This window comes from Eurosta solidaginis, chromosome 1, assembly GCF_040869045.1.
Source record: "Eurosta solidaginis isolate ZX-2024a chromosome 1, ASM4086904v1, whole genome shotgun sequence".
NCBI classification, from domain to species: Eukaryota; Metazoa; Arthropoda; class Insecta; order Diptera; family Tephritidae; genus Eurosta; species Eurosta solidaginis.
Genome location: NC_090319.1, coordinates 111572064 through 111644152, shown reverse-complemented (window position 1 = coordinate 111644152; position 72089 = coordinate 111572064). Strand labels below are relative to the sequence as shown.

General features: G+C 38.9%; 1 protein-coding gene and 2 pseudogenes across 1 annotated transcript; all 3 read right to left on the bottom strand.

Annotated features, from left to right (window-relative positions):
* Window positions 1–24581: 24581 nt before the first annotated feature.
* LOC137237617 (uncharacterized) lies at window positions 24582–27177 on the bottom strand (annotated as a pseudogene).
* A 47-nt stretch (window positions 27178–27224) lies between these two features.
* Window positions 27225–46680, bottom strand: LOC137237614 (protein hu-li tai shao-like). The gene is made up of 2 exons (XM_067761458.1): window positions 46659–46680; window positions 27225–28039 (listed from the first exon to the last, which is right to left on the bottom strand). The coding sequence occupies exons 1-2, from the start codon at window positions 46678–46680 to the stop codon at window positions 27225–27227; spliced, it is 837 nt and encodes a 278-aa protein (XP_067617559.1).
* A 308-nt stretch (window positions 46681–46988) lies between these two features.
* On the bottom strand, window positions 46989–55701 carry LOC137237610 (bleomycin hydrolase-like; annotated as a pseudogene).
* Between the last annotated feature and the right edge of the window lie 16388 nt (window positions 55702–72089).

The window sequence follows — 72089 nt, the reverse complement described above, 5'->3', positions numbered from 1 at the left end:
ATTCGTTAACCTCGTATCTACGAGTGACACATTTTCGGTAAAGCCATGGCGGAACCATACAAGGTGGCAGCATGGTGACATACCTACAAACATAAATAAAAATTGCATGTACTTTATTTTTGTAAATTCGATGGACGAATGTCAAGATCGTACTGCGCCGGAAGTTGATGTATCAATTCAATTAAAAAAGTGTATATTCAGCTGTCGCATGCTGCCACTTTGTATCGTTCCGCCATGGATAAAGCGAAGAAAACCAACTTTTAAATTTCACCGCAGACATTGGTGAGTTCTTCGGTGATGACAGCGTTTCCACTTTGGCCAGAATCGCGAATAAAAGAACTGGTAACGATTTTCGGTTACATAATGTTCTGGGTACTATTTTACCGGTAACGCTCAGAATCGGCCCGTTAGAGAGTCTTTGGTATAACCAACATAGCTGAATTTTTAAGGCTGTTTAACTCTGTAATCTTTTCTGTAATTTATTTTGCTTTTGGAAAAATTACCTATTTGAAAAAAGCTGGCTGAAAAATATTGGCATAACAGCTTGCTTAAGTTAAATCAAGAATGGAAAATCTTGGAAAATTTGAGCAGATGTGGCAATTTCGCGCGTCCGTTGAAAGAAATATTGACAATCTGCTGATCATCGCTAGGAAATTAGCGACATTCCATCAACTAAGCAGCACTTTAGCAATACTACTGTTATTATTTGGTCTCTCAAACACACACACATATTAATTGTGCATTAAATCTAAAATATACAAATACACCATAATAATTTACACGGCCAAAGCCATAATAATTTACCCTACTAAAAATAAAAAAATAAAATCATATTTAAATTAAATTTAAGAAAAAGGCTTTTCTAAGAACAAGCTTCTATTACTTGTTAATAAAACGAACTAAAAAGTAAAAAATAAAATTAAAGAAAAAAAAAACTTTTTTAAAAATAAGCTTTTATTATTTTGGTTAATAAAATTAACTAAAAACTAAACAATAAATTGACTCTTAAGAAATATAACACTTTATAAGTTCATTGTAAGCTTAAACGATAATTGGGCTTTTTCGTCTGCGACAAAAAAATTCTATATTGTACATAATTATATATTTTTAACATTAAAACTTTACACCTAAATTATTAAAGCTTACAGTTTATATCACAGTCCTAATTGTTCTAATAAAAGCGTGTTACATTGCGATAGCAAGAAAATGAGATCCTAAATGTTCTTAATTATACCATCAAAATTTAACACGTTTTTTATTAAAACAATTTGGACTGTGATATAAACTGTAAGATTTAATAATTTAGGTGTAAAGTTTTAATGTTAAAAATATATAATTATGTACAATATAGAATTTTTTTGTCTCAGACGAAAAAGCCCAATTATCGTTTAAGCTTACAATGAACTTATAAAGTGTTATATTTCTTTAGAGTCAATTTATTGTTTACTTTTTAGTTAATTTTATTAACCAAAAAGCTTATTTTTAAAAAAGTTTTTTTTCTTTAATTTTTTTATTAAATATATACATACATGTATATTTTGATAACGTAAACGGTGTTAAAATGCCTATATGCATTTATTAAACTCCGCATTTAAATTTTCCACAACGTTAATGAAGCCATTGCTATCAAAATGCAGAAGAGTGGCCGAAAATACTTTGGTCATGTAAAGCCTCGTTTTCGGCGAATAGGAAAGGGCGTAGATAATGAAATTGCGAGCGCCCCGAGCATTGTCCAGACGTGCTGTGTTTTGCACAGCTTCCTGAATGAAGAAAATGACGCCATTAACCAGATGAGGTTGGAATATTTGAGGGAGTATGACCGGAACCGGGAATATCCTACACATAGTGCTGCGATTGGCGATAACGGACCCTCCAACGAAAATATTAGCGAACAATTTTATTTAAATAAATAAATATGAGAAGACTAGCGTACCCGGAAGACTTTGCTGGTACGATTTTTTCGAAAAGGTTAATCTTGACAAAAAGCTCTAGATTTTTTAATTTACATCCCTGCCAACCATGACTACCCACTTTTAACCACTTTCCCCTGAAATTCGAACACCATTAAACATTTCGGTGTCAAAAAATTCAAGTTTCTGGGATATTTTTCAGGGGGCAAAAATATTTCCCATAAATAGAATGAGTGCGAATGAAACAACATTACAACATTTCCCAAAAAAGGGAAATAAAGAAAAATTTTACGCGCTCGTTTGCTAATTTTAAATTACAAACGTGAATTTAAAATTTTCGGAAAAACAAATGTTGCCAAAATAATGAAAACGGGCTGCCAAATAGTGTGAGTTGCGTTTGCAGTCAGGTTTGACAGCTCACTGTCAGACAAAATGGCATCCAAGTGAAAACGACCAAATTTCAGTTTGTCAGCGCTGTTGGAAACGTTTGACACACAAAAAAGATTTGCCAACATGCTGGCAAATCTCTCATTAAACGAGCAATTCTTGTTCTTTGTATAGCCGAACGATCTCGGGAACGGCTCAACCGATTTAAATGAAATTTGGTACAGAGATAATGTATCACCTTCTAAGACTTTCTACTTAGGAGCTGCCACTCAGAATGTCTCACAAGGTTGCCACCTAGTCGAAATTAAAAAAAAAAATTGCATGACATATACCGATATGGGTATCAAACGAAAGGTAGGTATTTCACTCCGCATTACAATAGGGACATTTTTGAGTAGGGTTGCCATTTGGGGTTGCCACCTATTCGAAATTTAAAAAAATTGCTTGAGATATGCCGATATGGGTATCAAACGAAAGGTATTTCACTCCGCATTACAATAGGGACATTTTTGAGTAGGGTTGCCATTTAGGGTTGCCACCTATTCAAAATTTTAAAAAATTGCATGAGATATGCCGATATGGGTATCAAACGAAAGGTATTTCACTCCGCATTACAGTGGGAACATTTTTGAGTAGGGTTGCCATTTAGGGTTATCACCTATTCGAAATTAAAAAAAAATTGCATGAGATATGCCGATATGGGTATCAAACGAAAGGTATTTCACTCCGCATTACAATAGGGACATTTTTGAGTAGGGTTGCCATTCAGGGTTGCCACCTATTCGAAATTTAAAAAAATTGCATGAGATATGCCGATATGGGTATCAAACGAAATGTATTTCACTCCGCATTACAATAGGAACATTTTTGAGTACGGTTGCCATTTAGGGTTGCCGCCTATTCGAAATTAAAAAAAATTGCATGAGATATGCCGATATGGGTATCAAACGAAAGGTAGGTATTTCACTCCGCATTACAATAGGGACATTTTTAATTAGGGTTGCCATTTAGGGTTGCCACCTATTCGAAATTGAAAAAAATTGCATGAGATATGCCGACATGGGTATCAAACGAAAGGTATTTCACTCCGCATTACAGTAGGGACATTTTTGAGTAGGGTTGCCGTTTGGGGTTGGAGTAGTTGGAGGACGTAATGGATAAGTCAGCTTCAAATTCTGCAATTTTCGTTCACCCAGTCGGAAGTACCCCTGAAAAAAGGAAGCGGGTGAGAAAACTGACTGAAAAATGGACAGCCGAGCAAACGGAGAGGCTATTGCAGGAAGTAGAGGTCAGGGAGGGGACCTTGAATTTTCTTTCGTTTCAATACAGGGACCGAAATTTGAGGGAGGCTCAATGGCAAGATGTGGCGGATATTTTAAAGATGTCGCGATTTGAGGTATCTGCCAAGTGGAACAGCCTGCGCTGCTCTTTCCGCGTGAGTTCCTTTTTATACCTTTCATGAAAATGAAATGGTATATTAATTTCGTCACGAAACCCAAAATTGTAAGTCCTTAAAGGAAAATAGATAGACCAACCATTAAGTATACCGAAATAATCAGGTTGAAGAGCTGAGTTGATTTAGCCATGTCCGTCTGTCTGTTTGTATGCAAATTAGTCCCTCCATTTTTGAGATATCTCGATAAAATTTGGTGAGCGGCTGTATTTGGGTGTCCGATTAGACATTTTTCGGAACCGGCCGGATCGGACCACTATAGCATATATCCTCCAGACAACCGATTTTTCAGAAAAACAGGCTTTTTGTAATATCTTACTCAATTTAACAGATTGAAGCTTCAAACTTCACCATATACTTTCGTATATTGCACATATTGTTGCCTGAAAAAATTGATGAGATCGGTCGTATATATAGTATATATCCCCCACAACCGATTATTCAGATAAGACACTTTTCGTAATTACTGCCCTATTTTAAGAGCTAGAGGCTTCAAATTTCAACGAATGCTTACGTATATAGCATACATTGTTGTCCGAAAAAATCATACAGATCGGTGGTATATATAGTATATATATGGTGGTATATATAGTATATATATATATATTTTCGCAATTTTAGCCCCATTTTAACAGCTAGAAGCTTCAAATTTCACCAAATGCTTACGTATGCATATATTGTTGTCTGAAAAAATCATAGAGATCGGTGGTATATATATTATATACTTCATATAAAATGTAATTTTTGCCCCTTTTTTACGGATAGAAGCTTCAAATTTCATCAAATAGTTACATTTACTTCATATATTTTTGAAATACGTGATTCGTAGTCATAGTTTTACATGCAGACCACAAAAAACATAAAGCTTTGCATCCTCACACAAAGTACCTACCTATTTTTTATTTTATATTTATCTTAAAAATCGTTAAGGTATGTAGATCTGTTCACTATATATTTCTTATCTTATACATCCGATTATTCGGAGATTACGAACGGGATAAGATTATTGCTCAGCCCCATTCATGAAAGGTATGAAATCTTCGGCATAGCCGAAGACAGTCCCGTCCTTACTTGTTTCTTTATAAATATACTAGCATTTACCCGCGGCCCGGTCCGCAAGGAGAAAATGAAATGTATGGGCTATTCACGTTAGCTTATCAAATTATCTGTTTAAACATTTTTTTCTGTCTAATGCACTTTATTTTTGTAATTGAGTAAAAAAATAGATCTATATGAGATGATAACCTGATAGGATCCAACAAATGATCCCGAATTTATCCAGAAAAAGCCACGAATTGATCCCGACGATATCGCGGACGGATCCCGAAAACCATCCAGAAATGCCCTGGAAGGGTCTCCAAAAGTTCCCGGAATAGTCCCAAAAAAACATAAAATGACAACGACACGATTCTAGACTTATCCAGAGAACCACCCAGAAATGATGCCGGAAGGGTCCCCAAACGATCCTGTACAGATCCCGAAAACCATCCATAAATGCCCCGGAAAGGTCTCCAAAAGTTCCCGGAATAGTCCCAAAAAAACCCGAAATGACAACGACACGATTCTAGACTTATCCAGAGAACCACACAGAAATAATGCCGGAAGGGTCCCCAAACGATACCGTACAGATCCCGAAAACCATCCGGAAATGCGATTCTAGACTTATACAGAGAACCACACAGAAATGATCCCTGAAGGGAACCAAAATGATCCCGGAAAAGTTCCGAAATGACCCTGACGGGCTCAGGGACGGATCTCAAAAACCATCCAGAAAATATCCCTAAAACCCTCCAGAAATGATGCCGAAAGGGTCCCCAAATGATCCCGTATTAGTCTCGAAAATGTCCCGTAATGACCCCGACGCACAGTATTTCGTTTAGAACAAGCTAACTGGACAAAATTATTTTATGAGATTTTCCGTTTCATATGCAGTCATTTATTACAACTACGTCATTTTATTCAGCCATATGTTCTTGTTTTATTTGTTTCCAAAATTTTACTGCATATGCATACATTTGCTTATTTCATATACAGTAACTCATGTGAATAAGTGGCATAGATCCAAAAAAATTTAAGGGACTTAAGAATATTACTTTATTGTACTTAATACTAGGTTCAAACACACACCAAATTGGCAATTTATACTATTTGGGCAATTTATTACGCAATTTATCATATAATAAATTGTAATAATAAATTGCCAATTTAAAACAAATTGCGTAATAAATTGTTTCAAGCTGCAAATACAACCTTGTAAAGTGTGTTTATTGAGTAGATTTCAACGTCAGTTGCGCATGGCTGAACTATATGGTTGGCTCATCTCATCAGCTGATTTTATGTCTTTCATTTCACTGGAGTAGGGATTGTCAAAAGAAGATGGCAAACTCAAAATGAAACGAAAACATTGAACACATTTTCTTACAACACACAAAAATTTCAAAGTTTTATGTTTTCATTCCATTTCATTCGCCTAATACCAACACGCACATTTTGACAGTCTGAACAAAGGTATGTTATTGCTGTAGAGATGCGCCAACCAGCTATCAAATTACTATTGTGTAAGCTAAATGGAGTTGTATGAACAGCACTCAATTCAAATCGAAATTTCCTCAATTTATTTTTCTGTTTGAACATAGTATAAATTGAATGGACTACAAATCTCAATACTCTAAAAAATTTTAAAAATTCGGAAAAAAAATTAAAACTTTTTATGAAAATTCGTCGAACTTTTCAAGCATTTTTTAAATATAATTTAGTTTTTGTTATAGATCGTGACAAATTTTCTTATGGGAATTAGTTAAAATAAATTTGCGAAAGCGAAAATTGTAAGAATTGTGCAAAAAGGGTGTCTACTTATTTATGTGAGTGACTGTACATATGTACATACATATTTTGTATTTATTTGAGTATTTATCCTGGCACTACAATTTTTACAAAATTATTTTATAGTACCAGTCAGGAATGTAAAAGTGAATTACAATAATAATAATAACAATGTAAATAATTAAATTAATCATGTGAAAATTACTTATTACAAAAACTTAAAAGTAAAATATCATACAAAGTACAAAAACAATAGATTTAAATTAAATAAAACCTGATCCAACAAAAAGTTATAGAGTAGGTTATCTTTTATAATTATGTTATTATTCGCTATCATCACTTTCATTCGTTGAGTCACTTGTGGAATAGTCATGAGCATCAGCAACACTACTGTGAAAGCTTGAAACAACTGGGGTATTTATTGACTCCTCAACATTATCGGGGGACAGTAAATTTAAGACTTCTGAAGTCAGACTTTTAAATTTTTTCTTAGGTATCTCCCTAAAACTGTTAACTAAAGGATCCGATGTTATAAGCAACATATTCATAAGATCTCCATTCGTGGCTTCACGCGTCTGCTTTTGTGTGTTATAATCCCTGAATCGTCTCAAATCTTTGTTACGGGCTTCCTGTGCTTCCTCGGATAGTTGACCTATAGGTAAAATTGCTGATTTTATAATATCAGTACTATGCACTAAGATTTTATGAACTGTAACAGGTATATTAAACCATGGATAGAGATCTATGTATAGTTTTTTAGTCTCGACCGCAAATTTTCCAAATCTTTGGATATTTATATTGTACCCAGATGCTAATTCGCGAAGGAGAGTGTCGAATCTTTTGATGAGCGTAACATCCAGTCCCGTAATCTCAGCACCAGCCTCAGAATTTTCCTAAAACCTACGAGCAGTGTTGCCGTCATTAGTATTGCCGAAACCTGGTTTTGGTTTATCTAATATCAATCCAAGTTTTGCAGTATTTATATTAAATTCAGGTATTGGCGTAGATGCTACAAATGGGGTTGTTTTGTGTAGCGTTCCTGTGTGGTTATACCTGCATTAGGATTGCTTTGTATGTACCTGTTTTTATGCCTTGGTGACTGGTGCGGTAGGTTGTGGCAGGTTGAAGTCAGTGATCTTCACCTTTTTGCTTTTGGTGTGCCCTTGTTGACCTTGCGCGTTTATTTTTGTGTGTTTTATGGCTACGGGTTTGTTCCCTGTACCTGGGAATTGGTTCAAATATCTCGTCGGAGCTGGTACGTACATACATGCTATTTTATATGTAGAGATAACTAAATCTACAAAAAAAAAATTAAAAATAGATGTGCAAAGAATTCGCAGTGGTTTTTTCTTTCGACTATTAGAGAATACTTGCAACTATAACATATGTAAAATTTAGCCCGGATGTCCTCGGATGTATGTAACTTTTTTGTCCCTAAAGTTAAAAATATAGAGAAAAAATACCTTTTCTTCTTAATAACGGAATGTTAAATATATTTAAAACACTCTAATTGCGAAAAAATTACTATTAAAAAAATTTACTTACCTTAGAGCTTAGAATCCATCAAAAAAATTATATAAAAGTGTTCACTTAAAAGAAATATGAAGCTTAATATTCAACAAGAATTTTGCAAATTAATCAATGCATTTTACGGCCACTCCTGCCTTCTTACTTCAGTTACTCAATATATATGAGCAAAAATATGAAAAAAAAGCAAAAATCCCGTTATTTTGTTTGTTTTCTTTCATTTCTCATTACACTTTTCTTGGAATAAGAACTTTGTTTTTGTCCAGCTAGCTTGTTCTACACGAAACACTGTGCGACGGGATCCCGGACGGATACCCAAAACCATCTAAAAATGATGCCGGAAGGTACCCCAAATGTAACCGAAAAAGTCCCGAAATGACCCTGATGGGATCCCGGACGGATCCCTAAAACCCTCCAGAAATGATGCTGAAAGGGTCCCCAAATGATCCCGTATTAGTCGCGAAAAAGTCGCGAAATGACCCCGACGGGATCCCGGACGGATACCCAAAACCATCTAGAAATGATGCCCGAAGGAACCCCAAATGATCCCGAAAAAGTCCTGAAATGACCCTGATAGGATCCCGGACGGATCCCTAAAACCCTCCAGAAATGATGCCGAAAGGGTCCCCAAATGATCCCGTATTAGTCGCGAAAAAGTCCCGAAATTACCCCAACGGGATCCCGGACGGATACCCAAAACCATCTAGATTCCGGAAGGTACCCCAAATGATCCCGTATTAGTCGAGAAAAAGTCCCAAAATGACCCCGTCGGGGTCCCGAACGGATACCCAAAACCATCTAGAAATGATGCCGCAAGGTACCCCAAATGATCCCGAAAAAGTCCCGAAATGACCCCGATGGGATCCCGGACGGGACCCGAAAAGCAACCAGAAATGATGCCGGTAGGTACCCCAAATGATCGCGAAATAGTCCCGAAATGACCACGTCGCTGTCAAAAATATTTACTTAACGTTTGACGTCAGTGGTGAAAACTGGATGTCAATCGACTGACACCACAATTTAATGACAGTCTTTGGCACACACTGCTATATCGATTCGTGCCAGTTTTTAATATGTAATGAAAACACATTTGATATTTGAATTGATCAAGTGTAAACATTTTATTTCGGATGAAATCGTCGCCCTCTTGCCAGAAGCATGAATGTGCCAAAATGAAAATGTTGGGAAATCGAGTTTCAAAGTTTAGTTTCTAGTGTAAAAATATATTATACTCACACTATGCTCTTTTAACTGAGATAATTGTTCTTCGAGATTTAGTATATTCATTTCTCTGGCACAACAAAAATTTGAAAAGCTGATATATTTTTTGTTAACACATCTATACAAAAAAATTAAAAGTAGTCGGATCAGGTTAATCTGCTCATGCGTTCTATGCATTTTGATGCGCTGAATCCGAATAAGCTATAAGAATTGGCCCAACTGGTCATAGTATGGGCTTAACCTCAAAAAACGTAAAAAAAAATTACTGCATATTGATTTTTAAACAACGTTAGGGCCAAGCAAAGACCTGCTAGGCCAATTCCGTTGGCGGATTGGGATTCTGAGTATCACAGTACTTTGGAAAACATCCGCGGCTTTGACTTATCGAAAGTATGTTATGTAAATGAAAAAAGTTACACATTCAATTCAATTTCATATACACTAAGGTGTTTTTATTTAAGATATTATTGGAAACATAGAACTACTTCTTATTCTCATCAGAATCTTCTGGAATGTTGGGTTCGGGAAAAGCGTTGCCCTCAAGATTTTTATAAAAAAATGATCTTATTTTGGTATAGCCAGTTTTTCACACAATTTTTCCAAGTATTTTAGTTTTGATTCGGGAAGAGGCAACGGCTTCGAATAAACCGGTTTGCCTTCATTTAAACAACTATTTTTTTTGGGATATTAAACTATTAAAAATTCTTCATCGGTGTAATTTTTTTTTGAAGAATACCAGGCATGTATACCCAAACGATGGATCATACGAATATGTGCTGTTCTTATTTTTTTTTTTCAAAAATTGTAAAAATTGTTTAGCCATATCAACGAATGTGTCATACAATATGCCACATTCATTTTTCTGGCTCAACTTTGTGTAATTGAATTGTACATTCGTGAAAATGGCATTCCAAATTATTGGGGTTTCCATGTACGTAGGAAGCTCTAGATTTAAGTAGAACCTAGAGAATCTAAAGGGTAATCCAAAGAGGCCTCTAACACAAAATCGGAAAAATTGCACATTCATGCTTGTGGCTACCGGGCGACGAAATAGTTAATTATACCAGGTAGATCGTAATGTGCAACTCCTTCAAATATATCATGCATTATGTCAACAGCATAATTTTCTGTAGCATGGAACGAAGGTATTCCATTAAGCAAAGAGTTTTTCATCACGGCGTTTGATTTGTTACTAACGTCTACATTATAATTTTCGGAATGTCTCAGTGACAATGAATTCTCTTTACACAAACTTAAAGTCGTTGTTTTTGAATCAATGCAAAATCTACAAAAGTTATTGGCAGTGAAAGATTTACTAGAATCAAGGATCTGATTTAGACCAAGATTGTCCTCTAATCCAAGTCCCAAAACGAAATTATTATGGCCGTCTATATTTAGATCGAAACCTTTAACTTCTAAAGAAGTAAGTATTTTGATCAAGGAACTCATTGTCAATGTTCGGCTTTAACGAGGACCGCTAGATATACATGCTTCAGTTTTGATAAAATTCCCAAAGTCGGAAATTATATGTATAAAGCAGTCACTGCTCGTGATCTAGTATGTGATCCAAGTGGATTATTAATTTCAAAATCATCAACATATAAGAAAAAGAGAATATAGACTTTATCTTTAAAATAAGCTATCTTACTGCGCCACAATTTTCCCTGAACACAATTTTTTAAGTAGTTTTGAGAATCAGCATTATATTGCTCCATTATGTTCAAGCATTTCTCTAGAACTAGTGGCTTCTCAAAAAAAATTTTTTATTTGAAACTCTCTTGGCAGTAATATTCCAGTATCAACCTGTTCTTCAAGAACATTTTGGCCACACTTTATCTTGTTAATAACTGATCGATTTATATCGAATTTAATTGGCTTCTCATACAAATTATTACAAATTATTACCTTTTAAAGAAGTTTACATTCAGAAGAGATATCACTGAAAGGAGTCACAAAATTGTCAAACATTTTTAAAATGTTTTCAGAATTTTCAACATATAAATCATGTATGGCCTTTTTCAAACAACTTAATAATGGTTGTATAACAAGTGCATTAATGTTATCTAACAAAAGGGGAACATTACATCTTGCAAAATTGTTTTTGTTGTGCAATGATAATGTGAATTCACAGACCTTTTTTTTAACTCTTCTTTCAGATCTTTTTCTGATACAAGGATTCTACCTTCATTATAATTGTTTGCATCACGTTCTTTACAATTTGCAGCAAATTCCATATTATCAATTTCTAAAGAAGTGTTATTCTCAATTACCGGGCTAGTTTCCGATTTTTTTAATTGCTTCATTTGCAGGGACATTTGTGTTGATTCTTAACAAATGATTACTTAAATGTCTTTTATAAGAGTAAATATTACCAAATAATTGCCTAGAAAAGCTATAAGGGCAGATGTATTGACTTTTATGAGTACAATGAATTATTTTAAGGTGAGTTATTAAACAGTTTACGGTTTCGAAATCTTTTTTACAAATAAAGCATAACATTTTAAAGTCTTCTAGATATTTATAACTTTTATTTCTATTACCCACGCTTAAGTTTGTATAATTACCCGTTTAGCCGCTTAGTGTTGAAATTTTTGGAACGCCAATTGATATGGACCGCAAGCAACAATTCAAACACTCCGATTAACCTTAAAAAAATTCGGGAGGCTGTATACATTGATTTTAAAGATGTTTGAATCATTTCTTTGCTTACCTGGGGCCCTATTCAGTAACTGTGTGTTTTAAAATGTACACTTTTTCTTCATATAATTTGTATGAAAGAAAAATGTACATTTCAAAACTCATAGTTACTGAATAGGGCCTTTGGTCTCTAGAATCGCTAAGAATTTTTATACTCAGTTGAGCAGAGCTCACAGAGTATATTAACTTTGATTGGATAACGGTTGGTTGTACAGGTATAAAGGAATCGAGATAGATATAGACTTCCATATATCAAAATCATCAGCATCGAAAAAAAATTTGATTGAGCCATGTCCGTCCGTCCGTCCGCTAACACGATAACTTGAGTAAATTTTGAGGTATCTTGATGAAATTTGGTATGTAGGTTCCTCGGTACTCATCTCAGATTGCTATTTAAAATGAACGATATCGGACTATAACCACGCCCACTTTTTCGATATCGAAAATTTCGAAAAACAGAAAAAGTGCGATAATTCATTACCAAAGACGGATAAATCGATGAAACTTGGTAGGTGAGTTGAACTTATAACGCAGAATAGAAAATTAGTAAAATTTTGGACAATAGGCATGGCACCGCCCACTTTTAAAAGAAGGTAATTTAAAAGTTTTGAAAGCTGTAATTTGGCAGTCGTTGAAGATATCATAATGAAATTTGGCAAGAACGTTACTCCTATTACTATATGTATGCTTAATAAAAATTAGCAAAATGGAACACGACCACGCCCACTTTAAAAAAAAATTTTTTTAAGTCAAATTTTAACAAAAAATTTAATATCTTTACAGTATATAAGTAAATTATGTCCAAATTCAAATCCAGTAATGATATGGTCCAACAAAATGCAAAAATAAAATAAAATTTCAGAATTGGCGTGGCTCCGCCCTTTTTCATTTAATTTGTCTAGGATACTTTTAATGCCATCAGTCGAACAAAAAATTACCAATCCTTGTGAAATTTTGTATGAGCATAGACTCTATGACGATAACTGTTTTCTGTGAAAATGGGCGAAATGGGTTGAAGCCACGCCCAGTTTTTATACACATTCCACCGTCTGTCCTTCCGCTCTGCCGTTAACACGATAACTTGATCAAAAATCGATATATCTTTACTAAACTCAGTTCACGTACTTATCTGAACCCACTTTGTATTGGTATTAAAAATGGCCGAAGTACGACCATGACCATGCCCACTTTTTCGATATCGAAAATTAAGAAAAAAGAAAAAAATGCCATAATTCTATACCAAATACGAAAAAAGGGATGAAACATGGTAATTGGAGTGGTTTATTGACGCAAAATATACCTTTAGAAAAAAACTTTGTAAAATGGGTGTGACACCTACCAAATTAAGTAGAAGAATATGAAAAAGTTCTGCAGGGCGAAATAAAAAACCCTTGAAATCTTGGCAGGAATACTGTTCGTGGTATTATATATATAAATAAATTAGCGGTATCCAACAGATGATGTTCTGGGTCACCCTGGTCCACATTTTGGTCGATATCTGGAAAACGCGTTCACATATACAACTACCACCACTCCCTTTTAAAAGCCTCATTAATACCTTTAATTTGATACCCATATCGTACAAACACCTTCTACAGTCACCCCTGGTCCACCTTTATGGCGATATCTCGAAAAGGCGTCCACCTATAACTCCCTTTTAAAATACTCATTAACCCCATTCATTTGATACCCATATCGTACAAACAAATTCTAGAGTCAGCCCTGGTCCACCTTTATGGCGATATCACTAAATGCCGTCCACCTATAGAACTATGGCCCACTCCCTATTAAAATACTCTTTAATACCTTCCATTTGATACACATGTCATACAAACACATTCCAGGGTTACCCTAGGTTCATTTTCCTACCTGATGATTTTCCCTTATTTTGTCTCTATAGCTCTCAGCTGAGTATGTAATGTTCGGTTACAACCGAACTTAGCCTTCCTTACTTGTTTATTTATAAGAAATACTACTAAGAATTTATAATTTTCTGCGTTGTGACTTTTGACTTTGATCTGGAAACGCAGAATGAACAAAAATTGCGTGATCTTCACCTAATTTGAAATTTTACTAATACTTTGTTAGATAAACAAGTTTTTTTAGGTGTTTGTACAAGTTACCTAAGCTAACATTGTAAACATTGCTCAGCTAACAAAGTGTTTGGGTGATGACACAACACACCCAAGTTATTACTGTTAAGATTCCTAAGCATTTTGTTGAATTGAAATTTAATCGGTGCTAGCACGTTTTACACAAAAAAACTTTGACAGAATAACTAATATTTGTTTCCCAAGAGACTTGTTGTTTTCCACCAAGTTTTTAAAGTTCATATAAAAAAACAATACCTAGGATTACTTAGTCAAATCAACCCCGATTTTTGTAAGCCAAAGGGCTTAGGTAAAAAATTAACAAAACTTTATTTTTCTTTGTAGAGTATAAATTGTCTAAGGACTTTGGTAGCATACACAAGTTTCTTGGGCTCCATACAAAAATCTTCAACCAAGAAAACTTTGTTATATTTACAATTTTTTTTCTCTGTGTGTAGATATTTTGTGCAAGGTTTCTCCTGTAGGGTCACCCCTCCTAACTTAGGCCTGATCCAATTTGGGATCTTGTACCCCTTTGTAAACAAAACCATATCCGTCTTCTCCGCGTCGACTTTCAACCCGATATTTGATGCCCAGTTGTGATATCGCGAAGCGCCCGATCCTTCAAAGAGCTAATCGTTGGAAGGCACTTTCCACTTATGACAATTGCAACGTCATCTACATAAGCCGTAAGTTTTACGGGTCCCTCATCGCAATGCCTGAGCAGTTGGTTGATGACCAGCGTCCACAGCAGAGGTGATAGCACCCCTCCCTGCGGCGTGCCCTGTCCACTGATTTCGTGGCCTCGTACAATCCCCATTGTGATGTAATCTTCCTGCAATTCAACATGCAGCCGATCCAACTCGCCAAGGCTGGATGTACTTCAATGTAATTAAGACCATCCATAATCACCCATTTAGAAACATTATTGAAAGCCCCGGCAATGTCTAAGAAGATTCCTAGAGCATATTCCTTATATTCCAGGGCTTTCTCTATGCTTATTACCACCCTATGCAATGCGGTGTCTACCGACTTGCCTTTGGTGTACGCATGTTGTGTTGTGGAGAGCAGCTTTTCATCCACGTTGGACTTTATGTACACATCTATCAGCCTCTCAAACGTTTTGAGCAGAAATGATGTTAAGCTAATGGGTCTATAGTCTTTGGGATACACGTGACCGATCTTCGCAGCCTTTGGTAGGAAAGCTACACGAGCAGTTCTCCAAGAGTGCGTTACATGATTCAGTCTTATGCACCCATCGAATAATATTTTAAGCCATTCCACCACCGTCCTACTTGAAACTTGTAGCATGGCCGGGAATATACCATCTGGGCCCGGCAATTTAAACTTAGAAAACGTCTTCACTGCCCATTCGATCTTGGTATCGGTCACCAAGCCCGGCACTACCCGCTCCGTGATCGAAGTGTGAGAGCTGTCTGTTGGCTCTTGTGAACCATCTTCCGATGGGAAATGTGTATCGAGAAGCACCTCAAGGTATTCCTCACTATTACGTGACCATTCCTCGTTCTCTTTCTTTATTAGTCCCTGGACTATGTTTCCCCTTTCTAGGACTTTTCTCAGCCGTGCTGTTTCGCTGGAGCACTCTATGTCCGTACAGACACTTTTCCATGCGGTTCTCTTCGCCCAGGAAATTTCACTCGTGTAGATCCTCAGTAGATCAGTAGATCTGTACTCGTCTCGACACGCTTCGCTTTCCGCGGTCTTTGCTAACTTAAACATTTCTTTTACCTGTCTTCTTAGAAGACTCAGCTCATTGCTCCAACATGGCGGCTTTGATTTTCCTCTGAATCTTCTTAGAGGGAAAGCTTTGTCATACGCAATAATAAGCGTCCTTGTTAGGAATTCATTAGACTCCTCCAGTTCCGCCACATTGGCAACCTCTTTGGGTTGTCCTAGTTTGGTTTCTACCTGTTTCTGGAATTTAGTCCAGTTCGTGACCTAGGGTTTCTAAAGGTTCCTCCCTTCTCTACCCTCTTTAGGGGGATGCTGAAGCTGATATACGCATGGTCGGAGAAGGATAGTCTATCAAGAACCATCCAATCATACCTTGATATATCACGTTCGGATCTCAATGTAATATCCAAAACATTGCTGGATGTTGGACCAATGTATCTAGGGACATTTCCCCTGTTGGCTATCTGCAAAATTGGTTTGCAGGGTGTAACAGAAAAGAAATTCGCCTCTATCGTTCGTATCTGCTCCTCCCCCCGCATTGTGGTGCGCATTTGCATCCGCGCGTATGACCAACCGCCCTTTGTGCCTGGAGTCGCATATAAATTTTGCCTGTACCAAAGGACATTTTTCCAAGCTGCGTGTACAATATATCTTCCACCTGCTTGTTTATTTGGAATATGTAGAGCTGACGTTCCTCCGTAGGCCTAGATACAGTAAGTACCTTCCAATCCTGTGTCGGTTTGTTCGGATTCTGATTCTGCGGAAGTTGCAGTGTATCCTCCGACTTCATCACGCATGGTATACATACCTTAACTTTTGGTACCGTGGGGATTTGCGCTTTATCCACCACCTAAATCCGCGCGTTCGTGCTTTGCCTTTGGAGGTTTGGAACCACTTACTCCAGCCACCGCAAGCTCGCGATGTTGTCGCACGCTATCATCTTCACATCATTATACCATCCCCCGAATCGAGGTTGGAAGGGGCTTACATGGTTGTTCCCTTATCATCTTAAACATTAAGCTAATAAGCTCCCTTCCTACTGGACTGGGTCCTTTCTGCCTCAGGCAGGCTTGTCGCCTTCCGCCGAATGTTGCCTCTTCATTCTGCCATATGACGCTTCTTCCTCCCCGTATTGGTTGCTGAATCGAGGGTTTCTCGCAGCAAACCTTTTGAACTGCGTTCGACGTATTTCTACCGGAGGGGAAGGAAAATAGCGCCAGCGGGTGTTATTTCCTTTTGGAAAAGGAAGTGAGGCCCGTTAAGAAAAGGGCGTTATTGCACTGCATTTTGCATATACCTTCTTAAAGAGTTTTACATTCATACGTACATATATATGTATGTATATACAATGTAGATGGTAAAAAAACCAGTTGGCGTGATTAGGGATATCCCTGCAAAAATCGCGAGTACTCTATGCATGCATGTATGGAGTACTCGCTATGGACCAAGCGAGTGCTCCAAAATTAACCACAATTCATACAAAAAAAAATATGGTCCAATTAACATTTCGATGTCCTAGGACTGGACATATACTCCAGCTCCACATTACATCAGAGTAACCCATGAAGTACCCAAAGTCCAATAAACATCGTGTAGTCATTGCAATCCCCTGCAAAAATCGTTGGATCATGTGGTCCACTGGAGTACTTACCATTATACTCCACTGTAATGCAGCAATGGACCAACTCCTGTTTCTACACGAACACATTGTAAGCCGATCATTGCTCGTTTTTAACGATTGTAATCACTACACGATGTTTATTCGACTGTGGGTACTCCATGGATTACTCTGATGTAATGCGAAGCTGGAGTATATGGTCCAGTCCTAGGACATCGCAATGTTAATTGGACCATATTTTTTGTATGAATTGTGGTTAATTTTGGAGTACTCGGTTGGTCCATAGCGAGTACTCCATACATGCATGCATGGAGTACTCGCGATTTTTGCAGGGTCGTTAAAAACGAGCAATGATCGGCTTACAATATGTTTGTGTAGAAACATGAGTTGGTCCATTGCTGCATTACAGTGGAATATAATGGACCACATGATCCAACGATTTTTGCAGGGGTATCGTAACATACGATCCTTGACCGAGTGGCATTTTTTTAATCACAATAGGTCCGAAATGTTGAACGGCTTAATGAAATATGTGAATTAGACTCACCGCATACTCTCTAGATCTATGATGTATGTATTATTATATTTTTAAATAGTTTGATGGCCTAATTTCTATTGCTTGAGTAAAAATATTTTTCGATCCGTGATCGTAAGTGACCCAAACCTTTAAATGTGTTTTTATTCACTAAACAGATATACTAATGAATATTTTTCTTTGAATTTGACTTTGACAAGAAAAAATCTTTGAAACTTACTTACTCACTTAAATAGAACTCGGTATTCTGTTCCAAACTGATTTTCGGTCACCTAACCATCTGTCTGATTTACACTAATTTAGTCCTGTTGGAAAAGTTAACTGGACTTGCTATTCAATATTTACAGTACCAATATCCAGCCCCCAGATTCCAACCTTCGCTAACGCCAAAATTCCATCGCCATAAGTATCTAAAATCCCCAGTTCCAATGAACAGTGATCCAGATACCGATAATAATTTAAAATGCAAATGCAACAACAAATTGATCACACTGTTGTTGCATTTAGATAATAGAGATCTGGATCACTTATCATTGGAACGCGAGGAGTACTTCTTACCATATGGTACTAGAATTTGTATACTTTTCTGCGTTCGTGATACTGTTTTAGATATTCTGGCGATGGAGTTTTAACTTTAGCGAAGGTGGGAATTTGGGGGCAGGACTTACGGAACCTATTTTCGTAGTAAAGTTGTTTTCAATTCGTCAACCCGTATATCATCGAACAGCTTCGCCATCTATCAACGGCAATGCATTTATAATCATCTAACCGAAAGTTTGTAACTTATCCATATAAATGTTAAGTGCATATGTACATACATATGTATGTATGTGTGTATATACACGTAAAAAAAGCATAGCAATTACCCTGCAAAAATCGTTGGATCATGTGGTCCACTGGAGTACTTACCATTGTACTCCACTGTAATGCAGCAATGGACCAACTCATGTTTCTACACGAACATATTGTAAGCCGATCATTGCTCGTTTTTAACGATTGTAATCACTACACGATGTTTATTGGACTGTGGGTACTCCATGGATTACTCTGATGTAATGCGGAGCTGGAGTATATGGTCCCGTCCTAGGACATCGCAATGTTAATTGGACCATATTTTTTGTATGAATTGTGGTTAATTTTGGAGCACTCGGTTGGTCCATAGCGAGTACTCCATACATGCATGCATGGAGTACTCGCGATTTTTGCAGGGTATTAGGGGAAAACAACACGAGATTAAATTTAATACCCATTGTGTATACATAAAAAAACAGTATCCTATTTGGAAGTTCGAGACTGCGTTGCTATAGTTTTATTCATATATCTGATGGAATTGGTATTTTGTTATTTATATCTATACTGTCACGGATATTACCATCACTAAGCTATACCATCACTAAGGCCATGCTAAGCAGTATTTACGTCAATAATCAAGTCAAGTATACACATATATAAGGCAGCCCAGAGAGATGTCACACACAGATGCATTTACTTATACGCCTATGTGTACTCGAGAGACTGTAAACTACAAACATTCACATCAATAATTCAATCATTATTTATCTACATAAACGAATAAATAATTGCGTCTACACATATGTACGTATACGAGCAGTGGAGCGGCAATGCACAAACACATGCATATATCTTATCTGAGTTGTCACAAGAGAGGGCAATAATTTGTGCACGTAGTTGTGGCTGGCGATTTTGTAGCCGAAACTAACTAGTAAGTTCTGGAATGGAAAAGCCTAGAAGTATGCAATTAGAAATCAAAAAGTATAAAAGGCACGACATTAAAGGCGAGGAGTTTGAGTTTGATTTGAGTTGTCAAGCAGTTACGACTAAGACGATATCTAGCGAGCAATAGCAGTATTATTTTGAATAGTGGAGTTTCATTTGAGCTATCAGTTTGGTTATTAAGCTATTCGTTGCACAGTTTGAGTGTTATTGTGAAGTATTTTAATAAAGGCCATTTTTCCATTGTTCAATATTGGAGTTATTTATTCAACAGTTTAGCGATACGAACCTAGCAAAAGGGCAAATAATAGGAATTTGCAGCAAATTCTTACAATTGGTGTCTGTTCGGCCTGAGTGCGTCGTAAACCGGCAGTGGGTAGGCGCACAAGGGTCGATCTTTGAGTGGATGGTTCGCTCAAAAGAAATAAAGGAAACAAACGCACAGAGGATTTCCTCGTTATAATAATGTTTTATTAAGAGTGTTAGGAAATATAGAGTGGATACAATATTACCTTGGTGTTGAACGTGACGGTGGCGATCTTGGGCGATGTGTGCTGGTTGGCGGTCAATCGAAAAAGAGGCCGGTTATCCCGTTGAGGACAACCGCTAAGCCGCGAAAAAGTCCTCTGGTATTAAGGAGGGGAAAAAAGCCACACACACAACAACCCCCACATATACGTGCATGGGTGCTGACAACCCGCACACACACGTGCATGCGTATGAAACGCATGCATGTGCATGCATGCACACAAATGCGGCGTGAGTGTGGGTGGCTGGAAATATTATTAAAACGTTAGGGAGGGGCGCCGTCAATCAGATAAAAGTTAGGCATTGGGCCTAAACATGCCGCCCCCCTTGCGGTACGCAACATCACAGTCCGCCAAGGATCACCGACCGTGAAGAAGAGAAAAAAAATAAAAAACTTATAATTAATTATATCTAACTTAACATAATGCCGGCCAGTCCGCCGGCTTGGCGGCACGCAAAATGGTTTGCGCAGTGTGGGAGCTTGGTTGCTGCTGCCTCGGTCATTCACCAATTTTCCCGTTATGGTGTAAGGCGTGAGCCAGGTTTGCCTAGAGCTAGGGATTGCGAAAAGAAGTAAGAAGATATACGTGTTCATATTTCTTGCCGTTTATTACAAATTCATTGGAAATTCTATGCTTGTGAATTTTGCATGAAGAAAATTCAATAAAAAATAACTTATTGTAATGATACAAGCTTTTAAAACGCACACCTCCATTGTGAATTCATGCAAGTGGCGAATTTTCGATAAAACGTTCACAATAGTGAACAGCGAGTGAGTATTAATATGTTTTCTGTATACAAATTTAAAGGAAAAATTCATGGCACTTCAATTTAATAACGGCGAACACAAGAACAAGAAACCTTTCTTCCATTCTCTGGCCCTTCGCGACAGCCGTTCTCCCTGTCAGCTATGATTTGACACGTAGGCATGGCAATGGAGGGATAGAAAGATTTTTCACTTGTACGAATACAATGCACACCTCTTGCGACTGTGTACAACAGAAATTCAATAAAATAAAAAGGATAAAAAGTGTAAAAATTCATGTATTTCGGTCGTTACCGAACATTTTGCTCTTAGGCCTTCGCTGTGCCCGAGAGTACCCAACCGAAGATGGTACTCTGAGCTAACAAAGGGCCAAACGTGGTGGGCAGAATCCCTGGGAGTATTATCTCGGCATATACATCTGTGCCTAGGACGAGGCGGATCGGGGCGGATGAGTAGAACTGCGGATCCGCCAGACGAAGATGTGCGTACGGGGCTGCGATGGCACTGTCGATGCTGGTTGTGGGTGTCGTGCGCCGAAAATTGGCTACGACCGCAGCATGGGTCGCAATCCTTCTGTTCTGTCCGTGTCTTCCTCGGATACGCAGCAGACATCCTGCTTGCCCGCCAATGTTGCTGGTAGGAAGTTGGAGCTCCTGGGCGAGCTCATCCGCAATCACTGTGGTGGGGGAGCATCCGTCGATTAAGGCACGAACGAGGTGTAGCCGCCCCCCTGCTTCTATTTTCACGACCGCGGTGGGGGTGATCGCTACCGTCGGTATCATGGTGGCGGTGGCAGCTGAATGCGGGGCTAGGAGCCCTGCCCGGAAGGCGGACACGGTAGTGAGCTGCAGCGAGTTGGATCCATGACTGCGATCTCGTGGTTGATGATGGGTGTGATATCTTTGTTGCAGGCGAAGAGGCCTTGTCTCCGCTCTGCGATCGCGCGGTGGTTGTCTTCGTTGAGCGTCCTTAGTTTGCCGGCGAAGAAACCGAGTCTCCGCTCGGCCGTCGCGAACATGGCGCTGGACTGTAGATGGGTTGTGCTGGAGCCGCTTCCTTTCGTGCTGCAAAAGCGGTCGATACGATTTGGCTGCTGGTGTTGTGTTCGGGCGAAGAGACCGAGTCTCCGCTCCGGTTCGGTGGATTCGAGCTGGACGAAGAGGCCCAGTCTCCGTTCCAGCATCTGACGCATATAACGAGATGGAGTCGTCAATTCGCTCACGGGGTGATTCCAGCTCCTCCTCAACTTGTACACTCCATGATTTGGAGCGGGCTTCGTGGAGTAGCTGTTCCTCTTCATCAATCGAGGAGATGTGAAGCATCGTGTGATGTTTTTCGCCGCATTTTTTACATCGGCCTTGGCTTGGGCACGCGTTCGAGCGGTGGTCTAGAGCCAAGCAATTTCCACAGCAGCTCCCCGCGGATCGCTAAGTAAAGACGCTCCTCGGGTTTTTTGGCCCGAAAGATGGGACACAGGCGTATGGGATGTTGCTTATAACAAGCGCGGCATTCCGACGTATAACGCATGACGTTCTTGGCAGCGCTTCGTTGCATAGCGGCTAAGCGACCCATTTTTCTGAAAGAAATGCAATATGTTTGACTGGGTCGAGTCATTCTCGAAAATGCGGGGGCGAGTGGTCCCTAGTTGTATTATTGGGGATTTGGGAAATTTTATTAGCGCGCGCATAAGGGGAAACATCTGTCGCTGCATAAACAAAAATATTCATATGTGGCGTGCATTATATGCATGGCCTCTTTCCCCGCACGTTATGTGCCTGGGTCTTTAGTGCCTTATTTTGTTTATTTTGTTTCACCCGGTAGCGTTTTAGTTAGCCACGGGCACACTAGTGCTGCAGAAAAATTTGCCTTTACGATTTTCGGTTCGCACATTCTGGTACCGAACCGGGTAGAAAGTGTATAGCGTGGGTTCTTTTGAGTCGCTGTTATTTGTGTTGTTGGTGCTAAAAACCAAAAAAAAAATAAAGGAAATGTTCGTTTTGGAAGAGGGGGGGGGGGGGGGGATTTATAAACTGTATAATTTTTTATTTGTTTGTATTGCCATTCACTTATTTCTTCAACTTTTCCCCAAGTACGCTTGTAGTCCTGTTTTATTGATGGCCTTTAGCAAACGCCACGGTTCCCGAAGGGTCTTTGGCTCCGGTACCGATTTTTTTCCGGAAACGGGTTTTTGGGTACCCGTTTGCATCTTTTTATGCATCCCTAATATAATGTGCATTTAAAACTCGGCATATATGTGTACATACGTTGGAGAAGTATATGGGCAGTCAGTGCACGGACTTTACCGCATTGGTAGTTTGACCAACCTTTTTGACCCATTTTTCATTTTCTACTACTTCTGCTACCATAACTTAGATTCTACCAATATTTCAGTATTTTCGCACTGAAAACGTATACTGCGATAATTTTAAAGTATTGAATTGCAGAGCCCACCCAACTAACATTAGGAGGCGATACTGACCAAATAAGTAAATTTTGAAAAATTTGTGAAGAACTTAAAACAGGAAATGAATTTTTGATAAGATAATATAGCAAATATTTTCTGCGCTATTTTTCTCAGTTTTTTTTTTTTTCCGTGAATAATTTAAACGAAAATAAAAAGTTTTACGTAAACGATAACATGCCGAAATCGATTATTTGGTGGCAGTATTTTGGGTACTTGGGAATATTCTTGCTGGGATTAGACGTTTTGGTACATGTTTGTCAGTATTTCACACTCACGATACAGGAAAAAAGTGAGTATCGTATAGGTATAAGCCAGGCATGCTTAACCAACGAAACGATATCATTTCGTTACGATAATCAACGTCAATAAACGAAACGAAGTAATTTCGTTTCGTTTATTATCGTTAAGATCGTGAAATTAACGTTAATTTGACGTTCTTAACGTTAATAAACGAAACGAAATGACTTCGTTTCGTTTATTAACGTTGATTATCGTAACGAAATTATATCGTTTCGTTCGTTAAGCATCCCTGGTATAAGCTATGTAGATATATACAAAGGTACATGTAATTTTGTCTTGTTTACGTGTTTTAAAGGTGTCTTTTCCTTGAAATGCGTGTTATTTGTTTTACAATACATTAATAATTGTTTGGTACAAATATGAACGGTAGCTGTTGTTTTCTTGGTAAAAATTACCAACTACTACTATTTTCATTTTTTTTTTTTTGTGTCTACCAACATTTTCCTCTTAAAAGGTTCGCGTACTGGTAGATATTTACCGGCAGCAAAGACAAAAAAGAGAAAAAAAATGCTCGGGAACATTCATACACACATACGTATATTGAATGGAAACTCCCATGAATTGGGACAACGGGATGACATCGTACGATTTTTTCCCGTTGCGTTTTCTTTCATCTCCTAGAGCGCGAGGCGTGCGTACGCATATCGAGACAAAAAGGTAAGTGCTTCATAAATTGGGAATTTGATTATTATATATTTCTTTTTATTAATCAATAAATTTTTTCTTCTTTTTTTTCTTTTCAGATGTAATTTTGGGTAGCATATTTCTTATTAAAGGAAACGAACGCATTATACATATGCTTTGGATGAGTAGACGTAATTATCCAATTGCAGCTAAACGTTCCCCGTATGATTCATTAAACGTTGATGTGTGGTAGGTGCGGCTTGATATGGATACGCTGTATTATATTGTGGATGTGGCGATGGTAGTATAACTGAATTTGGTGTTATATTCGTAAGTATACTACCACCAGCACCACCTGCCGTTGGTGAACTCATCAATACAGGATTATTCGCTATATTATTATTACTTGTACCCATATTCGATGTGACAACAGCAATATTATTACCACCAACACCACCACTATTATTATTATTAGCTAATGAAGTTGTTTGCATAAGATCAATGCCACCTGCATTACCGCCAGGAGCTAATATAATTTCTGTACCATACATTGGTTGAGTCTGTTGCGTTAATGCTGGATGTGTATTTGGCAATGGTGATTATACATTCCACCACTTTCAGTCGTACTAACCGCATTTACAGCAACATTCGATGAAATTAATTTATCTGGTCGGCCATTGTACTCCCCGTTGGTTTTGTATTATAACCAAAATGTTTTTGATGCAAATTATCACTACCGCCGAGTCGTAAACCTGATGAAACACTAGACAGTGTTGGCGTTTCTGGTGGGGAAACATCACCACATGAACCATTTGAACTACCTGTATCACTTCCAACACTTTTATTTGAATTCATTGAACTTGGTATAAACGTGGTATCTAAGCCGGTAATAGCTCCCTCTGACATTGACATATTTTGCATTGTATAAGCCAATGTTGAATAGTTTGTGACCGGTTGAAAATGTGGATTAACGGTTAATTGTTGTTGTTGATGTATCAAAGGTGTATATGTGGTGCCTGTTTTATGTCTACGGGGGTAACCATTGCGAATTAACGTTTGTAGAGGGTTACCGGCCACATCACTGCTAATAACACCCTCGATAGTTTGAGGATACATCCGTTGCCAAGATGGTTGAAATATTGGACTTGTATCATTCGGAATGACATTCAAGGAAATCAAATGAGGGTCCACCGGAACAGGATGTTGCATTGTTCCATCTGCTTGAATTATCTTATGAAGACCCTGTAGAAATGTCATTGGTATATGTGGCATAATGTTAAAGGCTCTATATTGGTTAAAAGTATTTGAAAGGAATAAGGTTTTGCTGAAAAAAAGAGATGATGTTTAGTACAACAGTTTTAGATTTCTTTTGCATTCCATTTATTGTATTTATTTCGTTTTTAATTATTTTGTCTGCCGTAAATAAGTCTGTAGGTGTGCGCAGAGCATATGTAAAACTTTTGCTAAAGGTATTTGAGTTTGGACGTCTCAGTATAGAAACAGCAGCGAAAGAACGTCTGAAGAAAGAGGGTGAGGAGGCTTCACCTTCCTTTATAGAAGCCAAGTCCAATGACTATATCATATCACATCAAAAACGGAAAACAGTTTGCCCACTACAAACGGCAATACGCTTATTAGTAGGGATAGTGTACTTCTTCCCACAGCCAATGACACTTCCAGGACTGATTATGAAAACTCCCAAAAGGATGAAGAAATACGTTTTAACTTGGAAAAATGTCTGTGGTATATCAAAGCGGGAGTAGAATCCATTATTGAAGATGAGGTTACATCGCGTTTTGAAGCGGAGGAATTAAAAAGCTGGAATCTGCTAACTCGCACAAACCGGCAATATGAATTTATATCGCTAACGATAACATTGATTTGGATGACAGGCTTTGCTGTGCGTTATTTCGTTTTGTTACCATTAAGGATTTTTGTATGCTTTGTTGGTGTCTCTGTTGCAGTTATTGCTAACAGTTTAGCTTCGCTGATTCCTTTTGAGTTGCTTCGACATTCCTGTGCAGAGAAAGCATTTAAAATTTCTTTTCGCCTCATGACGCGTTCTTTATCGGCAGTTATTACTATTCACAACGCTGAATTTAAGCCAAAGGGTAGTGGCTTTTGTGTCGCAAAGGTGCTAATATCTGTGGGTGTGGTTGGCCAGGGATGTGCATTGCATGGAGCAAATGTTGTGGTAGTTCTTGATGGGACGGAGGCAAATGCTGACGTTGGTCTTGTAATTGTGGATTTACAAATGTTTGATCCATATTCATTTGTTGTTGTAAAGGAGGTGGTTGTGTTTGAAAATCCGCATCAACAACCAATTTATTTTCTCTTATCTTTTCAAAAATTTGTATACATTTGCATTGTTGGTCGAATGAGAAAACGGGATGATTCGCAACCATAGTATATACCAATGGGAGTTCCTGTAATGTATCTGAGTCATTCATGCTTTAAAAATCACGATCACTCCAACCTTCCAATGTGCGGAATATCTCTGTAACGCAGGTACGATTGCAAGCCCGTATTAACGCGAAATACAGCGCCTTTTTTCTCGTATCTTCTTATCAGTTGGTTCGCCTTTTGACATGCAGCTATATCAGCTGCCAAATCTTGAGGATTGTTTACCGTCAATTCCATGCCGCGTAGCTCTTGTGAATCACGCCGGCCTAATTCTTCTAGACATGTACCTAAGAAACGTAACTCAAATGGCGGACACATGTTAAGCAAAGTGCACATTGTGTCAATTCTTTTATAACTCTCGAGTTCTTTAAACCATTGGATAACGTCCTTTTTACAAATCATTTCCGCTAATACATTTATTGTTCCGCATAAACCAAGTGAAAAATCTCTTATGATCTTTGTTTTTGTTGTGAGAAATAACTCGTATTTAAACGCATTGCAGTTGACTTAATAAAGGCGATTACCTTTTCACGCTGCAATTGTACTGCGGTGATCAAATTAGCTGGATGTATTGGGATATTTGGTTGATAAGTAATTGGATAGTTAAAACCATAATGGGAGCAAGTGCGATAGGGTTGCGGCACAGAAGTTTTTAATTGAAGATGGTGGTTATAATTTTTATGAATTTGTGTTGATGTTTTTGCTGCCAATATGATTATGGTAGCATCGCTCAGCACTACTTCGTGTTGGCTTGGAATTGGCGCTTGCTGAGTTTGTATTCTCCTTACTTGGTGTTCTGAAACCTCTTCTGGTGCCGATTGACTAACTGCGGCAGGTGTGATTGTTGTTTGTTTCGTTTGTTGTGGTGCTGAGATCGGCATCGAACTCAGTGGCGCTGATTCCGAGAAATCAGTATCGGTATATTCACCATGAATGCTCTTTTTACGTTCTACCGTGCGCTTATATTCATTCAATTCATCATCGGTTACATTATCGAATGGATTCTTAGCATATGGTGCCTTATAAACGGCCGCATTATGTTGATAGCCACGTTGTATGATTCCCTTGGAGGCGGCGCCCATTAGCACGACATGATCGCCAGCTGGTGAAACGGTGGCCTCCTTAATACGATTAGCTTCGTCCCATGTAACACCCTCGAGTATGTGTGATTGTGGACCTGCGGATATTTTATCAGCACGTCGATTATCATTAATCTGTGGCTGTATGCGTTTAAATTCTTTTGGATTTGTGGCAGAAATCGAATCTGCGTTAGGTTATTGCTTGGCCTCGTTCCTTTGGCTGAGTGCATCTGCGTTCCGTGGCAGACCCTGAGTCTGCGTTAGGGTTCTGGTGTCCTCGCTCGGGGTGAGTGAGTGAAATGGGGTTTGGTTTTGAAAATTAAAAATAAGTGTTTTGTGGCAGATGGGGATCTGCATTAGGGTGGTTGATTGGCCTCGGTGGGCGAGCGCTGGGTTTTAAAATTTTGAAAATTTAAAAAAGATTATGGGCCGAGTGCCTTTGTTTTCTGTGGCAGACCGAGGGTCTGCGTAAAGGCTTTTCTGGTATACTCGTTATGGAATAACGAGTGAGTGGGATATTTTATTATTTTTTTTTTTTTTTTTTTGAACGGAGGGATGTGGAGGAACGGGGGGATTGTTAAGCGAAGCTTTTGGTCCTCGCACAATCTATCTCCGTGGGAAGAAGGATCAGTTTGACCAAAGGTCGTCTGACTTGACCCTTCTCGGTTATGAGGTCGACTACACGTACTCGGTTATCTTCGCCGGGGTGTACGTTGACGACTCTGCCTAACCTCCATTCGTTGGGAGATAAGTTGTCCTCTTTGATGACAACTAGATCTCCCACGTGTATATTTTCTTTGGGATGCTTCCACTTCACTCGTTTTTGAAGTTCGGATAGATATTCCACCTTCCATCGCTTGCAGAAAGTATGATGGAGGGCTTTGAGTTTCTGCCACCGATTTATCATCGAGGCAGCGCTCTCACTAGCATCTGGTTCTGGCGGAGCCAGAAGATGGCTGCCTGTTAGGAAATGTCCTGGAGTTAGGCGTTCCAGGTCCGTTGGGTCATTCGACCCCGGACTGAGAGGGCGCGAGTTGAGGCACGCCTCAATCCGGCACAAAAGTGTTTGGAACTCCTCCATAGTATATTTGTGGGGAGAAGCGATCTTTTTGAAGTGGCTTTTGAAGCTCTTCACTCCCGCTTCCCACAAGCCGCCCATATGTGGAGCGCCAGCGGGAATAAAATGCCAAGTTAATGCTTGATGGCTATACTTGGAGACTGTTTTGTCTCGGCTTTCTGCCAGGAAGGCTTTGAATTCCGATCGTAGAGATCTGGAAGCTCCGACAAAGTTCGTACCATTGTCGGAGTAGATGTTCTTCGGACATCCTCTTCTCGCGATAAAACGTGAAAAGGCCGCGAGGAAGCCTGGGGTACTAAGGTCACTAGTGGCTTCTAAATGGATGGCCTTAGTGGAAATACAGACGAAAAGGCATACGTAGCCTTTTGACAGTCGACATCCCCTACCTCGGTAGCTTTTGATGTCGAAAGGCCCTGCAAAGTCTACCCCGGTATTGGTGAACGCGCGGGTCAAAGTAGTCCGCTCGCAGGGAAGGGTCCCCATAAGTTGGGACTGTGCCTGCTTTCGGTGAATAATGCAGGTTTTGCAATTGTGGATGATGGCTCTGATCATGGTCTTGACATTCGGTATCCAGTATTGAGTTCGGATGAGACGGAGCATGAGCTGGTTCTCGCCATGAAGGGAGTCATGATGAGCCATCATAACTGTCAGGCGAGACAGCCTGCAATTGTAAGGCAAGATGATCGGATGACGCTCGTTGTATGACATGTCTTTTGACGCCCCTAGACGCCCCCCTGTTCTAATAATATCATCTTTGTCGATATATGGATTTAGGGACAGTATTTCACTCTTGCGATCGATAGGTTCCCTATTTTTTAATTTGAAATATTCTGTCCCGTAAAATTGTTTCTGGCAGACTCGTATTAATGCTTGAGTCGTTGCCTTAATCTCATCGGCTGAGATTATGCACGACCTTTCGTGGAACATCGCTTTAGTTTTTGGGTGAGTTCGTTTATAAAATCTCCTAACATAGGATAGAACCTTCAAAGCCCTGGGTAAATTTGAAAAACGATCGAGAATATCTACATGATCTACCCTTGTCGTGGCATATGTTTGTGCCCTCTTTTCCTCAACGGACGTTTTGTATTCGGTCTCTTGTGCTGGCCAGTGGGAATTGTCTTCTTGCAGCCAAGAAGGTCCCTGCCACCACAACGAATTGTTGGTCAACTCTGATGCAAGTAGTCCTCTGCTTCCTAGATCCGCTGGATTAGATTCCGAGTCCACGTGAAGCCAGTCCTTGCTACCGACCATATCGATGATCTTAGTGATTCGGTGTGCGACGAAGGTTGACCAGGAACAGGGCGGCTTTCTTATACATGCGAGTACGATGGTTGAATCCGTCCAGAGGTGAACTTTTACGGGTCCCAAATGAATATTTCGGAATATTGATTCCATCATTTCTGCGAGAAGCACGGCGCCGCAGAGTTCTAAACGTGGTAGCGAGATGGTTTTCACTGGAGCTACTCTGGTTTTTGCTAAGAGTAAGTGAATGAAAAACTGATCGTCTCTTTTTACGCGCATATATATCGCTGCAGCATATGCTTTCTCGGAAGCGTCACAGAAGCCGTGGATTTCTATTTCGCCTTCCGGGGAAAAATTTACCCAACGCGGTATCCGTATGTTATCTATTTCGCCATAGTGTTGGGTGAAGGTTTTCCACCGTTCTAATGTATTTGGTGAGACAGGCTCATCCCATCCGGTGCCTTCTAACCAAATATTCTGCATTAATATTTTTGCTACTATGACCATTGGTGCAAGCCAGCCTAAAGGGTCGAAAAGTTTGGCTATAGCGGATAGGATTGCGCGTTTGGTGATGTTCTCGCCCTTCTCTAAAACTCCTGCGGTGAAGTAAAACATGTCTGAATGCGCGTTCCATTGTATTCCGAGTGCCTTCACCGAGCTAGCCTCTTCAAACGCTAGGAAGTCCTCGCTGAGCAAATCCGTTTTGGGGATGTCCTGAAGGACTTCCTCACAATTGGATGTCCACTTGCGCAATGGAAAGCCAGCTGAGTGTAATGCTTCGCGAATCTCGTTCCTTGCTTTGATAGTTGACGCTATTGTATGCCCTCCAGATAAAACGTCGTCGACATACATACTTTCGCGTAATATACCCGATGCTATTGGGTGGGTATTTTCTACATCATTTGCCAATTGTAGAAGTGACCGTATCGCGAGGTAGGGGGCGCAGTTTACACCAAATGTGACAGTCTTTAGTTCGTCAAGACTGATGGGTTCGTTGGGGGATGTTCGATGGACAATTCTTTGAAATTTGGCGTGATTATCGGTCACCCAAATTTGCCTATACATCTTTTCTATGTCACTATTAAAGACAAAGCGATATAGTCGCCAACGTAAAATTAAAATAGGCAAGTCTGCTTGGAGTACTGGACCTGGGTGGAGTATGTCGTTTAGACTAATGCCATTTGCTGTCGGACTTGACGCGTTGAAGACGACGCGCACCTTGGTGGTGGTACTTTCCGCCTTTACAACGGCGTGGTGGGGCAGGAAATAATTATCCGAATCGTCGGATGGTACATTATTTTTAATTTTTCTCATATGTCCAAGCGTTTCGTATTCGGATAACACACGAACATACTCTTTCCCTAACTCTTGGTTTTTCAGTAATCGCCCCTCATTTCTGAAGAATTGTGAACATGCGCGCTTTAGAGACGGTCCTAATGCAATCTTCTCAGGGTAATCCTGCCTGAATGGTAGCGAGACTGTATATCTTCCACTTTCATCACGTTTTGTTGTGTCCTTAAATAATTGTTCACAATACCTTTCTTCTTCATTAACCATTTTGTTTTTGGGAACATTTTCTACCTCCCAGAAAGCTTTTAATTGGTTGTCCAACGCAACCTCGTTGTAGAATGACATGATGCTCTTCGTTGGACTCGGTGCTTCGATGCGACCGGTTAGTATCCAACCGAACACTGTCTCTTGGGCCAGAAGTGTATTTAGTACATTCTTTTGCAGACCACTCAGTATAATTTGGGGATATATGTCTCCTCCAAGTATGAGGTCTACATCTTCGTTGATGTAGAACCTCTTGTCTGCCAAAACCAAGTCTGGGAATGCCTGCATAGTCATGACGTTGATATGGCAGGATGGAAGATTCCCAGTGAGTTTGGCTAGGACTAGAACGGGTGTAGTCAGGCTGAAGCAGGCATCCACCGGTGAACGTAATTCAATTTTGGATGCTTCTTTCACCTAGCTGACACCGAATTTGTGATGCCTGAAACGTGGGCATGCATTTTTCTCGCTGGCAAATTGATTCTGCGTTTCAGTCTTTCAGTTATAAAGGAACATTCAGACCCTGAATCAATTAATGCCCGTGCGGAGAAGTCGGTACCATTATGGCGAATGTATACGCGAGCAGTTCCTAATAGCACGCCTGTGCTGGACTTGGCATGACAGGATTTTACATTATGGTTCGCAGATTGTCGCGCCTGTGCCGAAGTTGTTGGGCTATTATCCGCATCTTTGAAAGGATTGCGTACAGCCGTGTGCTGAGATGTATCCGCATGCAGGAGCGTGTGGTGACGAGAGTGGCATTTGGAACAGTTGTAGGAACTGGTGCACTTCGTCACGGTGTGTCCTGGGGATAAGCAATTCAGGCAGCCACTTGTGGATTTTATAAATTTAATCCTTTCTACTGGGGTTAAGTCGCAGAAGCGTGAACAGTTGCGTAATCTGTGCTCCGTAGATTTGCACATTTTACAAATTGATTTTATTGTTTGCTTGGATACTTTCGTTTGAAAAGCACCAATTCTTTTCGTAGGGGTTTCCGTTGAGTGTCGCGACGCGTTTGGTTTTTGCACTTTCGAAGTGGTATGCCCTGTAAAACCAGACACTGTTTCAAGTGTCTGAAACCGATTAGACAGGAATTTATCCATATCCTCCCACTTGGATATGTCCATTTTATGGTCTATACTTTGCTCCCAAAGAGCCAGCGTGCTCTCTGGTAACTTGGTTGAGCATAGATAGGTCAGGATTGAATCCCAATTGGAAGTGTCAATTTTGTGGCATTTGAGGGACGAAATACAATTATTTATATCATTTTGCAGCTTTTTTATTGAACAGCCACACTCACTTTCTACCTTTTTTAAGTTAAATAAAATTTGTAGTTGTGTGTTAACTAAGATACGTTTGTTTTCGTATCTTTCACACAAGTTTTTCCAGGCCATCTCGAAACCTTCATTTGTGAGAGGGCATTTTTTAACGATATCTTTTGCTTCGCCCTGCGTTTTGTTGTTGAGATGGAATAACTTTTCCACCCCTTTCAAGCTGGAATTGTTTATATAAATTGCCGTGAAAAGGTCGCGAAAAGTTGGCCAAGACAGATAATCCCCTTTAAAAACTTCCGTATCGCAAGCAGGGAGGCGAATTTTATGCCCATGAGGTTCTTGCTCAGGGTTGACGTTCTTTTCATCCTTCTTGTATTTTTCTGCCTCAGCAGATATAGACGCTGAACATCGCACGTAGATTGCGTATGCTGCCTTTTGCTTCTTTCTGATCGCCATAACGTCATCCGCTGACACCTCATCAGATCCCAATAGCGAATCAAACGCAGACTTTACCTTCTTCCACAAGAGCCGCAACTCTTCCTGCTGTATTGCAAGGGTGTGTTTGCTATGGTCGCTCTCCGGAATAAGGCTGTAATCTTTATCAAACTCTGCGATTGATTCTGCTAAACGGATGTAGGTTTCCATTGTTTTATTTACGTTTATTAACGAGAAAATTGCCGATTATAGAAATGGAACTCTTCGGAGTTAAAATGCCTGCCCAGCCCTAAATAAAAACTATTGAACTTCAAGTTTATTATTTATTTTGTTTATTGCAGACTTTTTGTCTTGGTAGCGACAACGAAAAGGGTTTATTTTATGGACTTTTTGTCACAGCAGCGACAACAGAAAAAAGGTTTAATTTACAGACTTTTTGTCTCAGCGGCAACAACAAAAAAGGGGACCACTCGCCACCTCCACAAATAATGGGTGTATTTTGGTGAAAGTGAAAAAATGCGTGCGATATTGCAAAACAAGCGCCAAAAAAAGTGTAAAAAGTGTTTAAAAAGTGAAGTGAGCACCGGATTAATTAATTAAATTGAACTTAATTTCGTGTTTGTGAAATACAAAAAAAACAACAACAAAACCTATTTAGTATGGTGCGGAAAGTGAGGTTAGGTTACCCTCTTCCTTGTGTTGTGTCTGGAAAACCTTACCACTGGTGGGGGGATAGACCAGATAATCACAAGGACTGAAATAAAGGCTAACAAACCGAGTGATTTAACCTTTGAAAATAGAAAATAAATTGGTGCTCACTAAATCACTTCACTGTTTTCACTTCTTTTTTCTTGATTTAAATTTTTTTTTTTTTTCGCGCACTACACGGGTTTCTTCTTTATTTTGCAAAAAAAAACAACACTCAAAAAAAAGTGGCAAGAAATATAACACTTACTTCTTAGTTTGTCGTAAGAAAATTTGATTGTGCTGTGCTGTGGTTGGCGAATACGCTGTGGCTCTGGTCACCTATGTACAATATAAAAACTCCAACTTTTTCCTTGTCAATTTTTGGCTGCTGTGATCTGCTGTGGCAAATAAATTTTTTGTAGGCAAAATCCTTCGGAAAATTGTCTAGTAGGCAAAATGTGCTGTGTTGTGGACTGTATATATAAAGAGGTGCTTTTAGTTCCTGGTGAGGAGGACCAATGTTCGGCCTGAGTGCGTCGTAAACCGGCAGTGGGTAGGCGCACAAGGGTCGATCTTGGAGTGGATGGTTCGCTCAAAAGAAATAAAGGAAACAAACGCACAGAGGATTTCCTCGTTATAATAATGTTTTATTAAGAGTGTTAGGAAATATAGAGTGGATACAATATTACCTTGGTGTTGAACGTGACGGTGGCGATCTTGGGCGATGTGTGCTGGTTGGCGGTCAATCGAAAAAGAGGCCGGTTATCCCGTTGAGGACAACCGCTAAGCCGCGAAAAAGTCCTCTGGTATTAAGGAGGGGAAAAAAGCCACACACACAACAACCCCCACATATACGTGCATGGGTGCTGACAACCCGCACACACACGTGCATGCGTATGAAACGCATGCATGTGCATGCATGCACACAAATGCGGCGTGAGTGTGGGTGGCTGGAAATATTATTAAAACGTTAAGGAGGGGCGCCGTCAATCAGATAAAAGTTAGGCATTGGGCCTAAACAGTGTCAGAAGAGGAATTGTTGAATAAATTCCAGAGGACAACAGGGACATGGCAAAGTTCAGTGAATTGAAAATCCAGCAACTAAAGAAGGAGTTGGAGAGCCGTGGATTGAATACAAGCGGCGTTAAATTTGAACTTCAGGCACGGCTACGAGAGGCAATGGAAGCGGAAGGAATTGATGTGGAAGAGTATGACTTTCATCGTGATGGCGAGGAAGTAACAAAAATTGAAGAGAAAAACGAAACATCGCAGACAGTTACGAGCACAGACTTGAACATGATTTTGGCTGCAATATCTGCTCAAACATCGACAATGTCATCACAGATGGAATCCCAAGATACACGCATAACATCGAAGATTGAAGCGCAGGAAACCCGTATAACATCACAATTGGAAGAACAGAAGACATATTTGGCATCTCAACTGGAAGCGCAAGAGGCACGTATATCTGAAATGTCGGCACAAATTTCGGAACAGGTATCATCGCAGCTCTTTGTGAATTTGGAAGAGCAGGATGCAAAAATTTTACAACTCGAGGACAAAATTGATGCCGAAATAGAAGCGTTAAAAGGTCGTATGGAGCAGTTACAACTAAACCGCCCAGCTGTTTCAGCAAGCAACCCAAGGTAAAAACACCATCATTTGACGGTTCTGTTCCTTTCCAGGTCTTCAAGCTACAGTTTGAGAAGACCGCAGCAGTGAAAAACTGGAATGCGGATGATAAAGTAACTGCACTGTTCGTGGCATTGAAAGGGCCTGCAGCGGAAATCTTACAGACGATTCCAGAGTACGAACGGAACAGTTATGAAACATTGATGGCTGCTGTAGAACGACGTTATGGAAGCGAGCATAGGAAACAGATATTCCAAATTGAGTTGCAAAACCGTCACCAAAGAGCGAATGAGACTTTGCAGGAGTTTGCCTCGGATGTTGAAAGGTTAGCTCATCTCGCAAATGCGGACGCACCCGTGGAATACACCGAGATGGTAAAAATCCAGAGTTTCATAAATGGCATACGGGACGTGGAAACGAAGCGAGCTACATACGCAAACCCAAAGCTGACATTTGCTGAAACATTATCACATGCATTGACTCAGGAAACGGCCTCACTATTGAGTAAACCAGCATACAAAACTCATCGTGTGGAAGTGGAAAGACTAGATTGGGTAGACACAATTTTGGAAGCACTGAAGGGATCACAACAGAAAAATGCCGGAGTTATTAAATGTTTCAAGTGCGGCAACCCAGGTCATATTGCACGACATTGCAGCAGCGGTCCCAATAGCTCCAACAATGTGGGTGGTCGTAAACGCAGAGCAGAAGGTGATGAGCAAATCTCCAAGACCACTCAATCGTTAAACTAAATCGAGTCAGCCGCAAGGGGCGACAGCTGGCTCCCGCAATTGAATGCCCCATAATCTCTATCTCGCAGATTGGAAGAAGATCGAGCAATCTTACTGTTGGAGGACATGTGGACGGAAAGGAACGTTTACTGACTTTAGATGCGGGTGCATCTCATTCCATCATTCGAGCGGATTTAGTCAACAAAAAGATAAGACCATTGCTTGGAGCAAGATTACGTACAGCCAGGGGAGAGGACATCCAGGTAATTGGAGAAGTAGAATGTGAAGTCGCAATTGGGAACGTCACGGTAGTACACAATTTTATAGTGGCAGAAATTGTTGATGAAATCATAATTGGAGTGGACTTCTTAATCGACCAGGGCATCAAAATCGACATGCAAAGCAAGACGATGCGATATAAAAACATGGATGTACCACTTAATTTCGGCTACGAGAGAGGCTACAGCAGTAAACGAGTGTTGGTGGAAGAGAGTCAGCAAATACCACCAAAATCAGAAGCAGTCATCTGGGCAAAGGTTGATGGAGATTGTGGGACAAACAAATTGTGGGTTGTCGAAGCAGCAAACAAATCAGCACTAAACATACTTGTAGGAAAAACCCTGGCTATGACAAAACAAGATGAACATATTCCGGTAAGAGTACTCAATGAGTTCAAGTCACCACTCAAACTGACTAAAGGAGCTATTTTGGGAAGATGCCAAGAGGCTGAAGTAGTTATTAACTGTGAACAGCTCCAGGAACACGTTTCAGCTAGTAATACTGATCTTTCAAATAACATCACGGCATGGACGCAGGGGCTAGAGGAAGCATATCAGAGTAAGGCAAAACAACTGCTTCTAAAGTACGCAAACATATTTGACCAGGATGATTCTAAACCAGGCCGCACCAACGTGGTTAAACATCAAATAGACACTGGAGATGCGAGGCCGATCCCTCAAGCTCCACGTAGTGTTCCACTGGCGAAGCGGGAAGTTGTGAGTCAAATCATTCAAGAAATGAGCGACAGCGGCGTCATCGAACCATCAGCTAGTCCATGGAGCTCACCGGTAGTACTTGTAAAAAAGAAGGATGGAAAAATGAGGTTTTGCGTGGACTACCGGAAGTTGAATGACGTAACGAAAAAGGATAGCTACCCATTGCCAAGAATCGACGACACTCTGGACTCGCTATCTGGTACGAAATGGTTTTCCACACTGGACTTGAAAAGCGGCTACTGGCAAGTTGAAGTGAAGGAGGAAGATAAAGAGAAAACAGCCTTCAGTGTGGGTGATGGTCTTTGGCAATTTACAGTGATGCCTTTTGGACTTTATAATGCACCAGCTACTTTTGAGAGACTCATGGACCAGGTACTGAAAGGACTACATTGGAAAACATGCTTGGTGTACCTGGACGACATCATCGTATTGGGCAAGAATTTTGATGAACATCTTAAGAACTTGGAGGAAGTTTTCCAGAGAATAGCTGGCCCTGGTCTGAAGTTAAGTCCCAAAAAGTGTGCGCTGTTTAAAAAGGAAGTAAATTATTTGGGTCACAAGGTAACGACAGAGGGCATCTGCACTGCGAACGAAAAGATAGAGGCTGTAAAGGATTGGCCAATACCACAGAACCTACATGAATTGAGAAGTTTTCTTGGGCTGTGCACATATTACCGCCGATTTGTACCAAATTTTTCCAGCGTAGCCCATAGCCTCCATGAGCTTACAAGAAAAAATAAAGCTTTTGAATGGAAGAAGGAGCAAGAAGTGGCTTTCCAAACATTGAAGGAGCGTTTGTGCACTGCCCCAATGTTAGCATATCCGATTCCAGGAGCAACATTTATTCTAGATACAGATGCGAGTGGACATGCTATAGGAGGCGTTTTATCACAACTGGTCGATGGACAGGAAAAGGTAGTTGCATATTACAGCCGTTCGATTGGAAAACCAGAGAGGAACTACTGCGTTACGCGGAGAGAGCTGCTGGCATTGGTAGAGTGCATTAAACATTTTCACAAATACCTCTACGGCCAGCGATTCCGTGTCAGGACAGATCACGCAGCGTTGAAATGGCTTCTGCAGTTCCGTAATCCGGAAGGACAATTGGCACGGTGGATCGAGCGACTACAAAGCTATGACTTTTCCATTGAGCATCGAAAAGGTAGTACCCATGGAAATGCTGATGCAATGTCACGAAGACCATGTAGTTTGGAATGCAAGCACTGTTCAAAGGCCGAGGCCAAAGAAGACATTATAGATGTCCGACTAATGACTATAACGTGTACGGATGAATGGGACAAGGAACAACTAAGGAAGTGTTAGCTAGAAGATACAGAGCTGTCACATGTTATGCAAGGGCTAGAACGAAACGAAAGACCAAGCAGAGAGGAGATGTCAGCAGAGAGTCCCATTGCGAAGTCATATTGGGCACAGTGGAACAGTTTAGAATTGATATCCGGTTGCTTGCATCGAGTATGGGAGAGTGTGGATGGTCAATGCAAGAAGAAACTGATAGTTGTTCCCAGAAAGAGGATTCCTGACGAGCTCAGCGAGCTGCACAATGGTTCAAGTGGAGGTCATCATGGAATCACGAAGACACTCGAGAAAATTAAGCAGAGATTCTATTGGGTTGGCTGCCATCAGTCGGGCACCGAGTGGATTGCCAATTGCGAGGTATGCAACAGAGCGAAAGGGCCCAAAACCCGAAGTCATGGCCAGATGAAGCAGTATATTTCAGGTGCACCCTTTGAAAGGATCGCCATGGATGTCGCAGGTCCATTTCCTACTAGCAACCGCGGAAACAAATACGTACTGGTGGTTATGGATTATTTCAGTAAATGGCCAGAGGTATACCCAATCCCAAACCGAGAAGCAGAAACAGTAGCAGAAGTGGTTAAAAACGAATGGGTTGCAAGGTATGGTGTACCAATGGAGTTACATTCTGACCAAGGCAGGAATTTTGAATCAGCTGTGTTCCAAGAAATATGCAAGAAGTTGGGCATTCGAAAAACACGGACAACTGCATTGCATCCTCAGTCCGATGGTATGGTGGAACGTTTCAATAGAACATTGGAGGAGCATTTAAGGAAAGTATTAGACAAGTACCATAAGGACTGGGATACACACATATCATTATTCTTGATGGCCTACCGATCGGCAGTACATGACACAACGGGTCAAACTCCCGCAAAGGTAATTTTTGGCAATGACCTTCGACTGCCAGCTGATTTGAAGTATGGGATAGATGCCAATGCGGAGAGGAATGTCAAGAAATCCACTGATGTCTTGGAAGAAGAGCTGAGAGAGATACACGATCTGGTAAGGCAACGAGCAAAGATTATGAGTGACAAGATGAAAGCGAGGTACGATAAAGCAATTAATTCGGAAGGGTTTCCGGAAGGAGATTTGGTGCTGCTATACAACCCACAACGAAAAAAAGGTTTGTCCCCGAAATTGCAGTGTAATTGGGAAGGCCCATACAAAGTTGTAAAACGGATCAACGATGTAGTGTACCGCATACAAACCACTACCAAACCACGAACCAAAATGAAAGTGGTTCATTTGGAAAGATTAGCAGCGTTTAGATCGAGAGATTTGTCTGATCGGGACAATCAGACTTAAGTGGAGGGCAGTGTCACGGATATTAGCATCACTAAGCTATACCATCACTAAGGCCATGCTAAGCAGTATTTACATCAATAATCAAATCAAGTATACACATATATAAGGCAGCCCAGAGAGATGTCACACACAGATGCATTTACTTATACGCCTATGTGTACTCGAGAGACTCTAAACTACAAACATTCACATCAATAATTCAATCATTATGTATCTACATAATCGAATAAATAATTGCGTCTACACATATGTACGTATACGAGCAGTGGAGCGGCAATGCACAAACACATGCATATATCTTGTCTGAGTTGTCACAAGAGAGGGCAATAATTTGTGCACGTGGTTGTGGCTGGCGATTTTGTAGCCGAAACTAACTAGTAAGTTCTGGAATGGAAAAGCCTAGAAGTATGCAATTAGGAATCAAAAAGTATAAAAGGCGCGACAGTAAAGGCGAGGAGTTTGAGTTTGATTTGAGTTGTCAAGCAGTTACGACTAAGACGATATCTAGCGAGCAATAGCAGTATTATTTTGAATAGTGGAGTTTCATTTGAGCTATCAGTTTGGTTATTAAGCTATTCGTTGCACAGTTTGAGTGTTATTGTGAAGTATTTTAATAAAGGCCATTTTTCCATTATTCAATATTGGAGTTATTTATTCAACAGCTTAGCGATACGAACCTAGCAAAAGGGCAAATAAGAGGAATTTGCAGAAAATTCGTTACAATACTAATAATATAAAAATGCTTATATGGGAAATATTTGGAACGGCTAATCTCAAGAAGTACCAAACCGATTTTTATGAATTTTTTTTAAAAGAAAGTATTGGCGCAAATAAGCACAATGCGCTTTTTATTTTTTCCATTTTCACAAACTGAAGCCCTTTATTTTTAGGATAAATTTGATGAGAATCCCCAAATAATGCAAGCATAATACTATTTTCACACACACGGCTTATTGAATAATAAAGGCATTTTTCTACATTAAGACGCTTATACTATGTTCAACCAGAAAAATAAATTGAGATAATTTCGATTTAAATTGAGTGGTGTTCATACAACTCAATTTAGCTTACACAAAGAAATTTGATAGCTGGTTGGCTCATCTCCACAGAAACAACATACCTTTTGTTCAGATTGTTAAAATGTGCCTGTTGGTATTAGGCGAATGAAATGAAAACATAAAACTTTCAAAGATTTGTGTGTTGTAAGAAAATGTGTTCAATGTTTTGGCTTCATTTTCAGTTTGCCATCTTCTTTTGACAATCCTTACTCCAGTGAAATGAAAATAATCAAATCATTTACAGTTTGAAACAATTTATTACGCAATTTTTTTTTAAATTAGCAATTTATTATTACAATTTACTATATGATAAATTGCGTACTAAATTGCCCAAACGGTATAAATTGCCAATTTGGTGTGTTTTTGTACATAGTATTATTGAGCTCAATCTTCCATACAAGATTCGAATCTATAATTATTTCATTAGTGACTAATCGAATGCCTAATGAAATTAAAAGCTCAATGCAACTCTGTTGGTAGCGTTCAGTTTCTTAGTTTTTGGTGTGTTCAGTGCTTAAAAATGTCATTTGTCAAAGTAATTGTCATTGTCTGTCATATAGCATTGTCATTTTATTCGCTTGAAATTTCATCCTTCATACTAATCGAGCAGGTACTTATGTGTGAAAGCAAAAAATTTACGATTTCATTAGAAGGTGAAATGAGATCATTAAGTTTCTGTGTGAAAACATTATAACACTTTTCGATGACCAAACCCAAGCTACAGGGATGATAAATGGATTTTTTCATTTTGTACCAAACGAAGAAAAAAATGTACCAACTCATCCCAAAAGTCTTCGGATGTGAATTTGAACCAAATCAGAGCTATATTCTGCTTCTTTATCCAAAAACTGTTTTTAGTCAGGAAACTTTCTAACACAAATTAAAGGTAGTATAACAGGGAAATATGATTTATGAAGAAATACTTTTCCAGTAAAAATAATAAAAGAACTTTATCGATTGAAGCGAACAATTATGTACATTTATAAAAACATTTCTTTATTGAGTACCATTAAGGAACATAAATTAATACTTAAAAAAAATAAGAGCTGCATTCAATGCAAAAACATTTCATAAAAATATTTCAGGTACAAAAGATTTAGATCCAGGTATAAAAGTTGACAAATTGTCGCCTACATCTAAACTAATAACTCATGTTTCAATCACTACATTAACAGTTCTTCTTCTTCTTTGAGTTCTTTAAATACCTCAGTTGACATAAAGCTTTTTTCGTATCTATATTATGACAACTATTGTTAGTTGATTTCATCAAGTCTTTAGTTTTTATTAAATTTTAAACTGTTTGTTTGAAGTCTATTTCTACACTTAGTTTTAATTAAATTTTGTATGGAAAATATCCTTTCTACGTTTGTGGATGAATGTGTAATCGAAATTATGCCTTGAACTATTCTATAAATATTGGAAAACATTTGCGCATTTAATTTATTTTTAACTGATCTTAGTTCTTCCCGAAAGCTGCATATATTTAAATTCTTGAATTTTTTAAGGCTCTCGTGCTCTGCTAAAGCTTTAAATTCAAAACTAATTTTCTCTATTTTATCAAATGCAGATTTCGGAAACAAGTTCATAACTAAAGGCACAATACTATTTGTTTCACCGCTTAAAATACTTTCTGATGAAAGCTTTGCACCCCACAACAAAGTTCTATCATTAAAATTTACTTCCTTTAATAAAGTACTACAAAATTGTATATAAAAATAGTAAGGAAGGCTAAGTTCGGGTGTAACCGAACATTACATACTCAGTTGAGAGCTGTGGAAACAAAGTAAGGGAAAATCACCATGTTGTAAAAAGAACCTAGGGTAACCCTGGAATGTGTTTGTATGACATGTGTATCAAATGGAAGGTATTTAAGAGTATTTTAAGAGGAAGTGGGCCATAGTTCTATAGATGGACGCCATTTAGGGATATCGCCATAAAGGTGGACCAGGCCTGACTCTAGAATTTGTTTGTACGATATGGGTATCAAATGAAATGTGTTAATGATAATTTTAAAAGGGAGTGGGCCTAAGTTCTATAGGTGGACGCCTTTTCGAGATATCACCATAAAGGTGGACCAGAGGTGACTCTAGAATTTATTTTGTACGATATGGGTATCAAATGAAAGTTATTAATGAGTATTTTAAAAGGGCGTGGGCCTAAGTTCTATAGATGGACGCCTTTTCGAGATATCGCTATAAAGATGGACCAGGGGTGACTCTAGAATTTGTTTGTACGATATGAGTATCAATTGAAAGGTGTTAATGAGTATTTTAAGAGGGCGTTGGCCTTAGTATAAAATGAAAGGTGTTAATGAGTATTTTAAAAGGGAGTGGGCCTTAGTTCTAGGGGTGACTCTAGAATTTTTTTGTACGATATGGGTATCAAATGAAAGGTGTTAATGAGTATTTGAAAAAAAAGTGGGCCTTAGTTCTATATGTGGACGCCTTTTCGAGATATCGCCATAAACGTGGACCAGGGGTGACTCTAGAATGTGTTTGTACGATATGGGTATCAAATGAAAGGTATTAATGAGGGTTTTAAAAGGGAGTGGCCCTTGGTTATATATGTAAAGGCGTTTTCGAGATATTGACCAAAATGTGGACCAGAGTGATCCAGAACATCATCTGTCGTGTACCGCTAATTTATTTATATATGTAATACCACGAACAGTATTCCTTCCAAGATTCCAAGGGCTTTTGATTTCGCCCTGCAAAACTTTTTCATTTTCTTCTACTTAATATGGTAGGTATCACACACATTTTACCAAGTTTTTTTCTAAAGTTATATTTTGCGTTAATAGACCAATACAATTACCACGTTTCATCCCTTTTTTCGTATTTGGTATATAATTATGGCGGCCACCGTGGTGTGATGGTAGCGTGCTCCGCCTACCACACCGGATGCCATGGGTTCAAACCCAGGTTTTTCAATTAAATTTTTCTAAGCGGGGTCGCCCCTCGGCAGTGTTTGGCAAGCGCTCCGGGTGTATTTCTGCCATGAAAAGCTCTCAGTGAAAACTCATCTGCCTTGCAGATGCCGTTCGGAGTCGGCATAAAATCATGTAGGTCCCGTCCGGCCAATTTGTAGGGAAAATCAAGAGGAGCACGACGCAAATTGGAAAAGAAGCTCGGCCTTAGATCTCTTCGGAGGTTATCGCGCCTTATATTTATTTATTTATTTATATAATTATGGCATTTTTTTCATTTTTCGTATTTTTCGATATCGAAAAAGTGGGCGTGGTCATAGTCGGATTTCGGCCATTTTTTACACCAATACAAAGTGAGTTCAGATAAGTACGTGAACTGAGTTTAGTAAAGATATATCGATTTTTGCTCAAGTTATCGTGTTAACAGGCGAGCGGAAGGACAGACGGTCGACTGTGTATAAAAACTGGGCGTGGCTTCAACCGATTTCGCCCTTTTTCACAGAAAACAGTTATCGTCCTAGAAGCTAAGCCTCTACCAAATTTCACAAGGATTGGTAAATTCTTTTTCTTCGAAAAATTTTAATTTTTTTTGTACATTCAGATCTGCTTTGCAAAGACTTGAAGTGCAGTTCTGTATTTTTCAAAAATGTACCAAATATGTCAATGTAGTACCAACGTACTTCCGGGAAGCGAAATGTACCAAAAAAAGTACAAATATACCAGGCATGCTTAACCAACGAAACGATATCATTTTGTTACGATAATCAACGTTAATAAACGAAACGAAGTCATTTCGTTTCGTTTATTAACGTTAAGATCGTCAAATTAACGAAATGATTTCGTTTCGTTTTCTGCCATATCAAAACGAAATCAAATCGTTTATGTTGATTATTAATTTCAAACTATGCTGGCAAAGCTGATTGATGGCGGAGTCATTAAAGGTGAAAGCATTATCCAAGCTGATTGCAACTTTTCTCATGAATTTTGACAGTACGAACATTTCTCAGAGTATTTTTGACATTACCACCAACGAATTACACAAACAAATTACATAGAGTTTGTGTGTGTATGTGCGCTCGTTGTTGCCACCTTACGGCTTCACCATGGCTATAGCATTGCCAGCACAATTCAAACATAAAGTATCACGTTTTCGTTAACGTTTTTAACGTTAACGAAAGCTTTTCGTTTCGGTTAAAAACGAGATACAATTTATCTTGATAATTTCTTTATCGATAATATTTCGAAGTGTTTCAACGGAAACGGTGGAAATTTTTTGATAAACGATTAGCTTAACGTTAAGGTGCGTCCCTGAAATATACCATGATTATCATCACTGGAAGAGATACATACATATACTCACCGCCAAAGAGTGCATCATTTCGCTCTTCGCAAATGCACTAGTTTTTACTTTGTGATAGTTTTGCGACAACCCTTGAAAATCAAAACAGTCAATTCCGTACAAAGCAACACATATGTACTTATGTATGTAGTAAAGTTGATTAGAAACACACATTACTCTGTAAAATCGCGATTACCTACTCCATGCATGCATGTATGGAGTACTCGCTATGGACCAACCGAGTGCTCAAAAATTAACCGCAATTCATACAAAAAATATGGTCCAATGAACATTGCGATGTCCTAGGACTGGACCATATATTTCAGCTCCGCATTACATCAGAGTAATCCATGGAGTGCCCACAGTCCAATAAACATCGTGTAGTGATTACAATCGTTAAAAACGAGCAATGATCGACTTACAATATGTTCGTGTAGAAACATGAGTTGGTCCATTGCTGCATTACAGTGGAGTATAATGGTAAGTACTCCAGTGGACCACATGATGCAACGATTATTGCAGGGTATATGCAAATCCAAAATGTGATTTGCTTTGATCAGTGCACGGATCTTTAGAAAGAGAATGTTGGTAGGCGAAAAATGAAAATAGTGGTAGAAGTTGGTAGATTTTTTTTTCAAGAAAATAAGAGCTACAATTTATATTTGTACAAAACAATTCATAATTTATTGTAAAACAAATAAAGCACATTTCACGGAAATTACACCTTTGAAAAAACATGTAAACAAAACAAAAAATGCATACATGTAAATTTGTATATACATAACTTATGCCTATATGATATTTGCTTTTTCCTGTATTTGGAGCTTGAAATACCATGGCTCAATTATATGGTTGGCTCATCTGATCAGCTGATTTTATTTATGTCATTGCATGGTCGATGGGATTGTTAAAAGGAAATAGAGAATGCAAAATGTAAACAAAGGTTACAAAAACAACAAAAAAGCTGTTGTTTTTGAAGTCTGTTTTGAAAATTAAATAAATCCATTTTCAAATTTAATATATTTACAAATTAAAAATTATAATATAAAAGAAGAAACAAACACGTACACACAAAATTTTACGTCTGATACGTGTATTAAGAGCGCCATGCTGTCGTGAAAAAATCGCCATACTCAGTGACAGTCAGGCCGCATTCAAGGTAATATCGGCGTTCGAAATAAAGTCCTGGATTGTGACGCAATCTCAAGACGCAGGGCTAAGTTTATAGGCTTACCGTGGTCAGAGCATTCCCTCATTCAATCCCTCAAGCCAAGAGAACTGCTAGGGTTCATCGAGGAAGTCGGCTTGGATGAGGTGCTGTGAAGGAGATTAGGGGATAATAGACCAACGGTCGCAGTGCAATCCTCAATAAATTATCTACATATCTTTTATTATGTCGATAGAATTACCCAATAAAGATGCCCTCTAAGTGAATAAACATTTATAGAATAGAATAGAATTGCAGTAATTTATTTCGCATGACTTGAAAATCGTACACAAACAATTTAATATATATGTATGTATGTATAATGTTTGCATATTTGTTACCACGATCTTCGCTCCATTAATTTCCTACGCGCATTTTTTTCACATCACCATTTTCATCAACCGATACAGCATTGGATAATATAGCGTTTGTCATTGCTGGTTCTCCAAATATACATAAGTCTATCCGCTTTCGTTAAAGGTGTGTGATTGTCAACATCGAATACTTATACGCCAATTACACGGCTCAAGTATCCTTGTGCCAATTACCAATTTGCGCAAGGATTTGCCCGGTGTGTGCACTGGTTGCGCTATTTGCGCAGAGAACTGTGCTAAAATCAAAACGATTTTGATATTTAGGCATATCTGCAAATATTGCACATGCTTTTTTCTTCGTGTGTGGTGAATGTGACACAGTTTACCTGTGGTTTCTGATAATATAACATCAGTAATTGTTGCTTAAAAATGTTAATATCGAAGGGGTAAGGACCATCTCTAGCTTGTAACAGGAATTCACACAAATTCAATAATACATAATAATTTTTTATACAATTATAACAATGTTTCATTTGTTGCGCTAGTTGAAAAATTAATATTGCGCAGTGCTGCAATGAGTTGAGCTGGTCTTGCAACTAAAATATATATATTATAAATACAATGGAAAATAAACGCTTCTGGTGCGAGTTTTTCGACTTATACTGTGAATTACCAGCACTGTGGAAAATAAATAGTGTTTTTTTATACAATTAGTGCCTTTTTTATACAATTAAAACACATGTTTCATTTGTTGCGCTACATTAAAAATTAATATTGCGCAGTGTTTTTGAGCCGTGTATGTCAAAATTTTTATTTGCACAAATTCCGTCGTTTTATATTTGCGCATGGCTTTTGTGTCATGTATGGGCCGTCTTATGTGAACATTCAAATCTTCAAAAGCCCTGCTTTGATGCAAAGGGTTTGCTAACTTCAAAACCACAACAAACGGCTTCACCAGCTTTTGAACTTGCTGATACAAGCTGCAATAATTTCTCGACGCGTTGATTATTGTATAGTACTTGACGCCCATAACGTTTGCCAAGAAAATCGACTGTATACGTTTGATCATAAAGACTAAATGGGCGTGGGTCATTAACTAGACAAACCCTATTTACCAAATTGAATACTGGTTTAACTTCGTTTTTGTTAAACTCTAATGGTGTCATTGGCCCAATCGATTGATAAACTTTTTTTATCATAATACTCACTGGTAGAACGGTCAGATAGAATACTCAAACAGATGCCAACTATCTTATAAATACATCCCATCATTTCTTCAATCTTATGTGAAACCTCATCCTCGGTGGGCGATTTTTCTCGTAACACTTAAGAGTATTCACGAAGCTTGCTTTTTAATATGGCATTCATGAGCATGCTACCCTCAAAACTATAGTCTCTGGAAAGCATTTCTTTAGCCTTAAACCAAGTTTGATTCTTAAATTAACTTACACATTCCATTGGCCGCCATCAGATAAATAAAAATGAAACTAAACGTCCATCTACCGCCTTACCACGTCTTTGGTGGCAATTTTGTACATTTTTTTTTTTGTTTTGTTTTTTTTTTGGACAATTTGATCAGACATATTTTGTTGCTGTACAGATGAGCCAACCATATAGTTGAACCATGTTGAAATACTGACGAAAATTTACCGAAACGTCTAATTACAACAACAATTTTCCAATGTACCAAAAATACTGCCACAAAGTAACCGACTTCGGCATATTATCGTTTACTTAAAATTTTTTTTATTTTCGTTCAAAATTATTCAGAAAAGACTGACGAAAATAGCGCAGGAAAATATTTGCGTGCTCATTTACTACATTTCCTTCATAAACAAATTTATTCCTTGTTTCAATTTGTGCACAAATTTTTCCAAATTGGTTAGTTTGGTTAGTGTCACCTCTTAATGATATTTGGGTGCGCTCGGCAATTAAATACGTTGTTTACCTAATGATCGCAGTATTTGGTTTCAATGCGAATATATTGAAATGTTGGTAGTTTGTATGAGTTAATCGGGGATTGCTCGTATTGCTTTAAATGTATGCAAACATTTATTTGAAGCTATTTTTAATTTTATAATTTATTTAATAATTTGGGAAAAATTTAAACAACGTGAAATCAGGACGGACAAGGCGACAGCTGTTTCGATTATACCTTGTAAATCTCTTCAAAGCCTTTTCTCCCGGGTGTGGGATTTGAACCCACTCTCCTACGATAGTTGAAAGTGTTACAAACGCATTCAGCCACGTCATCCCTAGTTGTTGTAAAGTTTTTTCCAATTGCCTTCTCTGCATATTTAATCTTTTACACACTACATACTTCGTATGTAATTATGTGTTAAAGTTATGCTTGGTGGTAAGGCGGTTTTCAAAGAAACTTGGTATCGTTGCTGTTTTTGTTCTGTTTATAGAACTACAACGAATTAACCATTTTTTTTCTTTTTGAAAGCATTTATTTGAAGCAATTTTTCATTTTATAATTTATTTAATAATTTGGGAAAAATTTAAACAACGTGACATCAGGACGGACAAAACGACAGCTGTTTCGATTATACCTTGTAAATCTCTTCAAAGCCTTTTCTCCCGGGAGTGGGATTTGAACCCGTTGGTAGATTTTTGGGCTTTGGTGGTAAAAGTGGTAGAAAATGAAAATGGGTCAAAAAGTTGGTAGACCTACCAATAAAGTGGTAAAGTCCGTGTACTGGCTTTGATATTGTTTTGTTACAAGAGAGTTAAAATGAAAGGTTGTAGCATTGAACAACAAGCAAAGGGCTATTGGTCTGAAGTCAGCATTTAACTACAGACCACATCTGAATTATGTATATGGAAAATTCTCCACTTTTCATTGGCCGCATATATAAGTGAAATTTACGTTCTTTGTAAGGCCAGGAAGTGGCCAAGTGAAACACCAGTATGTGCTGTAGTAAGAGTCATGTCAAATTAAGTGATAGCGGTGAGCCTCCGCCAGAAAACAATGCGCTGCTTACAGGAGAGCATACGTCTTCCAGTCATTTTAACCCTAGAAAGATAACGTTATTTTTTTACCCTAGAAAGATATCGTACTTCTGAGAGACGTGTTCAAGTTTAAGAACCCTAAAAAAAATACTTACATTTTTTTCTTTTTTTTTTAATCATTTATTTGCTATATATTCACTTGTTTTAAATGTTTTTTAAAGAAAAATATTGTCTTTTTAATATATTAAAAATTAAGTTTGATTTGTCTTGGACGCAACCTTACAAAAATCATTTTTTTTCGAAGGACCTCAGTTTATAGCAAAAAAATTAAAATAAAATACATATTTATGTACTTCAATTGAATGAATTAACTGTTTTAAACTATACTTAAAAAAATATTAGCTAAAATTACCATTTTCGGCAATATTACATATAAAATTATAAATGTCACGTAGTCACGTAAAAGATAGATGGTAGCTGAGAAAACTGAGAATGAGAATGTTCTCTCTTTACGACTGTGGGAGACTGAGAGCAAAATTAAAATGACGTACGTCTCACATACGTACGTTATCTCACTTGGGTTATACAAAATATAAGATAAAATAATTTAAAAAAAAATTTTAAGTTAAACGGTTTTATTGAAAACAATACTTACATGAAGTAATAATAATACTAAAAACTAGAAAATAATTAGGGAGCTCTTAAGTACTAGTCATCACACTCGTTAATCAGACAATTAAGTAAAAGCGTTGGGCACGTGAAATTTCTAAAAGTGTGAGGCGTAGCATAACCTTATTAAGGTTCAGTTGGCCTTATATAGGACTATCAATAGAAATTTGACGCGTCCAACGCTTTTATTTAATTGTCTGATCAACGCCCTATATAGATGAGGAGTGTGATGACTAGTACCTAGGACCTACCTAATTATTTTCTAGCTTTTAGAATTATTATTACTTCATGTAAGTATTGTTTTCAATAAAACCGTTTAACTTAAAAAATTTTTTTAAATTATTTTATTTTCAAGTTTTTACTCTTTATTTAATTGCCTATTATTTCTCATGATATATAGTTCATTTAGTGACTCATTATTACAAGGACTCTTTTCTGACAATTTTTTACAATCTAAGTCCTCAATACATTATCCTTCCAAAGACTTTATTCAACTCTGCGCCACGTATGCTTGTCCCTCCTCCAACTCCAAAATATTTTGATGTCACTTCTGCCGGACTGTATGTAATATTTTTTCCAAATATGAGCCAAATCGGGCATCATTGGTCACTTTCTATTCATGTATGTATTATGTGTTCCAAATGTGGACCAAATCGGACCACAAATACGATTTTTTTGAATATCTCGATCTTTGCACCACCTAGCGACGATTTTTTGTCATAGGTCAATTTCTATTCTTGTATGTATTATGTGTTCCAAATATGAGCCAAATCGGACCACAAATACGATTTCTGTGAATATCCCAATCCTTGCGCCACCTAGCGGCGACTTTTTCATAGGTTGCTTTCTATTCTTGTATGTATTATGTGTTCCAAATATGAGCCAAATCGGACCACAAATACGATTTTTGTGAATATCTCGAGCCTTGCGCCACCTAGCGGCGATTTTTTTCATAGGTCGCTTTCTATCCTTGTTAATACATACAATCCTTGCGCCACCTAGCGGCGACTTTTTCATAGGTCGCTTTCTATTCTTGTATGTATTATGTGTTCCAAATATGAGCCAAATCGGACCACAAATACGATTTTTGTGAATATCTCGATCCTTGCTCCACCTAGCGGCGATCTTTTTTTTCATGGGTCGCTTTCTATTCTTGTATGTGTTATGTGTTCCAAATATGAGCCAAATCGGACCACAAATACGATTTTTGTGAATATCTCGATCCTTGCGCCACCTAGCGGCGATTTTTTTATTATTATTGCATTGTCATCTGGTTCTGAACTATACTCCAAGTTTCAAGCCTGTAGCTTATCGGGAAGTTACTTAAATTTCAATTACAAAATTCGTGCCAGTCAACTCAACCTAAATAAATCCGTTTAAAAATACAATGGTTGTTTCGCTATGGCTTCGTTTGGTGGTAATGAAATTAGAGAAGGTAATTTCATTCCAACTTTCAAAATAGATGGACAAGTGTACCATATTATTGGAAGTTTATTTCCGCCGCCCAACATGGTTCCAAAATTTTTACAAATATATTTTTCTTCCCAAGAGGAGCAGCCTTCGTTGCACCAAAATGCTGCACCAACTCTTCAAAGAGATATTTTGAAATTAATTCAAGAAATTCTGCATGAAAATAATGTGTATGTTCGAAGTGTTATGATTTCTATGGAGCGTATGCCATCTAATTCGAATAACTATGGGGTTGTAATCCATGCCGACAAACGCTCTGTTAAAGAACACCATGGTCGATATAATGCGCCGACTACAGGCGAGGTCGCAATATTGATAGTTGACGAAAATGCTGGTCCCCGCCATATTGTACTACAGTCCCACGATAACACTCTCCATCGTGTGTCAGAAATTCATCCTTCATATGACCCCTTGCAATACTCTATCATATTTTTTAATGGTGCGGACGGTTACAGCATAAATATACCGCAAACTTCTCCAATCAGTGGGCACCTAACCCACAAAATACAGTTTCATGTATACAGTTTTATGCATATAAAATTATGATTAGAGAAAATAGCTTTAATGCGCTTCATAGATATGGATATCTCTTTAACCGATACTGTGTGGACATTGCTGCTAAACTGATGACCAAAAGGTTGAGTTTTATAACAGCACACCAAAAGACGTTGCGTGCAAATAGTTAAATTCATTTAAGAGATACTGTTAACGAGGATTGCAATCCTGAAAATATTGGTCAGTTAGTAATTTTGACGTCTTCATTTACTGGATCGCCCCGATATTTGCATGAGCGTACACAAGACGCCCTCTTATATGTGCGTCATTATGGAAGACCTGACTTATTTATAACATTCACATGCAATCCAGAGTGTAGTGAAATCAAAAACGAATTGTTTCCTAATCAACGACCAAGTGAGCACCATGACATTGTGCCAAGAGTATTCCATATCAAACTACACCAACTCATGAGTGTAGTTAGAAAACAAGATAGTTTTGGAAAAGTTAGATGCCATATGTTTAATGTTGAATGGCAAAAGCGGGGTTTACCTCACGCGCATATTTTAATTTGGCTAATAGATAAAATTCTTCCCTATGACATGGATCGCAATATATCAGCAGAAATTCCAAATAAAGACGAATATCCTATGTTGTATGATATAATTACTAAAAATATGATCCACGGCCGATGTGGAGTTGATGTTGAATGGGCGATGCTCAAAACGATACCCACGCGAGCTCCTACAGCATACGCAGACCGGGGAAGATGGATTTCCAAAATATAGACGAAGGTCTTCAGCGGACGGTGGCTATACCCATGTACTTTCTAATGGGACAACCGATGGATCGTTCCATATAGCCCCGTTCTTTCCAGATGTTTCTCCGCAAACATAAATATAGAGTACTTTCATTCAGTGCAAGCAATAAAATATATTTTTAAGTATGTCAACAAAGGCAGCGACATTTTCCGTTCAAGATAATAAGGACGAAGTGCAAAATTTTTTGAATGGCAGATATTTAAGCACATAAGAAGGTATTTGAAAATTACTGGGATTTTCGATTCATGAGCAATTCCCATCGGTTGTACATCTATCTTTTCACTTAGAAAATGGACAAAGGGTTTATGGTACTGCACTACAAACCCCTTTGACAGCATTTTTTCCCTTTGTTCAGTTGACGATTTTGCAAAGACTTTGCTTTACTCCGAAGTACCCGCCTATTACACTTGGTTTAATACATTTACAGTTAATAAGTCGCAAGGACAAACATTTAGTTATGTTGGCGTAGAACTTCGTAGTGAAGTGTTTTCTCACGGTCAACTGTATGTTGCTATTTCAAGAACTGGTTCCCCACAGAACCAAAGTTTTCTCATTTCTGGAAATGATAATAAAACAAAGAATGTTATATTCCTGGAAGTTTTTAATTAATGAAAAAAATTGTCCTTATTTTATGTATGAATTTTTTACGTTCTACAATCCAATTTCGACTGCTGAGTGGAATAGCACCCTATTCAAAATTCTTTTCAAAAACGTCCTACCTGAGAATTTGACTCAAAAATGCCCTACCGCAAAATTTTATTGAAGAACACCCTATTTCAAAATTTGTTTCATCTCGGTATAAATTCAATACATTTTGAGCTGAGATAAATTCTGAGATGGCGAATAAAATGACAATAAACCTAATGATCTCATTTCAACTTCTAAGGAAATCGTAAATTTTCTGCTTTCACACAGAAGTAACTGCTCGATTAATATGAAGGATGAAATGTCAAGCGAATAAAATGACAATGCTATATGACAGACAATGATATTTACTTTGACAAATGACATTTTGCAGCACTGAACACACCAAAAACTAACAAACTGAACTTTCCCAGCAGAGTTGCATTGGGCTTTTGATTTCATTAGGCATTCGATTAGTCACTAATGAAATAATTATAGATTCGAATCTTGTATGGAAGATTAAGCTCAATAAGCGTCTTAATGTAAAAAACTGCCTTTATTATTCAATAAGCCGTGTGTGTGAAAATAGTATAATGTTATTTGAATTGTTATCTTTTTGAGTTTTCTTTCAAAGTTGTTCATTAATAAATGGTTTATAACGCTAACGAATTTAAAACTGTTTGCATTTCATACAACAGAAGGTATTACACTATTACCTTCGTAGCAGAAAAAATACATGACATTCATATGTATTTGTATCTCTTCTTTTAAACTATACCCAAATAGCAAAATCTCAATAGATTTACTTTTTGCGGCGTAACGAAGTAAGCCGGGTACTTGCTAGTAATTTATAAAATTTACTTCCTTAACAAGCGGTTGTATAGGCAAATGGTGTGGCAAGAAATCCATAGCCAGCACGAGCCATACAGTGTATCGCTCCTATGTTGGGACTGAAGAAAGGGTGAAAAAGGTATCGTAAACTTTTTTCACCACCAATTAAACCAGAAACTGAAAACATCTGATTTATATATGAAATCGGGTTAGACTTATAGTCCAGGGGTAGGAAAGTAAAAGGCTAATATTTTCTTAATAGCCGCAGTTTAGCAACGGAAAGTTGGTGCCAGATTTTTGCATACTGATAAGGCTTAGCATCTTTTTAGTGTTTTCCTGAACGGCTAAACTGTGTATGCAATGCACAAATCCACTACAGTGAGTTGTGTTTGTTGGATAATCGCAGACCCACTAAATTTTTATTCCGTATTTTGCCGGCTTAGACAGTATGCCTAAACCTAGTTCGCCCACGGTAAGGAAATAGCTGCTCATCTACTGTTATTGCTGCGTTAGGGGTATATGCTTCTTGAAGATTGTCATTATCATAGTCAAAATGTCGGCAATTGGTGCAGATTCACTCAACAGCATACGTTCAGTAGGAGTGTTAGCTCCATCAAAACGAACAAATCGAAGCAACATTTTGAATCGATATAACGTTGCTCTATAAATATCAAAATGCCGAGAATGCCACAGACTCATTGCTTGCATATTATTACAGTGGAGCACACCAGAAAATAATAGCAATCCAAACCAAACATACATTTCCATTTCGTCAGTGGGCTTCCACTTCTTAGGCTTACATGTTTGATTAGCCTTATTCCAGGCCTTCATCACTTGTACTGCTTTCCGATTCGTCTGACGGACAATTATATCCACTTTTTCAGGTGACATTATGTCACGAGAAATAGACACTGCAATCGGCAGAAATCTATGAGCAGGTCCCACTGGTATGGTGCGGGTACTGGTAAACCAAAAAATATTGCCAGTCTTGCGCTCGTTATATTGCTCTTTTTCACTTAGTAATCGATTCACTCCACTGGCAAGATTTGAGACACTAGGCTCTTTTTCGATAATTTCATCCCATCCATGTCATAAATGTCTTCGTTTTTAGGATATTCTCCTTTGACTATCAATATCAGACACCTCTCCGTCATCAACAGGAACATAATCCTCATCATAATCGTCGTCGGTGACATACGGATTATCTTTCTCATCCTCCGCTACAGTAAATTTGCTCAGCACTTTCGCGTGATGGCGCAATTGCTCACTTTATAGATGATTACTATTTCTACTAGATAGAGCCCTATCTACTTCGTCTAAAAGTGATATTACTGTTCCGGCAAAACATGAATAATACAGATCACTATTTCAAGTGTAAATAAATACTAACTTGTCTCCACTCAAACAAAAATGATTGCAAAAAGCGAAATCAATCATACACAACGAAAATTTGCAACCAAATTCAATTCTAACATATGTAGCTGCAGATATCTGGCGCCTGTTCTCGTGCTTTTTTTACTATATCTAGTAAAACTGTCGCAAAGTACTGTATATGACTACACCAAAATTGCAGTGGTGGCCTGTGCAGGCCATTTACTCTAGCATATGAAGTTTTTGTGTAAAATATATTTTTTTCATAATCACTTCGCTAGAAATGGTTATAAAGTTTTCAGAAGCTTCAGCTACATGGTATATTGGCGTTGTTTTTTGAAAAATTAACGGAACAAAAAGATATACTCCTTTAAAAATCGAAATGGCCTGCGTAGGCCACATCACACAACGGAGGGTTAATATCTGGCTACATAATGGCTGTTTTTTCTTTAACATGTATTTGCATATGCACTTAAACTTTATATAAATGAATTGCTAAGGGCATAACTTTATCTACACCAATGAAATTGTTGCGCCTAAATTTAGTAATAACAAGTAAGGAAGGCTAAGTTCGGGTGTAACCGAACATTACATACTCAGCAGAGAGCTATAGAAACAAAATAAGGGAAAATCACCATGTAGGAAAATGAACCTAGGGTAACCCTGGAATGTGTTTGTATGACATGTGTATCAGATGGAAGGTATTAAAAAGTATTTTAAGAGGGAGTGGTCCATAGTTCTATAGGTGGACGCCATTTAGTGATATCGCCATAAAGGTGGACCAGGGCTGACTCTACAATTTGTTTGTACGATATGGGTATCAAATGGAAGGTGTTAATGAGTATTTTAAAAAGGAGTGGGCCTTAGTTCTATAGGTGGACGCCTTTTCGAGATAATGCCATAAAGGTGGACCAGGGGTGACTCTTGAATGTGTTTGTACGATATGGGTATCAAACGAAAGGTGTTAATGAGTATTTTAAAAAGGAGTGGGCTTTAGTTCTACAGGTGGACGCCTTTTCGAGATATCACCATAAAGGTGGACCAGGGGTGACTCTAGAATGTGTTTGTACGATATGGGTATCAAATGAAAGGTGTTAATGAGTATTTTAAAAGGGATTGGGTATTAGTTCTATAGGTGAACGCCTTTACGGGATATCGCCATAAAGGTGGACCAGGGGTGACTCTATAATGTGTTTGTATGATATTGGTATCAAATGAAAGGGGTTAATGAGTATATTATAAGGTAGTGGGCCTTAGTTCTAAAGGTGGACGCCTTTTCGAGATATAGAATCCGCCTCGGCACGGTTCATTCCCGCCGGGAGAATTCCCGAAATTCGGCCCCACTTCCCGGCGGAGGCCGCAAATTTAGCGAGAGAACGTGACCTTATAAGACAGCTCGACCCAGGCGACCCCCAAATAAGGGATATAAACCAACGCATCAGACTTCTTGTGGATGAACACAAGCGGGCGAAATGGGAGGAGCACCTAAGAGGTTGTAACCTCTCTGCCGATGTGGGTAAACTTTGGTCCACCGTAAAGTCCCTATCGAATCCGTCTAAACACAATGACAAAGTTTCCATCGCCTTCGGCGATAAAGTGCTGTCGGATTCGAGAGAATGCGCGAGCGCTTTCTGCCGTCAATATGTAATGTATTCTACGGTCGACAAAAATAGACGAAGGGTCAACAGACACGCACATAAACATAAATTCAGCGCGCCACCAATTACCATCACCGCCAGACAGGTTGAAGATGCCATTGGTCACGCTAAATCATCCAAAGCAGTGGGCCCAGACAGAATAGCCATGCCGATGCTTAAAAGCCTAGGGAAAGAGGATTTCAAATACTTAGCACATGTCTTCAACCTGTCTCTTTCCACCTTTGTCATACCCGAAAAATGGAAAATGGCCAAAGTGGTCCCGCTACTAAAACCTGGGAAACCAGCTAACATAGGAGAGTCGCATCATCCGATATATCTCCTATCGCCAGTAGCAAAGACGCTTGAAGCCATTTTGCTCCCCCACTTCCAAACAAATTTGCAGCTAGCCTGTCATCAGCATGGCTTCAGAAAACTCCATAGCACCACCACCGCGCTAAATGCCATCAGCACCCAGATAAATTGCGGTTTAAACCAAAACCTCCACCATAGAACAGTACTCGTAGCACTAGACCTATCAAAAGCTTTTTATACGGTCAACTATGGCACGTTACTGCAAGACCTGGAAGGGTCTACCCTTCCCCCATGTCTTAAAAGGTGGACCGCAAATTATCTGGGTGGCCGGCAGGCATCGGTGCAATTTAGAAACGAAACATCAAAACCAAGAAGAATTAAACAAGGGGTGCCACAGGGTGGTGTCCTATCCCCACTTTTGTTTAATTTCTACATATCTAAGCTACCTTCACCACCAGAAGGAGTCACTATAGTTTCATACGCCGATGACTGCACAATAATGGCCACAGGCCCAGGCCCACAGATGGATGAGCTCTGCAACAGAATAAACGGCAACCTCCCTGATCTCTCCAGTTTTTTCGCCTCGCGAAAACTGGCATTATCACCGACTAAATCTTCCGAGACCTTATTTACAGCATGGACGTCCCAAATGTCGACCATTTTGAACATCCACGTCGATGGCACTACGCTACCGACTGTCCTACACCCCAAAATCTTGGGTGTGACGTTTGATCAGGATCTACATTTTGGTGAGCACGCAGCCGCAATTGTTCCGAAATTCCAGAGCCGTAATAAAATCCTCAAATCCCTTGCTGGCAGTACCTGGGGAAAAGATAAAGAAACGCTTATTACTACATATAAAGCATATCGCCGCCAAGCCTAAAAATTACCAACCGGAAGAAGCTACAGGCCTGCCAAAATGCTGCTCTCAGAATCGCCACGGGCTGTCTTCTTATGCCCCCAGAACACCATCTACATAATGAGGCGAGAATACTCCCCATCAGGGAGAGAAATGAGATGCTAACCAAACAGTTCCTGTTGAATACCCAGAAACCTGGATATCCAAATAGACATTTGATTGATAAGCCAACGCCGCCTAGGGGCTTAAGGAGTCATCTCCGTAAGCATTTTGAGGAAATACGGCACCTGAGAACCCAGCCGTATGGAGCAAAAAAACACAAGCAGGTCCTTGGTGAACTCCACAAACAGGCGTCGGACCTTTATGTCAGGAATTGCCCGGTGAATCCAGTACTCAAAGAGAGGTACCCAAAACTCGTGGAAGAGGAACGCATACTCCCCAGGGAAACGCGTGTCACTCTTGCTCAACTTCGTTCTGGATACTGTAACAGGTTAAACTACTACCTATCCAGAATCAACCCCGACATACAAAACGTATGCCCCGCTTGCAATATGTCCCCACATGACACCAACCATCTGTTTAATTGTAATGTGGAACCAACGCCTCTAACACCCCTTTCATTATGGTCCACCCCTGTTGAAACAGCAAGTTTCCTTGGACTCCCGTTAAAGGATATTGATAATTTGTGATCGGTCGCGGCTGTTAGGTGGGGCGAAGCACTGCTACAACAACAACAACAACAGGGTTTTCAAAGGGAGTGGTGGTAGTTGTATATGTGAAGGCGTTTTCGGGATATCGACCAAAATGTGGACCAGGGTGACCCAGAACATCATCTATCGGGTACCGCTAATTTATTTATATATGTAATACCAGGAACAGTATTCCTTCGAAGGGCTCTTTGTTTCGCCCTCCAAAACTTTTTCATTTTCTTTCACTTAATATGGTAGGTGTCACACCCATTTTACAAAGTTTTTTTTCTAAAGTTATATTTTGCGTCAATAAACCAATCCAATTACCATGTTTCATCCCTTTTTTCATCCCCCTTATCATTTTTAGAATTATGGCATTTTTTTCATTTTTCGTAATTTTCGATATCGAAAAAGTGGGCGTGGTCATGGTCGTACTTCGGCCATTTTTTATACCAATACAAAGTGGGTTCAGATAAGTACGTGAACTGATGTACGTGAACGATGCTGATGATTTTGATATATTGAAGTCTATATCTATCTCGATTCCATTATACCTGTACTACCAACCGTTATCCAATCAAAGTTAATATACTCTGTGAGCTCTGCTCAACTGAGTATAAAAAGTCGGTGCCACCAATATTCTCGACTTTCTGTTTTGGTATGCGTTGTACGCAACGATCAATAAGGTTTGTGTCTCTACTATTGCTCCATACACAACTCCTATGTGTAATTGTTGATGAGCGTTTCTTTTTAGCCGCAAAGGCATATTTATATATGTACATATATGCATGTGTCTTCCATATCGTTTACCCCAGGCTTAACTAACGAACCGATATCATTTCGTTACGATAATTAACGTTAAGCGCCAAATACACGACACGAACATTCCCGTTATGTCATGTTTCTGCGACCTTTTATGTCGTGTATGGTGGTGTTTGCCAGTTCGCGCAAATGTTCGCCAAAAATCAAAATATTTTAATTTTTGGCGAACATTTGCGCGAACTGTTCGTGCGTGTATGGCGAAATAGCTCATAATCGTAGTAATTTCTGAACGGAACAGACGTGCGCGGAAAAGTAAAATGGACAATAAAAAATTTCTGAGTGAATTTATTGAAATGTATAAATCTTTGCCATCATTGTGGCAAGTAAAAAGCAAAGATTATTGTAATAGAATTAAAAAGATTAATGATTATGAGACTTTAATCGAATTGTGCTGCAGCACAATTGTTGTCCGTATTCATCGCTGTCTGAAAGAGAACTAATGTTCGGCCAAAAGTTCGTATGGTGTATGGCCAAAGCTGCGAACAAGATTGCGGAATGTTCGCGGAAATGTTCGTGTCGTGTATTTGGTGCTTTAATAAACGAAACAAAGTCATTTCGTTTCGTTTATTAACGTTAAGAACGTCAAATTAACGAAATGATTTTGTTTCGCTTTCTGCCATATCAAAACGAAATCAAATCGTTTATGTTGATTATTAATTTCAAACTATGCTGGCAAAACTGATTGATGGCGGAGTCATTAAAGGTGAAAGCATTAGCCAAGCTGATTGCAGCTTTTCTCATGAATTTTGACAGTACGAACATTTCTCGGAGTATTTTTGACATTACCACCAACGAATTACACAAACAAATTACATGGAGTTTGTGTGTGTATGTTCGCTCGCTGTTAGCACCTTACGGCTTCACCATGGCTATAGCATTGCCAGCACAATTCAAACATAAAGTATCACATTGTTTTTAACGTTAACGAAAGCTTTTCGTTTGGGTTAAAAACGAGATACAATTTATCTTGATCATTTCTTTATCGATAATATAAGTGTTTGAACGGAAACGGTGGAAATTTTTTGATAAACGATTAGCTTAACGTTAAGGTGCATCCCTGGTTTACCCTCAGTTTCAAATTTGTCTCCTTGTTAGCCTTGAACATTTTAGGATCAGAATTTGTAAAGCTTATCGCGCATAATTCTGTGTATGCCAGTTTTGGTGCGGCTAGTACTTTGCAGTATCTTTTATTTTGAAGATATATGAAACCTCGCTTACTCAACTCGGAAACCTCTTTAAAAATCAGGGCAGAGCAGTAGGAGGTCCTCAACATAGTTTTTGACATTATAATTTAGTGCAGTGAGCTAAATTCATAAATAAAGGTTTTGTAGAGTGTTATCAATTTTGATTGAGCAGCACCATTAACCCTAAAAGCCAACATATTAAATTTTCTCCACCAACGTCTTTTGGGCCTTAGTTTTATTTTTTGTAAATAGCCATTCCTACACCCTCTGCAATCCACGGTAGGTATCACATGCCATGTGTACCAGTAGCGGCAACCAAAATTAACGATGAACGCTCGGTCTAGACAATTCTTATAAAAGCGGAACGAGTGAGCAGCCTCTAGATGGTAAACTTCCCTTGCGTTATTCGCTGTTTAAAGCCCCTTCACATAAGCAGTTTTTCATATAGACGCAATCTTATGCATTATGAATAGATTGCACGTATTTTTATGGAGAACGGTAGATCGAGCGACACTTGCTTCCATGTTAGATGGTGCCTCGCTCAATCTGCCGTTCTCCATAAAAATACTTGCAACCTACTCATAATTGCATTACACGCATCTATATGAAAAACTGCTTATGTTACGGGACTTTTTGTGCGATTTCATTATTTGTTATTAGGATCTGGGATAGCGGAGGCTATTCCACGTCAGTCACGATTATCTATACATATTATGTAATATTTACTTTTTATAAGATTAAAAATAGACCAACGACAGCAAAAAACAAGTAAGTACGGGACCATCTTTTCAATTATAATGTGAAACCTACGCCTCTAATATCTCAAAAATTTAACCACTAGTTTGTTCAAATATACAGACAGAAGGTTTGGTTAGGTTGAACTGGCCGGTTAATAAAGACTTCACATAGACTGTATATGTCGATAGTGTTACCAGAATTTGCTTGACGACCAAACGGAACACCCCAGTTAGATTCCAGGACTTATTTTATAGAATATCCGTGTTTTTTTACAGATATACACGTATACGTTTGCGGGTAATAAAAAAAACGCGTATCCTCGCTTAGATAATGTTTAGGAGACCAATCTAGCGGCAGTGGTTAAATAATTAGCTACAGAACATGTTGTACCGAAAAGCGGAGACACAAACCTCTTTTGGCCATAGCGTATAACCTTGAAATACTTGAAGTTTTCTAGGACCTAGCTTAATTGCGACCTCGAGATCTGGCAACTCTGCCGCCCTAATGGCTGGAGCCTTGACCTCGCGAGTGCTGGACGCGAATATAGAACGTGCTCAACCGTTTCTTCCTAGAGCTCGCAATTCCTACATGACAGTACATGGCTAAATCGTTATTTCGAAATATTTACTGGTGGGTATACTATATAAACTCTTTTAAGGACTTACAATTTTCGAAAATCGAACCAAGCTTAATACCTATATTATTTTATTTTGAAAGGTATAAAAAATTTCTGTTCTAATGCCAGTTTTAAAATTTTTTGGTCACTCTCGTTACACTGTACATAGTGCCAACAACATATACGATGTTCAGTCACCGGCAAATATGCAACAACACCGAAATGAACGACGGCAACCAAAGTCAAGCATTATTTATAATTTGTGGCTGTCGCCAGTAGCTAAATTATCCCTATAGTGATAATCAGGAAATTACAGTTTTCCACTATATTTACGGCACAAATGTCCACATACGTTTATACATACTAGAGATATACGCCGATAAATTTAGCGGCGGCGTAAAATCAATTGTATACGGCGTAGAACACGATATTTTAGAATGAAAGTCGGCCGATTTTAAGTTGAAAGACGTTTAGGTTATATGCTCAGTCCAAACTGTTGTTTTCCGACCTTATGATATAAGAGTTCATTATGGATGATCGCGTAGCTTCAGTTTTCCGACTAGTTCGACTGTCAACTATGTTAGGGTAGTAGCACACCCGGTCATTTATTCAACTGTCATGGGAATTCGTTTGCTTCACCACTTTGAGTCTTCTTGAGAAGGACATAACATCACCAGGTAAATATACGTATATACATATGCGCCTAGATATTCACATTTGTAACAGGAGCCGTAACGTGTAGGAGATTTTTAAACATGGTTGATGTGATTCACTCCAAGGGATTAGTTGGGGATAGGGCCGCCAACTTTTAAAAAAATATCAAACCGGGAGACTCGGGTGTTGAATGATGAAAATCAAAACACATTTCAGACACTTTTTATAGTTTCACTAATAAACAACAGAGGTTTGAATATAAGGCCAAGTGACTTTTCAAACCCTTCTCATACGTCAGATATCTTCAACTTGAGTATGGGGTGAGAATCATTTAAACGGGCATTCCCCTGCAACTTTCTAAAGGAGTTTGCATCACCGATTTCACTTATTCTTTAAGCCGATCGGAGTATAGAATTTTTGAAAAAAATCGGCACATTAGGATAATTTGCTTTTTTAATAACTTGAGGACAATTCATACATGTTCAACTTGGGTCACTCTATTTGAATTCGTTAATACCCTTTTGACGATATCGGACCAATTTTCGACATGAACAATAAACGGCCTAGACAGACTTAAATGAGTAGAAAATATAGTAATCCGCCGACCGCCGCCGACGCCTCCCCAATATTTTTGACATTCGGCGGCGGCAGTCGAAAAGCGGTAGCGGCGAAAATCTCTAATACATACCTATGTATGAATATATGTATGTGCACATTTAAAATGCACCAGCTGAAGTGGCACGTGCACCGATGCATCTCGCCGTCTATTGTGCGATTATCAGTTCATTTGCTTAGACGCCAGATTAACCAGTTGAAATTGTCCAGTCGCAGCGTAACTCACATTGCACCCCTGCATCGTAGACATATGAAAGTTGTTAAAACCAGCCTGTATATAACCCGCATCATTTTTTCTCACTTGCCTCCGTTACATTTATCTAAAGCTATGTATTAAATCTCTGGACGTTCTTGCATATCTAATGATTTCATTAAATTAACTCCTATTTATAACATTATCCACTTCGATTTGCGTGCGATGAGGCTTTGTACATGTGTAATTGTATTGTATTGGATGGTCACTTTCGTTTTAAATTCCTTCAACTTTATTCACCAATTTTATTGTTGTTGCTTTAATTTTATGTGAATGCGGTAATAAAAAATGTTTTCCATTTCTTTAATTGAACGTCATTATTTAATTTGACCTTTAATTAGCTATGTAATATTTAACTCGACTCGCTACTTTATAAAGAAGAGTCCTATTCACTAGCGGGTTATTTTTCTGCAGGAAAAGAACAGTGGTTTCCGCCCAATTAGCAAATTTATTATAAGTAGCGTTGCTCAGCTTTGAGCAAATCGAGCTAGTTAAATAATGAAATGAGAAAAGTTTTAATAGTTAAGTAGACATGAAAGCATACAAAGTGGCAGCACGGCGACATACACACCAATATAAAACAAGTAAGGAAGGCTAAGTTCGGGTGTAACCGAACATTACATACTCAGTTGAGAGCTATGGAGACAAAATAAGGGACAACCACCATGTAGGAAAATGAACCTAGGGTAACCCTGGAATGTGTATTTTAAGAGGGAGTGGGCCATAGTTCTATAGGTTGGCGCCATTTAGGGATACCGCCATAAAGGTGAACCAGGGCTGACTCTAGAATTTGTTTGTACGATATGGGTATCAAATGAATGGTGTTAATCATTATTTTAAAAGCGCGTGGGCCTTAGTTCTATAGGTGGACGCCTTTTCGAGATCTCGCCATAAAGGTGGACCAGGGGTGACTCTAGAATTTGTTTGTACGATATGGGTATCAAATGAAAGGTGTTAATGAGTATTTTAAAAGGGCGTGGGCCTTAGTTCTATAGGTGGACGCCTTTTCGAGATATCGCCATAAACGTGGACAAGGGGTGACTCTAGAATGCGTTTGTACAATATGGGTATCAAAAGAAAGGTGTTAATGAGCATTTTAAAAGGAAGTGGGCCTTAGTTATATAGCTGGCCGCCTTTTCGAGATATCGCCATATAGGAGGACCACGGGTGACTCTAGAATTTGTTTGTACGATATGGGTATCAAATGAAAGGTGTTAATGAGCATTTTAAATGGGAGTGGGCCTTAGTTCTATAGGTGGACGCCATTTCGAGATATCGCCATAAAGGGGGACCACGGGTGACTCTAGAATTTGTTTGTACGATATGGGTATCAAATGAAAGGTATTAATGAGCATTTTAAAAGGGAGTGGGCCCGAGTTCTATAGGAGGACGCCTTTTCGAGATACCGCCATAAAGGTCGACCAGGGGACTCTAGAATTTGTTTGTACGATATGGGTATCAAATGAAAGGTGCTAATGAGCATTTTAAAAGGGCGTGGGCCTTAGTTCTATAGGTGGGCGCCTTTTCGAGATATCGCCATAAAGGTGGACCAGGGGTGACTCTAGAATTTGTTTGTACGATATGGGTATCAAATGAAAGGTGTTAATGAGTATTTTAAAAGGGCGTGGGCCTTAGTTTTATAGGTGGACGTCTTTTCGAGATATCACCATAAACGTGGACCAGGGGTGACTCTAGAATGCGTTTGTACAATCTGGGTATCAAACGAAAGGTGTTAATTAGTATTTTAAAAGGGAGTGGGCGTTAGTTCTATGGGTGGACGCCTTTTCGCGATATCGCCATAAAGGTAGACAAGGGGTGATTCTGGAATTTGTTTGTATGATATGGGTATCAAATGAAAGGTGTTAATGTACATTTTAAAAGGGAGTGGGCCTTAGTTCTATAGCTGGACGCCTTTTCGAGATATCGCCATAAAGGAGGACCACGGGTGACTCTAGAATTTGTTTGTACGATATGGGTATCAAATGAAAGATGTTAATGAGTATTTTAAAAGGGAGTGGGCTTTAGTTCTATAGGTGGACGCCTTTTCGGGATATGGTTATAAAGGTGGACCTGGGTTGTCTCTAGAATGCGTTTGTACAATATGGTTATCAAAGGAAAGGTGTTAATGAGTATTTTAAAAGGGAGTGGGCCTTAGTTCTATAGGTGGACGCCTTTTCAGGATATCGCCATAAACATGGACCAGGGGTGACTCTAGAATGCGTTTGTACAATATGGGTATCAAAAGAAAGGTGATAATGAGTATTTTAAAAGGGCATGGGCCTTAGTTCTATAGGTGGACGCCTTTTCGAGATATCGCCATAAAGGTGGACCAGGGGTGACTCTAGAATTTGTTTGTACGATATGGGTATCAAATGAAAGGTGTTAATGAGTATTTTAAAAGGGCGTGGGCCTTAGTTTTATAGGTGGACGCCTTTTCGAGATATCGCCATAAACGTGGACCAGGGGTGACTTTAGAATGGGTATCAAAAGAAAGGTGATAATGAGTATTTTAAAAGGGCATGGGCCTTAGTTCTATAGGTGGACGCCTTTTCGAGATATCGCCATAAAGGTGGACCAGGGGTGACTCTAGAATTTGTTTGTACGATATGGGTATCAAATGAAAGGTGTTAATGAGTATTTTAAAAGGGCGTGGGCCTTAGTTTTATAGGTGGACGCCTTTTCGAGATATCGCCATAAACGTGGACCAGGGGTGACTCTAGAATGCGTTTGTACAATACGGGTATCAAACGAAAGGTGTTAATGAGTATTTTAAAAGGGAGTGGGCCTTAGTTCTATGGGTGGACGCCTTTTCGCGATATCGCCATAAAGATAGACGAGGGGTGACTCTGGAATTTGTTTGTACGATATGGGTATCAAATGAAAGGTGTTAATGTACATTTTAAAAGGGAGTGGGCCTTAGTTCTATAGCTGGACACCTTTTCGAGATATCGCCATAAAGGAGGACCACGGGTGACTCTAGAATTTGTTTGTACGATATGGGTATCAAATGAAAGATGTTAATGAGTATTTTAAAAGGGAGTGGGCCTTAGTTCTATAGGTGGACACCTTTTCGGGATATGGTTATAAAGGTGGACCTAGGTTGTCTCTAGAATGCGTTTGTACAATATGGTTATCAAACGAAAGGTGTTAATGAGTATTTTAAAAGGGAGTGGGCCTTAGTTCTATGGGTGTACGCCTTTTCAGGATATCGCCATAAACATGGACCAGTGGTGACTCTAGAATGCGTTTGTACAATATGGGTATCAAAAGAAAGGTGATAATGAGTATTTTAAAAGGACATGGGCCTTAGTTCTATAGGTGGACGCCTTTTCGAGATATCGCCATAAAGCTGAACCAGGTGACTCTAGAATTTGTTTGTACGATATGGGTATCAAATGAAAGGTGTTAATGAGTATTTTAAAACGAAGTGGGCCTTAGTTCTATAGGTGGCCCCATTTTCGAGATACCGCCATTAAGGTGGACCAGGGGTGACTCTAGAATTTGTTTGTACGATATGGGTATCAAATGAAAGGTTTTAATGAGCATTTTAAAAGGGAGTGGGCCTTAGTTCTATAGGTGGACGCCTTTTCGATATATCGCCATAAACGTGAACCAGGAGTGACTCTAGAATTTGTTTATACGATATGGGTATCAAATGAAAGGTGTTAATGCGTATTTTAAAAGGGAGTGGGCCTTAGTTCTATAGGTGGACCCCTTTTCGAGATATCGCCATAAAGGTGGACTAGGGGTGACTCTAGAATTTGTTTATACGATTTGGGTATAAAATGAAAGGTATTAATGAGGGTTTTAAAAGGGAGTGGTGGTAGTTGTATATGTGAAGGCGTTTTCGAGATATAGACCAAAATGTGGACCAGGGTGACCCAGAACATCATCTGTCGGGTACCGCTAATTTATTTATATATGTTATACCACGAACAGTATTCTTGCCAAGATTCCATGGGCTTTTGATTTCGCCCTGAAGAACTTTTTCATTTTTCTCTACTTAATATGGTATGTGTCATACTCATATTACAAAGTTTTTTTCTAAAGTTATATTTTACTTCAATAAACTAATCCAATTACCATGTCTCATCCCTTTTTTCGTATTTGGTATAGAATTATGGCATTTTTTTCATTTTTCGTAATTTTCGATATCGAAAAAGTGGGCGTAGTAATAATCGGATTTCGCCCATTTTTAACACCAAGATAAAGTGAGTTCAGATAAGAACGTGAACTAAGTTTATTAAAGATATATCGATTTTTGCTCAAGTTATCGTGTTAACGGCCGAGCAGAAGGACAGACGGCCGACTGTGCATAAAAACTGGGCGTGGCTTCAACCGATTTGGCCCTTTTTCACAGAAAACAGTCATCGTCCTAGAATCTAAGCCTCTAGGAGGAACACCCGGCACAACAGTTACGAGAGGATGAAGGGGGCCTCGAATACTCTAAACCAAAAGGGAAAGGCGAGGACGATGACGTCACGACGTAGGTGCTGGAGGGGGACAAACAGCCCGAGGGTGCTGCGAGTCCTGCAGATAAACCTCCAATACAGTAAAGTGGCGTCGAGCGAACTCCTCCTAACCCTGGAGGAGGGTTCATTTGACGTGACGCTGATCCAGGAGCCGTGGCTCTCTTGGGGAGGAAAGGTTTCTGGTCTTAGCGCGCGCGGGTTTGGCGTTTACTACACGCAAACGGAAGGACGGGTGCGAACTGTAGTAATGGTAAGGAAACGGCTGCATTCATATATGCTGCCTAATTACACTACTGAGGACCTCGTAGTGGTGGCCGTTGAGCAAAATAATAAGCAGGCATTTATCCTGGCGTCCTGCTACATGGCCCATGCTGCGGAGGTTCCACCGATGGAGTGCAAAAAGCTAGTAAAGGAGGAAGGGCGCAAAGGGCGGTTGGTCATAAGCGCAGATGCAAATGCGCACCACAATGCATGGGAAGGAGCAGATACGAACGAGAGAGGCGAATCTCTATTTTGTTACAACCTGCAAACCAATTTGCAGATAGCCAACAGGGGAAATGTCCCTACATACATTGCTCCAACATCCAGCAATGTTCTGGATATTACATTGATCTCCGAGCGTGATATATCAAGGTTTGATTGGATGGTTCTTGATAGACCATCCTTCTCGGACTATGCGTATATCAGCTTCAGCATCCCTCTAAAGAGGGTAGAGAAGGGAGGAACCTTTAGAAACCATAGGTCAACGTACTGGACTAAATTCCAGAAACAGGTAGAAACAAAACTGGGCCAACCCAAAGAGGTTGCCATTGTGGAGGAACTGGAGGAGTCGAATGAATTCCTAACAAGGATGCTTATGACTGCGTATAACAAAGCTTGCCCTCTAAGAAGATTCAGACGAAAAGCAAAGCCGCCATGGTGGAGCAATGAGCTGAGTCTTCTAAGAAGACAAGTAAAATAAATGTTTAAGCTCACAAAGACCGCGGAAAGCGCCGGACTTGGTGACCGATACCAAGATCAAATGGGCAGTGAAAACGTTTTGTAAGTTTAAATCGCCGGGCCCAGACGGTATATTCCCAGCCGTGCTACAAGTTTCAAGTAGGACGGTGGTGGAATGGCTTAAAATAATATTCGATGGGTGCATAAGACTGAATCATGTACCGCCCTCTTGGAGAATTGCTCGTGTAATTTTCCTACCAAAGGTGGGGAAGATCGGTCACGTGTATCCCAAAGACTATAGACCCATTAGCTTAACAGTCTATGTGACGTCCTCATGGACTGGCCAGTTCAACCTAACCTAACCTAATCATATATTTCTCAAAAGCCTTCTACCTGACTCCATCCATGCCATAACATCAAGGCAGATTGGGTTTCCGTCTGTCCTGAACAATGTCATGGGTTTATGCCATGATCTGCCAGCAACTATCTAAGTTGGTTGCAGATGGTATTGATAGCGTAATTAGGTTACGTATCACACTTTCTTCTATTCGGTTGTTCCTAGTTCCGACTTGGAGATATATGTATTGTTGATCCCCCCTTACATCTTTGAAAAACGGAAAATACTAGAACTGGTTTCTGGCCTTGTAAAGCCTGTAGATATTCAGCAAAGTCTGAGTGAGCGATCAGTCTCTTTATTCTCAGAAAATTGTAGAGTGTGAGTGAGAAAGCGGATGCTTCTGCCCATCCAGGGAATCTATGCATTAAATTAATATGTAGGTACATATATTATAACTAACAAAATATTTTTTCAGTACTCAGATAACATTCGTAAAAAGAAAACTAAGCTAACATGCAATTACTGAAATCTATAAATTTGAATTTTATAGTCACTCTTCCCCAGCGGCTGCAACTCCGTCCATCAAAGTGTGTTGCTACTCCAAACAGATTAACCTTAATTTTTGCCGCAGATTTAATCGATGTTGCCTCACAACATGGTCGGCTGCAGCAAGCAAATATTTTCACACTCCACCAGCGCCTTTCTTCTCCATCAACGTGTCGACATGTAAAAAACGAAAAAAAATAATAATTAAACTAAGTTTTTTATATTAAGGCATGGATAAAGCGACAGTTCGGTTGTAAACTAGGTAAGTGCAACTGAATGGTGCACGTAGTGGCCACTAGCAAACAAACGCTAGATCATGTTTTAATCGTGTTAATTTTAATGTTACAAGATCTTTTTTAGTTCACTAATCTTTTGAATAATTGATCAATTAAGTTAATTTCCAACAAGAAAACCAAATATTTGCACCATATTATCGCAAGGATCTTAGTGTTGCATAGGAGTATAAGCTAGAGTTCAAAAAAATATATGCACAAGCGGGTAACTGTAAAATTGCCAGATACAAAGTTAGAAAATTAAAACTACATATTAGGCTCCGGCGATTAACAATGAGATTGACTGAATTTTTGTATGAGTGCGTGTCGGGTGGTTGACGCATTGTAAATTTTACCAAGTAGCGCAACTAACAGATGATCGGTGAAATTCGCACATTCACACGCACAGTTCTCGACTCAATTTCAAAAAAAAAACTTTAGATTATTTAGCTTAAATTTTAAAGTGAGATAAACCTTACCAATTGATGTAAAAATAGAATATATAAGGCGTATTTGTTTGTTATTAAAAGAAGCTTTTTATTTATATTGCCATTCTCATTGTTTCTAAATTCGTAAACAAGGACTGCAGTTATTCGGTGTGATTTTTCGAAAAAATGTATTATTTTTGTGAAATTTTACACTTTATCTGTGATATTGTGGTGGTCGAAAAGGTTTATTTGAGAACACGGTTGCCACCTCAGTCCATTTGGACAAAAAATGGCCCTTTTCAGCCCTATATGGTCCGCTGGTCCCTTTTTCTCAATTTTGGTTCTTGTTGGCACGGATTTGGTACTTTTATTTCTTTTTCACTGAAACAAAAATTCAAAATACTGCTAATAAAATTTTCGGCAAATCTATTACCCACACATAGTTTTCAATTTACTTCTGTAAACCCATTATTGTAGCTTAAGTTGTTAGAAGTTAAGCAACCCTATTGTAAATAATGTAAAACTATCGATATGA

What these genes read in the sequence shown, in the direction of transcription:
- LOC137237614 (XM_067761458.1), bottom strand. Translation starts at nt 46,680, where the DNA reads ATGAGGGAATGCTCTGACCACG. An exon ending in GAGGGAATGCTCTGACCACG is followed by an intron (nt 28,040 to 46,658) that starts GTAAGCCTATAA and finishes AACCTAACGCAG; the next exon opens with ATTCGATTTCTGCCACAAAT.